Below are 72089 nucleotides of genomic sequence, written 5' to 3' on the forward strand. Positions count from 1 at the left end.
ATAAAAGATGAATGGAGAAAGACGAATGGAGAGAGTGTCCATCAACATTGCACTTTGGAGTCAAACAGAACTCCTCTGATTCCCTTTTCTTCCACTTATAAGCTATGTGATTTTAGGCAAGTTATCTAAACTCTTTACCCTCAGTTTCCTTCATCTGTGAAATAATCATTATAAAAGTAGCCATTTAGTAGGACAGGTGGGAAGATGAACTGTGGTAATATCTGTTATGGTCTGAACGTGTATGTCCCCTGACCTCCCTGCCTCCCCAGGCCTAAAATCCATATATTGAAATTCTCACCTCCACAGTGATGGTATTAGGAGATGGGGAACTCTGGAAGATTATTAAGTCCTCAGGAAAAGCCCTCATTAATGGTATTAATGTCCTTAAATAAGAGTCCTGAGACCATGTGATGTCAGAGAAGACAGCTGTCTATGAGAAAGTGGGCCCTCATTAGACACAGAATCTTCCAGTGTCTTGACCTTGGATTCCTAGCTTTCATAATTGTAAAAAATGTTTTCTGTTGTTTATAAGCCACTCAGTGTATGGTATTTTATTATAGCAGCCCAAATGGACTAAGACAATACCTAACAAACACAGCATACTGCTGGATTAGACTCAAGATATGTGAACAAGTATTTTATTATTATATCTATCACAATATTAACAACATAGAATCACTATTTAGCTTTTGAAGCACAAAAGTCAACAATGTAGAAGTAAAATGCCATACACTGAATGTTTGTGTTCCCCTCTCCCCGAATTCATTTGTTGAAACCTAATCTCCAATGTGATGGTAGTTTGAGGTGGGGTCTTTGGGAAGTGATTAGGTAATGAGGGTGGAGCCATCATAAATAGGATTAGTGCCCTTATAAAAGAGGCTCCCTAAGGATCTCTCACCCCTTCCATTATGAGACGTTATAGGAAAAAAACAGTCTATGAATCAGGCCAGGCCCTCACCAGACATTAACTCTGCTGGCACCTTCATCTTAGACTTCCCAGCCTCCAGTACTGTGGGAAATAAATTTCTGTGCTTTTTATACCACCCAGACTATGGTATTTTGTTATAGCAGCCTGAATGCACTAACGCATAAAGTACAAAAACAGTGTCTTTTTCTAAAGTGTCTCCTTTGTTTTCACCCAAATTTTGTCTAATAGCTAAGGTTTAACAAACCAAATATTTCTCTAAATTTTTCCAAATTTTTGAGCTGCATTTTTTTCAAAAATATCAATGATACCCCTACAAATTTGTGGAACAGAAACCTCAGAAATATGCAAACCTATGAAATTCATACCAAAGATAACCTATACTTTGTTTCATCAAATTTCAAAACTGAAAAAAAGGTTTAAAAAAATACATCACTATACTATTAATAGAATATCAAAAAAAGATGAAAGCATCTAAATATCCCTATAATAAATGACTTAGATTTTCCAGCTTTCTAAACTACTATCTAGTATCAGAAGGCCATGATGCATTTGACTTTTTGGCAGCATTATCATTACTGGAGATGACATATAGAAAATGTTGAGTGGGCTGAGTTCCCTTTTGTTTGGTGAGAACCATTGCTTCATGCCCCAACCCCTTCAATAACATAGACTTGAGTGTCCTATAAGGACAAGAGGGAAGGACAGGGGCTATTGATGCTCAAATTTAACTTTGTTAGTGCTGTTTTATAAACCACAAACTTGAGTCAATGACACCATTACCCTTACTTGCCTGATAAGTTAATTCAAACACAACTACTAAATATTTCCTATTTATTTGACCTAGGACTGAGTTCTAGCTATGAAACAAAGGAATACACAGAGAATACTTCAAATATTCTCTGAGTAGCTTATAAACAAACAGAAATTTATTTCTCACAGTTCTGGAGGCTGGGAAGTCCAAGGTCCAATTTTCAAACATGCTAAGTGCTTTAAAAGCAAGTAAATACCATACATTGATTACCTACTTATGTGTCTTATTTTTATTATATAATTTCAAACCCTCACGGCAAATTACCACAGGCCATCTTACATTTGTCTAAAGGACGTTAAGGTCCATGAGAATTGTATGAGATGATTCTACAAGATTTAAAGTAGGAATGAAGATGTGCCTGTAGGTCATAGCTGTTTGCTCTTTCTTAAAATATATAGAAGTTCCCAAGGGTATGAGTTCTAAGCAGGCCAGTCTACCCTTGACCTATTGGTAGTTTTTGTCCTCAAACGAGTAGAACTAACTCTCCATCTGGTCGCTACTTTGTATTCAAAGGTTTAATGGCCAATCAAACACAAAAAAAGAAAATGATTGACTTATGTAACTGAAAAGTCCAAGTTTGATTTCAGATATAACTGGATCCAAATACTCACATTCTATCTATCTTGATCTCTGGGTTCTGCTTTCATCTATGTTGTTTTCATTCTAAGCCAGAGTCTCCTTAGGTAGTGCCAAGACCAGCCACCAGTAGGCCCAGTTTTAAACCTATAAACTTAGCAACCCTCATTAAGAAAGAGCATCTCTCCTGCTCTAGTCTCAACAAAACTGATGCTTATGGGTTTTGATTGGCCTGGCTAGTCACTTGTCCACACTTAAAACACTCACTAAGGCTAGGGGGATATTGCCGGGCCTTGGTGATACACACACACCCCTGAAACTACAAAATGTGGCCAAGTGTATCTGAACCACATGCGCTGGGAGTATAAGGGTGGTTTCTCAAAGGCAAATTGAAGAGTGCTAATACTAGAAGGAGAATCAATACTGGGGATGCAAAGCACCACTGAACTTTAACTTATGTGGTGGAAACAAAATAAAAACAAACCAAAAACCTCAAAGCAGATTCAAGAATTTTCCAAGCAGAGCCAAATGGATTTGATAATACGAACAGGAGAAAAGCATCAAAAATGACTTTGCTATATATTTTATTGACTCACCTCAGGCCAGATATCGCAAAATATCTAGTGAAGTGTTTATATTCTCTCTTTGATTTAGAGCCAGGACCTTTCTGGGAATCAATTTGGAATAGAAATTAACTAGGTTACTGTATTAGTAAGGGTTCTCCAGAGAAACAGAACCAATTGGATGTGTGTGTGTGTGTGTGTGTGTGTGTGTGTATGTGTGTGTCTATCAATCAGTTTATTTATTTATGAAGAAAGAGTTATTTTAAAGAATTGGCCCACATGATTGCAAGCTGGTGACCTAGAAGAGTTAATGTTACAGCTCATGTCTGAAGGCAGTCTGGAGAATGCCTTCTTCTTGGGGGACTTCAGGCTTTTTCTTTTAAGGCCTTCAACTGATTGGATGAGGCCCACCCACACTATGCTTTATTCAAAGTCTACTGATATAAATGTTAATTGCATGTAAAAAATACTTTCACAGCAACATCTAGAATGATGTTTGAACCAAACCTGGGTACTATGGCCTAGCCAAGTTGACACATAAAATTAACCACCACAGTTATCAACTTGAATTCTGAATGACCCTCACGCTAAGCCAGAATGGAGTTGGCCTCCCACTGCTCAGGACAAACCCCAGACAATTAAATCAAATATCTGTGGGTGAAGCTGAGGTTAAAGTAGTTTTTGGTGTTCCACAGATGACTCCAATGTGCATCCTAGGCCAACAGCAGTGGTTCTTCAAGTGTGTTTTCCAGCCATCTTCAACCTCAGCTGTAAACTTGCTAGAAGTGCACAATTCCCTGACTCCACTCCAGACCTACTAAATCAGAAAGCCCAGGAGTGAGGCCCATAGCCATTGGCTTAACAAGCCCTCCAGTTGATTCTAATGCATGCTCATCTGAGGATCACAGGTCTAGACTTATCCAAGGATACAATACTAACATATGCAGGAGCTTAATATCACACCTCTAGTTTCATTCCTCTTAACCAGAAGGGCAGGTGTAAGGCTTTTTGTGTGAAAGAACTCATTACTGCTCATTAAGATTTCTTTAAGTACTGGTGTATTTGTTGCAATGATACATATGAAAATAAAAGGGATCTTGACTGTGTGTCCAGGCTTCGCTGGGATTGGGTATTTTCAAGATACAATTTATAATCTAATTTGACATCAACTCTGGCGATCTCAATGGCAACTCCAGCAGTTGGACTGCCTTCCACATGTTTAGGTATAGAACCCTTATGTTGCTTTATAACGCCTTATTCTGCCATTTCCTCTCTCTACAAGATACTGAATGCTTTCTCCTGTATCTTCTGTTTAAATTCCTAATGGGACCCGATTGGCTCAGTTCATCACTTTTATCACTTGGGCAGTGTTTCTCTAACATTTGGCCAACTTCTAAGCTTCTGGCCAAGATAAAGATTGGCTTTCCTTTGGCCAGGTCTCCCACCACGCCCATTCAGTGGGTAACAGGTGAAAACAAAATGCAGAATGGTAATCTCCTAGAGCCATTTCCCTTAAAAAGTTTAAGGAGTTTCATGTCACAGCGTGAGGCTTGGTCTGTCAGGGGTGTTTAGCTGTTCTCTCTTAAATCTAGGTGTGTGTAGCTCTTTGACACAAAAAGATATCAGGGAGAAAATAAGCATTTGTTCAACTCTACCTTTTGGGCATGAGTTGGAAACTTTTACTGAAAAACTCAGGAAATGTTTCCCTTTCAACATTTTTTTTTTTTTTAATAGGGAAGTCTTATTGTCCAATTTAGAAATACCATAAGCCAAATTATTTTGGAAGAAAATAATCTTATTTGCATACGCCAAATTGTCAGGCCTGTAGCAACCATTTTAGTTTCACTAAGTCCATTTATTTCAAAACCATAGTGTAGGTAGTTATGGCAACTTTTAAAAAGGATTTGTTTGGTTGTAATGATATGAAGTGCTAATTATCAACTGTTTAATAATGAAATTCCTTCATGGTTTCAAGTGGGAAAAAAAAAAAACATTATGTTTTAGTTGTGCCACTTCATAGGAGTGAAATAAAATGCTTCCCAACTTAAATGCTTTTTGTACTTAAAGATGTAATATTATTATCCAAGTTAACAATCTGCTTTATATGGTCAATCTCTTTTATTTTCTGGAAGCTAAATTATCTTGGTAAGATTAGTCAATCTTCACAACCATGCCATTACAAATAATCTATAAATTGGGGCATATACTCTATTGAGGTCTGTTACACATTTCAAATTAAGTGTTCAATGGTGTTCAATATTTTTAAAAATAGATAAAAGCATTATTTCTCCTAGTATCTCCACTTTATAAAAACAAAAGAAACCCAGATTTGCCTCTGTATTTTTCTATCTCCTCACTCATATTCTTAAAAACAAAACAAAATTCAATATAGTTGACTGCTGCTGGACAAGACTTTTGAGTGCTTCATAGAGAAACCCTTTCAATTTGAGGATTTTTAACACCCACTTCAGCAGGCTATTATGTAATTACATGTTCATAGTTTAATTTAGAAGTGAAGAGATTAAGTGAAAGTAGTAGCAGCAGAGGGCAGTTTATTTTTGAGGATACCAGCAGATGTCAGCAAAAACTAAGGCAGTGTCACATGAATTCTGCACGAGAATGTTAAGCTATTTCTAGCTGGTTAACCATAATGTAAATAGGAGATCTCTGATTACCAAAGTTCCATCAAGATAAGACATCTCAGTCTTCTACATTGTAATCCAACTTATAACCACCTTTTTGGAGGTGGGAGGGGTGTGTGAGGCCCCAGTGGGAGCTGACATTTTTAGGACAGCAACACCTTTTTCAAGGACTGAAACGTTCTGGTTTTGTTTAAAACCAACCAACCATTCACAACACTATATAACAAGCCAAACTACACTTGAGTCAGCTACCTTCAATGAAAAAAATCAAATGGTTTAAAGAATATTCCATATTACACTAATACAAGTTCAGGGGTTCTGAACACAGAGGTATTTGTGAGTATAGGAATGAAGTTATTTTTTCCTGGGAAGATGGTTCATAGCTTTCATCAGCTTCTAACAGGAGTCTCTGACCCCCAAAAGGTAAAGAACCACGCTAAAACTTACTATATATGTGTCTGTATATATGGATATTTCAAAATTGATTTGCTAAAAATTATTTGCTTGAAACCATGCCAGGAAAGTAATATTAGAAAGACTGTCAGGTTGTAGAATAGCTTGTTACATAGAACCAGACTTAATATTTTAAAAATATAAGAATCCTATGTATGATATTCCAAGGTAAATAGCTATTTTCATATATTTGTAAAAAATAGAAAAAAGATCACATAGGATGCCATTTATTTTATTTACGGCTTGTGACGTTATCTTAAATATAAACTTCCCTACTAGAATCTATCTACTCACAACAGAAATTGTTTATGTAACTTTTATTTTTGCTTTTTAGATTACTAGAATTCTAAAATGATTTAGCCATGGAATATTTATGCAAAATATAAAGAGAATCTAGACGATTTCATTGTATTTCCTATTTCTGTAACTTTTATATTAAAAACCACCAAGGACTCATTAAGTAATTTTTCCAAAACACAGCATTTATTACAGGTTACTCTAAATCACATATGCTTTTCTCTGTAAATATTTTTTATGCTCATTTAGATTCTGGTCTCCTAAATGGGCATGATGAATAATATCACCAAAATTGCTCAAGAAGTTTTCCCTTGAAAAACTTTCTTATTACCATCTTTGAAAAATAATGCATGTATTCTAAGAAATGCTGAAATACAGCAATTTGAATTTTACTCATTTTTCCATCACAAAGATATTTCTATTTTAAATGTAATTACCTGAGATTTTAACTTGTCCTTATGAAAAGCCTAATAAACAATGGACTAAAAAAAGAAAGAAAAATGACAATAGTAATGTAACTAAGATCTAATTTATGATACTGGACATTCAGATATATTTGGAGTGTTTATATCTTCAACAAAATATTTCCTCAATTTAGACAAAAAAAAAAATCTGGCATCTGACTTATGTAAATAAAGCTAAAATATTTTTCCAGTGCTCAGGTGAAACATTCAGATCAAGGAATTGGTAAGCTAACTTTACTTCCGATAACTAGGGCAGTGAACAATTAAAACTTAAAAATGACATTTAATTTCAAGGTTGTAAGTACCATTCCAAAGTAAAACCACTTAAAAAGACAGCAAAATTAAAATAATAAAAAAAATCTTTAATCCAAACTGGCCATATAAATTTAAATGGCTACAAAATATTTCAAATAGCTAAAAACCTCATTTGATTAAACTGACGTATTTGTGGAAAAGAAAACAAAAACCTAATTTAGTGGCAATGTCCTAGGTAACAAAACCTTTTAGACAAAATGATAGCTATCTATAAAAAAGAAAAGTACAGAGAGAAGATACCATTCCCCCCCCATTCTCCAAACAGCATCCATGCAAATTCCAACATCAACAGTCAATCAATTTCCCCCAAATTTATTTATAGTCTATGTCTTAACCAGTGTTTCTCCACATCTTTTTTTTCATTATCATTTCCCTAAGGATAGGTCTTTTAGTCTTAATTAACCACCCCCTAAAGTGTTAATACCACAGATACAGTATCTGTTTATGTATTGCATGTATACTTATGTTTTATGCATAAGATGTTTTTTGTCCCCCAAAAGAAATTTTCATTGAGAATTCATGGTATAAACAATGAACGGTTTACAGTATTAAAACATCTTTTTATTTTAATAAATGGGCAGAAGAGAAATATATTTTAGCACTTAGATATGTATATTATATCCAAAATAGTTTAACACTTAACTGTCAGTTGTATTAAAATCAGTTTTCCCTGAAGTAGGCATTGTTCCCAGCTACAGGCAGTCCTCATTTTGCCACAATAATGTGGTACCATAAAAATGGCCATGCAAAGCAATTTTAATTATCAACGGAGACAAATGTGATTGTCCTATGACCTTTAAAAATCTGTCAAAATATTAAAAACTAGAAGCTATAAATGTAGAACAAAATTCAAAAAAGTTTAAAAATAGTATGTTGTAATTTAAAATGTTAGAAATATTGAGAATTAAACTGTCTTATTTCACTGTAAAAACTAAGAGTAGTCTGAATAGTGCTTGTCTTTTTTTTTGTCTGACACTGAGTAAAAATCTTTTCTATACAGTGGCAAATTATCATATTCAAGTTTGGATCAGCTTCTACCATTTTATTTGATCTTTCAATGTTGTAAAATATTTCCGTATCCACATTATATATCCTTTAATGTGATTTTTTTTTAAACTACCACTTCCTCTGGGATATATTTATCTTTTTCATCACAACCACTTTCCTCATTTATGTTGATAAGTTTGCTTTCACTAAGTTTCTCTGGATGTATGTCCAGAGTCTCCAGAACAGAAGCAATACAAACATCCCTATGATCAGTGATTTCTTGTGCAACTGTTAATATTCCACTCAAATTTCACTTCCAGCATTATTTTTCATGTCTTTGCTCTATTTTCATTTTTGTTGGCTCTTTCAATTGTCCACTTTTGTAAAATGTCAAGTGGGTGACTAGGAGACCACAAACTTTGCTATGAGTGAATCAAGTAACAGATGCACACGGACCAACCACTGGCAGAATTTGAAAGAAGTAACACGATTGGTCACTGATCATGAAGCACAGCTGTTACATAGTGATCTGTGGACTAAAGAGCTAGCAGAGAAATTTGCACTTCATGCAGTTACTCACATCTAATATACTGTAGTAAGTGAAATTTGAATCATGCTGTTTGGAGACTGATATTTTTTAAGTCATGGTCACTGAAATTTTTGCCTATAGAAACCATGCAAATCAAGGACTGCCTATATACCCTAATTGTTTACACAGGCCCAGACTGTCTTAATGCTGACTTCTGAGAAATAGCCCATCTTAACTGCCTACCAAATAATGAATTTTAAAGCACTCAAAATGCAAAGTAGTGCACGCTGAGTGGATATTGAGGTGGTTTTCAAATTGTTGTCATTTGGCAATCAAGCTTACAATGTATTTTAAATGACAGAATATTAGAAATAGAGAGAGGACCTTTAAAGATCCCATGGTTTGATACTACAAATTATCCAGCATGTTTATTATGAATTATTTCTCCTCCTTCAATTTCGATTTGTTCATATAGCCACTTGCGGTCACAGCGGCACTCAGCTCCACATTTGGTAGAACCACAGGCAGGACAAGCATAGAAACATCCTAAGCAGTCTTCATCAAGGCAGTCACAGAGGTCCATCCCACTGAAAATCAGGAGACCCTGGCTATCATACACCTTACTCTTCGCTGGTATCACTTGTCTGTGAAATAAAACACAATCAATTATATCTCATAAATACATTATTTTAAAATATTTACTTGAAAATATGGTAATGAAAAAAATTTACAGAGATAAAATATTTTGAATTAGGTCTTGACAAAGTGGTACACAAATTGTCAGGGTCAGGGCTTACTCTACAACCAGTAGTAAATGAACTCCATGTGAGAAGAGAAGACATAACTCTAGAGCAGGCATCCTCAAACTATGGCCTGCATAGCACATCTATCCGGCCCTCCGGGTGTTTTTGCCGCCACTGCCTGTCCTGCTTAGCAGCCGACTCATCCTGGGCCCACAGTGTGACTCTCCAATGGTCTGAGGGACAGTGAACTGGCCCCCTGTTTAAAAAGTTTGAGGACCCCTGCTCTAGAGTGCTGAAAAGAATCCAAAAAAGCCTGAATATACCTCTTGACACCCATTTAAAGGTCATTTCAGCAAGAGAATGGACAAAAACTTTGTCCAAACAATAAGTACATTTCTGTTACAGTGATTTCTCTTTTACCTTAAACAAACAAACAAACAAAAAGAATGGCTAGTTAATAGTGGCTCATTTTTATGGCTACCAATCTCTTCACTGTTTCATGAACATAGTTTTATCTTTATTATAGTATACTACTCTATAGGCTTTGACACTGTAATTAAATTTTATTCTTTCATGGACTCTAGTAAATTGAGCCTTAAAATATTTAAATGACTCAATGGTAAACTTTAACAGATAAACTAAATGGCATATGTAGAAATATTGATTGTATTTAATATTTAAGAATAATTCCAAATGATTATAGTATATGTATAATAATAGTTGTTTTAAAGAGTCATATTCTAAACAATTTAGTCCTTCCATTCATTCTGTTGAGTGTACCAGAACTGCATTTTTATTTCAGATGTGTAAAAAATAAAAAGCAACCTTCCATTCTCATAAATTTAATTACTTTTCAGCTGCCACCCATAAAGCAGACATACCAATTACAGGCATACGTGGAGACATTTCGAGTTCTGTTACAGACTGCAATAAGGCAAATATCGCAATAAATCAAGTCATACAAGTTTTTTGATTTTCCAATGCATATAAAGGTTATATTATTTTATACTGGTGTCTATTGAGCATCCAATAGCCTTATGTCTAAAAAAGAAGGTATATAACTTAATTTAAAATACTCTATTGCCAAAAGATGCTAACAATCTGAGCCTTCAGTGAGTTGTGATCTTTTTCCTGGTGGAAGAAGGCCTTGGCTTGATGTTGATGGCTGCTGACTGATCGATCAGCAATGCTGTTCGATAGCATTTTACCCACAGTAGCATTTCTTTCAAAATTGAAGGCAATCCTCTCAAATCCTGCCACTGCTCTATCAACTAAGTTTATGGATATTCTAAATCCTTCATTGTTATTTTAACAATGTTCACAGTATCCTCACCAGGAGTAGATTTCATCTCAAGAAACTACTTTCTTTGTTCATTTCTAAGAAGCAACTCCTCATCCATTGAAGTTTTATCACAAGATTGCTGCAATTCAATCACATTGTCAGGCTCCACTTCTAATTCCAGTTTTCTTGCTATTTCCACCACATCTGCAGTTACTTCCTCCACTGAAGTCTTGAACCCCTCAAAGTCGTCCATAAGGACTGGAATCAACTTCTTCCAAACTCCTTTTGATATTGACCTCCTCCCATGAATCACAAATGTTCTTAATGGCATCTAGAATGGTGAATCCTTTCCAGAAGATTTTCAATTTACTTCACCCAGATCCATCAGAGGAATCACTACTGTGGCAGCTATAGCCTCACAAGATGTATTTCCTAAATAGTGAAAATTATTCCTGGACCCCGAATGCAGACTGGATATTCTGTTAGCAGGCATGAAAATAACATTTATCTCCTTGCACATTTCATCATAGTTCTTAGGTGACCAGGTGCATTGTCAATAAGCAGTAATATTTTGAAAGGAATCTCTTTCTGAACAGTAAGTCTCAACAGTGGGCTTAAAATATTCAGTCAATCATGTTGTAAACAGATGTGCCATCATCCAGGCTTTGTTGTGCCATTTACAGAGCAAAGGCAGAGTAGATTTAGCATAATTCTTAAGAGACTTAGGATTTTGGGAATGATAAAGTAGCACTAACTTCAACTTAAAGCCAACAGCTGCATTAACACCTAACAAGATAGTCAGCCTGTCCTTTGAAGCCAGGCACTGATTCCTCTCTCTAGCTATGAAAGTCCTAGATGACATTTTCTTCCAATATAAGGCTGTTAGTCTAGAACAAAAATCTGTTTAGTGTAGACACCTTCATCAATTATCTTTAGCTAAATCTTCTGGATAACTTACTGCTTCACCTTGCACTTTTATATTATAGATACAGCTTCTTTCCTTAAACCTCATGAACCACTTCCCCTAGCTTAATTTTTTCCCTGCAGTTTCCTCACCAGTCTCAGCCTTGACAGAATTTAAGAGAATTAGGGCCTTGCTCTTGATTAGTCTTTGGCTTCAGTGAATGTTGTAGCTGGTTTGATCTTCTATCCAGACCACTGGAAGTTTTTCCATTTCAGCAATAAGGCTGTTTTGCTTTCTTATTATTTATGTGTTCACTGGAATAACACTTTTAATTTCCTTCAAGAATGTTTCCTTTGCATTTGCTACTTGGCTAACTGGTATAAGAAGCCTACCTTTCAAGTCTATCTCAGCTTTTGTCATGCCTTCCTCCCTAAGCTTACTCATTTCTAGCTTTTGATTTAAAGTGAGAGACACGCAACTTTTCCTTTCACTTCACCACTTAGAGGCCATTGTGGGGTTGTTAGCTGGCCTAGTTTCAATACTGTTGTATCTTAGGGAATAGGAAGGCTGGAGGAAAGGTTGAGAGACTAGGCAACAGCTGGTTGGTGAAGCAGTCAGAACACATACAACATTTATCAATTAAGTTTGCCATCTTACACTCGTGTGGTTGATGGTGCCCAAAACTATTAGTAATAACATCAAAGATATTGGTCAAAGATTGCCACAACAGATATAATAATGAAAAATTTGGAAAAATTGCAAGAAATACCAAAATGTGACAATACTGAGATACAAAGTGAGCATATGCTATTGGAAAAATGGCACCAACAGACTTGCTCAACACAGAATTGCCACAAACCTTCAATTTGTAAAAATCTATCTATAAAGCACAATAAAGTGAAGTGAATTAAGATAAAACAGGTATGCCTATATATATATATATATATATCAATGTTTTTCCAAAAAGTGAATCAATTCTTAAGACATACAGTATGTTTCCATTATTTTAACTCTCAAGCCAAAAGTATCTTCACTCCTACCTTCTTGGAAACAAATTTTTAGAATTGAAAAGGGATGTCTTAATTGTACATGAATAAAAGCCAAGGCCCTCAGAGGTTTTTACTAATTCCACACTATCCAATCTAATGTATCTAGGGAGTAAATTCAAAATTTAAGACAAAAATAGAGGGACACTATAGATGTGAAACAGCAAGTTAACATATGTCTTAAGTAACACATAGCTTACCTGTCTGAACCAGTGGTTGCATTTTTTGTGAGCCTTCTTTTTTCTCTTTTACCAGTTTCTGGAGCAAATTCAGTTTGCTTTCCTGGATTTGTAAACTGTAATGACCTCAAAGCTTTAGCAGTTCTTCCCTGAATAAAGGTAAACAAATTATCAACTCAAATCTTGACATCACACAATAAGTAAATCTTATACTTAATGTTAATCCAGGTTACTCCTTAAACTGGAAGATAGTCTGGAATACATTAAGAAAATAAGGTTTTAGAGTCCTAGTGCAAGAAAATTTGCATGGCCCTGAACCACACTCAAAGCTTATTGGTTCATTTATTAACAACATTTCCATTATTTGATTTTACTTTCTGGTGGAGCAGGAGCAGAGGAGGACAGGCATGGTGAAAACTGTAATTGCTGCCACCATGAGAAAGGCAGCAGAAAACTGCTATATAACCCTACCACACATAACAATCCTGGGTCCTTAAGAAAGGGTTCTATTATTATATTCTATGTATTTTTAAAAGCAAAGAAGTAATATAGTTTTAAGTTCTGAAATGGTATTATAATCTTCTTAAAAAGCATTGGTAAAACAAAATTTTGGTGCTTAAGAGTTTAAGTTTTTTATTTTGGGGAGGGAACCAAAGAGCACAAGGGCAATGGTTAGATAGGTGAAGACACTTAGAGTGACAGCACCAGCCAAGTATTCTAATATAAACTGCAGAAAACACTGGGTCCTGGAGATTAGCCTCTGTGAGGGCAACAAAAGGAAAATACTAGATATGACTTAAAATGTTCATTATCTTTTAATTTGGTTTATTAATAAGGAGAAAATTGAGAAAGATATTCCAATAGCAAGAATAATGAAACGGTAAGTAAAAATTTTGAAAAGAGCTCCTTTGACATACTTGACCTTGTTCTATACCAAACACTGCTTTATGAAATCTTAAATTGTTCTGATATGGTTAAATAATCTGCATAGGCAGGTGAATAAGGGAGACAGGTATAAAATATTTAATGCTTTACAATGTAAAAATGTATGCTTTTTGACCACAGTGAGTTCTAAAATTAGCAATGACCCTAGCAAGTAAGAATTCAGAGCTAGAACCGAAGAAAACTCACAAGCATTTAAGAAATTCAAACAAGAATGGAATAGTGTTGAAGGAGAAAGATTGATATAAAAAACAATTATTACAAGTCACTTCTCTGATGTTCTTTTTAAATCAGTTATTTCTATATCCTTCATAAAACAGGGAATTCATACTGCTATAAAGACCCTTGCTGGCTGGCATGTCCCACGATTACTTTGGTATCAGAATCTAAATCTTGACTTTGCCAGAATGTTCTAAAAGCCACTCCTAATTTCTTAGTACTATAAGTTGCAGGTTGGAGTCTTGGGTATACTGTATCATTCCTTCCCTAGGTCTCCTTTATCACCCAGTCTTGACCTTGGGTATATGGAAAAATTCAGAAACACCATTTACTTTTGCTTCCCCAACTTTAAATTCACTATATGCTGATGAATAAATAAATATGATTTCTTTTATAGTTTAATAAAATCTCACATTGTAGAAGTCACATAGTAGGAAAAAAGGGCTATTATACATACATCTGATTCAGGTTTTCTTCTCTGGCGGTCCTCAGCATCAACATCCACACTTCCATTGATTATCTGTGTACACTTTGGACAAAGCTTCCAACCAGGTACAAGCTGTCTTCCAAATTTTGCACTCAGAAAAGTGGCATCATCTAAGTCAATTACATGTAAATTTTTTTTGGCTAGTTTTTTGTGTATGTTAAATGGGTCACAACATGACTTCTGCAAATCCTCAAATCTGTCAATGTAAATTTTTACGTGATGAAAGCAAATTGTATTGTTCCCAGACAGTGTCATTCCAGTTCTAAGTTGAAGTAAGAGCATGTCATTTGATGACAATTCTTGCAAAGTCTTGAAACCTGTATGACGAGTATAGTAGGTTTTATGGCACTCATTTGTGGTACGAAGCTGGACTCCAACCGAACATGGATCCATCATTCTTGATTCCATCAAATCTTCCCACTTACTTTGTTTAGAGATCTCTCTTTAATAGGTCATGTGCTGATCACCCTAACAAAAACATTAAAGAGAATCAAATTTATGCTGCAAATGTTTTATCTGGGAAACTAAAAAAGCATTTGATAAAATTCAATACCCATTTAAAAGCAAGTGAGGAACAGAAAGGTATTTACCAAAAGCCTACAATAACCATTATATTTAATCAAACATTAGACATATTCCCCATAAAGTCAGAACTACACAAGAATACCTATCACAGATTCTACTTATGACCACATAAGGATTAAAAAGGAAGAAGCAAGAAATATTACCCAAAGATGATATAAGTATCTACATGAGAAATACAAGAGATTCAACAAACTATTAGAGCTAGTAAAAGAATTCAGCAGGAAGGCTAGAAACCAAAAAAACCATAAGGTATCTTTAAAATATATAAAGCTTACAAAAGATATACAAGAGTTTCCCAAAATAAAAATAGGTATTTTATCATGGGAAGCCTGACTACAATAAATATGTCAATTCTCCAGGAATTCATCTATAAATTCAATGTTATTCTAATCAAAATCCCATCAGATATTCTACCCTCAGACCCTAGGAATTTAGCAAGTGGGTCTATATGAAAGAGTAAAGGTCCCAGAAAGCCAAGAAATCTTGAAGGAAAATATAGATATTAATTTACTATGAAGCTATGATAATTAGAACACTGTGGTACTGTTATAAATTAGACAAATAGATTCATAAATAGATGAGGGCTTGGTGTCTGACATGTAGTGCTATAATCAATGGGTGTGCCACATTAATCTAGAAAGGCTTTTAACCAGGTAACATAATGAAAAAGAATAAGATCTCTTTTGCACAAACAAAATCAATTACAGATGGATTAAAGAATTAAATATGAAAAGAAAAACTGTAAAAATGTTTACGAGAAAATAAAGATGATTTTATGATATGGGAGTAGGAAAGAATTTTTCTAAGAAAGCACATATCCAAGAAAAAGATTGATTATATTTGATTATGTCAAAATTTCACACATTTCTGTATAACAAAAAGAGAAAAAACACACACCTGAAATTATTGTGAGATTATCCCAAATATTCTAACAACTTTTGACTTCAATTAGAAAATAATAAAGAACCCACTGGAAAACTAAATAAACAGGAAATTCACAGAGAAAGAGAAAAAAGCCAATAAATACATACAAAGTGTTTACCTCACAGTTCTTAGGAAAATGTAAATTAAAACCATTTCTCAAACATCTGCTTGAAAAAAGATTTAAAACTCTAATATCCTACTGCTGGATAAGATTTGGCCAACTTGGGGGTAGGTGTGGTGGCTCACGCCTGTAATCCTAGCACTCTGGGAGACTGAGGAAGGAGGATCTCTCAAGGTCAGGAATTCAAGATCAGCCTGAACAAGAGCGAGACCCCCTTTCTACTAAAAATATAAAGAAATTAGCTGGGCAACTAAAAATATATAGAAAAAATTAGCTGGACATGGTGGCACATGCCTGTAGTTCCAGCAACTCAGAAGGCTGAGGCAGAAGGATTGCTTAAGCCCAGGAGTTTGAGGTTGCTGTGAGTTAGGCCAACATCATGGCACTCTAGCCTGGGCAACAGAGTGAGACTCTTATCTCAAAAAAAATGTGGCCACCAACTCTTACAGGCTCCTTACACTTTGGCAGGAACATACATTGCTGCAACTGCTTTAAAATGTTCTGCAATTTCTTGCAAATAGAAGGAGTACATATCCCAGGAACAAGCACTTTCAGTTCTAGGTATCTATGCTGAAGAAAATTATCTCCAATATGAGCACAAGTTATATACAAAAACTTTCAGCATTCACTGGTTTTGGAAGTGAACGATGAGAAATAACCTAACCATAAAAGATGAGAAATTGTGGGTTACTCATTCAGGGGACTTCTGTGTAACAGTTAAAACGAATAAACTGCATGAATTAAAGGAATCAGCATGGATAAATCTCAAAGCTGAAGTGAAAAAAATCTGCTAAAGGACAGTTTCATCATTAATATAAAATTTTAAACATGTAAAATGGTATAAAAATTTATGGATGAAAACATTAACACATACAAACATATACATGAGAGTAACAGATGCCACATTTGTGGATACTTCTGAAGAGGAAAAAACATTTTTGCAGTTTTTAAGTTTTGTTCATTGAAAAAACAACAGAAAAGATTGGTTAGAAATCTTAAATACTTTTTGACATGATTTCTGAATAAACTATTATAATAAACTATATAAACTATATATACTAATAACTATCAGTAAAGGCACATAAATAGAAAAAAACCCTTGCCTCAAATAATAAAAAATGGTGAATATACATCTGTGTTTTTAGTCAAAATACTAAATTTAGAGAGTTAAAAAATACAAGTTGAAGTGTTAACATTTTATTGAACATTTTAACTGAAAAAAAATTTAAAACTGGTTAATGCAGTATTTTGTTTTACCCAACTTTTAAAACTTAAGAAATATAGGTCCCAATCACATCTGATAAAATGGCTTGCATTAATTATAGTAATATTTAATTTTTATTCAAACAGAAAATTGGATTAAGATAAATTAAGGCATGGAAAAAGAAGAGGCCAGAGTTAAGGTTACAAAACAACAAAATATGGGATATGGTCTATCTTAGCAAACAGGGGACACAAATCTAGCTCTGATCTTAAGTCAATACAAAGAAGGAAACTAGATCAACCATCCCCTGGCACATTATAGAAACTGCTAATGCTTAATATCTTAATACCACAGATTCATTATATTTGCAGGTACCTATATCACCAATTTATAGCCACTAATCTACAACAGGTTTTTTTTTTTTTTTTTTGAGACAGAGTCTCGCTTTGTTGTCCAGGCTAGAGTGAGCTCCGTGGCGTCAGCCTAGCTCACAGCAACCTCAAACTCCTGGGCTCGAGCGATCCTTCTGCCTCAGCCTCCCGAGTAGCTGGGACTACAGGCATGCGCCACCATGCCCGGCTAATTTTTTATATATATATATCAGTTGGCCAATTAATTTCTTTCTATTTATAGTAGAGACGGGGTCTTGCTCTTGCTCAGGCTGGTTTTGAACTCCTGACCTTGAGCAATCCGCCCGCCTCGGCCTCCCAAGAGCTAGGATTACAGGCGTGAGCCGCCGCGCCCGGCAAACAGGATTTTTTTTAATCACAAAGCTATTTCCTAGTGTTCAAAACTTGGGCTGTCCTAATCATATTTGACAGGAAAAGCATCTTGTGAATTAGGAAATCTATTTAGAAACCTTATCTGTCCATAGTAATAAATTTTTACCCTTTAAGGTAATTTATCTACCCTATTAATCTTAATTTTAGGTAAAAAAAAAAAGTATTATTTTTGGCTATTGGGAGCCTCTGTTCTCTTAAATCTTGTCTAAACCACTACATAATTCACAAGAGTTCATCAGCAGACTCTTGTAACTTGTGCAAGTGAAGTTGGAATACCTATTTCTAACGACTTACTTGTTAACTTGGAAATGTAATTGATTAACTGTTATTTAATCTATTTTTCTAGTAAGTTTTTGCTTGGATATCTTCCACAAGAGCATAAATTCTTTTTTCTACCACAAAATTCTTTTATTAACTTTAAAATACTACGAACTTTGGACTCTTACTTGGAGTGCAGAGTTAAAATTTGTTTCCTTCAAGTTAGCCATGATGCTATCAGTCTTTAAAAGCATTCCTTCTTGTAAATGGTGGCTTCCAACCATTTTGAGCTCTTGGCACACTTTAATTAGAACACTATAATTTTTGGAGAAGCACTTAAAGGAATTAAACTGCCCCCATAATTATTGTACTATTTTCTAAGCAGCTATTCTCCAAGTGTCACTGCTGGGGTGGAATTATTATTATTATTGTCAGATAAAATGCTGGATGTTCAGCTAAATTGGAATTTAGGATACTACACAATTTTTATCTAACAAATAATTATTTTAATTATGTCCCAAATATTGCTAAAAATTCACTGTCTGAAATTCAAATTTAACAATGCATCCTGTATTTTTATTTGCTAAATCTAGAAGCCCCATTTTTCTGCCTCTTCCAGTAAGTAGAGATCTTTCCCATTTGATGCCAACTCCATATCTTACCTGTTGCTAAGAGAAAACTGAATTTCCTATGAGCAAATTACAGGACCAGCTCAGTTTAAAATTAAAATGTCTTACTTGATAAATTGTCAGTTGCTTGATAATTGTCTTACTTGATAAATTGTAAAACCGAATTTTACACACTGATTAAAACTCAGTGGCACATTAATACCATTCACACTTGAGTTAACATCAGGGTAAAAGTGCATACACTTCAGTTAAAGGCAGTTTCATACTTTAAGTCTTACATAGGTTAGCTTCCTTACATTGGTTAGCTGATTTATGATGACGTAGTTTGCTCATGTATTGCCAAAGAAGAGTACAGCTAGCTCAAGAAGCATAACATTTCAGGCAGTGGTCATACCCTTTGGTGGCTCCTCCTCTGTTATATTCCTAAATATCCTCATTTCCAGATTTTCTGTCCGCTTCTTAGCTAAAGTTCTGCTATAGAGATCTCTGGATCTATTCCCTAGTAACTGTTATTGCTCATTTTGATCTGTGTTCTGGCAGTGCAGCCTAAAATTGTTATTTTATTTTCTTCAAGTCACAGTCCAGCAACTTCATGTTGTTCCCTTCATCTACAGTACAGTGCTATGTTCTTCCTTAATAATCTATGTAACCCCTGCCTTAATAAATATAGTCCGAAATGCATTGCTATTTGCTGTCTATGAACCAGCACAAGCATCAGCTGAGACATTACAAGAAACGCAGAATCTCAGTACCAGCCCTAGACCCACTGAATCAGGATCTGCATTTAAAAAGAGATGTCCAGGTGATTTATAAGCAAATTACAATTTGAGAGGCACTGCTTCAGATAATTCAACTAAAAAAATTCTCCAAACATCATCTAAATTTTATAGAATATATCTATAAAAAGAGTAAGAAATAAATTTTATAGAATATATCTATAAAAAGAGTAAGAAAAACACACAGGTAATTGCCTTCCAGGAAGTCTGACACTAGGGAAGACTACAGGGGGAAGGAGTTTTAAATTTGACAAAATAGGGACAGAGAAAAATAACTGCCTCAAAAGAAAATTGCACTGTTGAAAGCACAGTCTTTCAGGTTTTCACATTCTGATTATATAGGGCTTCTGAGTCTTTCAACACCTTTGAGTTATAACTGTCAACTGTAGATAGCCAGCAGCAATGAAAAATTTTTGTCTATATTCTTATAAATTCTATCTGGTGGAAGTTCAATGAACTTTCCTGCCCCAATGTGGAAGAAATCAGTGTTGCCTTCATTTGCACATTTATTTCATTATTCCTGCTCTTATAAACATGCCTGTACTTTTTATTGTCATTTAAACTGGTTATAACATCTTAACTGTTCCCTTGTTAATAAGTTAAATAAAAATCTTCAACATGTATTCATTTTCTGTGTGATAGTCATGATTTTACTCCCCTGACCCTTTTTGTGGAAAATTATCTCTTAACATAGGAAAAGATTAATTTGCTCCAGCCAATCATCTTGACCAGTATAATACCTAGTATGTCTCATGGAAGAAGAAAACAAGTCCTGCTTCTTATAGGATAACAAGCAAACCAATAACAAACAAAAAATCCTAAATTTGTTCATTTATACCTCATTAATTTGGATTTTTTAATCTACTCCAATCTTACAAAGATTCACAATGGTACAAATGAAATCCAGGTTTAAATACTTTCAAAACTACACCTAGTGATGTAGATTTACAAATACTAATACTTATTTAAATCCTGAATGGGCCAATGGGCCTAAGGCCTTTTTTTTGACACTGGGTCTTACTCTTTTACTCAGGCTGCAGTGCAGTGGTCTCCTCATAGTGATAAGGAAAACCCCCATCTATGACTTCACATATCAGCCACCTGAGACCCCCACCCCCACCCCTCAGGAAGACTGCATCAGCATAATACTAAAACCTGGCCCATCTACTACTTGGCACATCAGCATAACACTAAACATATTACCTGTGCATCAACATAATACTAACCTATTACCTGGCACATCTACTAACCTATTCCATTCTGAGAACCCATCCTCTGACCAGCCCAACTTAATAAAAATGGGAAAAATAGGGTACACGGGGCTCAGAATTTGGTGGAAAGACCCCTCTGAGCCTGCTGGCGAATAAACTTTGATTCTCCAACTCTCAGTGTGCCGCTGGTTTGTCCTCAGGACCACCAGCTGTAACACTTACTGTAACAATAGTTCATGGCAAACTCAAACTCCTGGGCTCAAGCAATCCTCACTGGCCTCCCAAAGTGCTAGGATTATAGGCGTGAACCACTGCACCTAGATCTAAGGCCTTCTTATATAGATGTTTGTGTACTTATTTATTTTCAATGTCCAATAGCAAAAATACCTTTTGGCAAGTTGAATTTTACCTGAGTCCTGTATTCCTGGTTAACAGCCATAATTAAAGAAATCCTCCCATCTTTCCCTCTGCTTGACTTAGATAAGACTCAAGGATGCCTGACCCCTTGTTTACCTATGATCATAGCCTTTTGTTTCATTATGAATTTATGAATGATTTGCTGAATTGCTTGTCCCTCTTTATCAATTGGAACAAAATGCCTGTTAACCAGCCTTTATAGTTTCTCTCCTTCCCTCAAGTCTTTGGCCAACCCTTTGCCAGCAGTGAACAACCCCTCCTGAGAACAGGCTGGCCTCAGGGTAAAATATTCTCTACTATCAGATATATCACCCTTACATCCCACTTCCTCACACCTATTCTTTGTAGCATAGCTGACTCCTTTTGAGATGCTTCTTAGAGATCTTTTGGGCAGGGTTCTCCCCATTGCAAAAGTCCCTTTCCCCCTTTTGCGATAATCTTTTAGAATAAAGTCCCTTCTTACTAAATCCAGATTTATATTTTGACACTTAAAAAAATTCTGTATTTCAGACCCTCTCCTGTCTTAGGATTACCATCACTTTACTTTAGTGCCTTAATACAGTATTGCCAACCTAAAAGGAAGAGGGTGAGGTGCAAAATATAAAGAGTTTACTTGAGTCAATGTGAGGATAGCTACCCTGAAGACTCAGACCCATGTAACCTTAGCTATGAGATTCCACAGGCCTTTGTTACAAGCAGGCTTTTAATGGCAAAAAGGGGAGACAGGGAGTAGGCTAAAGTTGTTTGTCAGGATTTCTTATTACTTTGCAGAAATAACACTGATTAGTGATTGGCTATACATTGTTAAGATACAGGGTGGGTTATAGAGTAAGGTGTGGCACTGTTAGGTTAATTATTGTGACAACAGCCAGCAGTTTCAAGAAACAAATAAATATAGTTAAAAGGAGGGGCGGGGAAAGTAGGAGCTGATTGCAGACTCATTTTAGTTTGGGGTGGGGGCACCTGATAATTTAAAAGACCTAGCATGCCTTTTAAATTATCAGATGAAAGTTATTTTCTCAGTATGTTTTGTGATTCTAAGATTAACATTTAATATTTTTATTGTACTACCAGAAGTGTCAAAAGAGAATGAAATAAATGTAGAATAGATTAGACCATTCTACTAACTTAGGCAGTAAAAGTATTTGTTCCCCATATAATTTGAAAGATGCTAGCCCAGGGAATTATTCAGCTTGAATTTTAAATGAGCTTTTAAACATATCTCTTGCTACCCATCACCAAACCATAAGGTAGTTAAGGATTGAGGAAGATAAGCAAACTAGAGGGACATGATGCTTGCAAGCCTCTCCTAATAAGGCAAGGTCTAGGACATTATCACAGGGTTTCTACAGGAGTTAAAGCAGAACACCATCACTAACAAAACAATAACAGGGGGATCTGAGGATTAATCAGGTACTCATTTTTTCTTCCCAAATTTTTAGGGGAGGTGTTACAATCTATGTTCCAGTATGTTGATTTCCCTTAATACAGCTTTTTACTTTGTTACCAGTCTGCCAATTAGTCAGAAAAGTAGCATTAAGAGGAAATTTAACTAAGAAATTTACTTAATTTTTCGGTCAACTCATAGGTCTTTCCCTTTCATGAAAAAGAAAGTTTTCATGAAATGTTTCATGAAAAAAATGCGAATTTTTTTTGCATAGTCTTACAACTTATAAAGCATTTACCTGGATTAAATTTTACTGAAAATAATATCATCTACGCCTATTACTCTAAATCAGCAGCTTTAGTTATGGGCACACACCCCTACAAGAGTCAGGCATCTTGCATTGTGAACTTTTTGTGCCTATTATCTTCAAATACCAACTATCTATATCATGTGAATGGGCATTAATTTAAGGGCTCACAAGCCAAGATGATAGTCTCAATCCTCCAGAAGATCCAGGTCCAGTAAGAATGATAAAGAGAATTTAAAACAAAAATACAGCCCATAACATTTAAAAGATTTGGTTAAAGTGCCAGTAGTTAATAAATGCCAGGTACAGCACTAAATGCAAACATCATCTCGTGAATCTTTACAACCTTGAGATAAGTACTATCATCTCTTTACATACAGATGAAGAAACTGAAGCTTACAACCATAGTTACTAAGCCTAGCACAGTGCCTGCTATTACTCAAGCATTTGCTGAATAAATAACTTTTTATTAAAAAATCCTACTTTCACTTTACATGAAGAAGTCCTCTTAATTAGTTCTTAACAGTTTTCTCTATACTCACCTAACGCACTCCCCTCACATTTTAAAATGCTTTTGTTCAGTGTACTTTCAAGTCATTTTTGGAACAATTTAGCAAACCCCACTTGCAATTTGTCCCTATCCTTCTGGCTCTTAAAGGTCAAAGAGAAAGGGATTTCAACACTTAGAGGGTATTTCCAGACCATGAGGAGTGGGTAAAGCTCTCCTCATTCTACCTTGTTCTTGTGGCTCAAACTGCTAAACAATACTTGTATGGATATTAAATGACAGTGAAACTGAACTGTAACCATTCTGTTGAAAAACTTTCACCTCTTCCTACAAAAGAAAGTCTGGATTCTAGCACAGTTTGTTCCAAACACCACATACTCCAGGCCAAACAACACTCACTACCTACAAAGCTCTTTTACATTTTACGCCTTTAATATTATCCTCTCTTCTTGGAAAGCCTTTGGCCCTTTCTGTGCCAGGGAATGCTAACCTATCTTTCAAGATACCATCAGTGTCCCTGGTGAAGTACCCAAATACTACTATTACAAGTCCTCTTTGCTCTGTGTTTGCATAACCCTTTCATAGTGCGTTGAAACTTTTTCTCTATTACCTCCCTGGTGCTGGAAGGATAAGAGCTATAGGGTGCTATTTTCCAAATCAACCAATGTAAAAGAATAACTTCAAGGACTTCCCTTTCCGTATCACTCATCACATGCTTTTGGTTATTTGTTAGTCTTTTCCATTACGTATAAAGTTCTGTGAGGGAAAGGAATCCCTAGATCCTGTTTACAGTTATATGACTTCTCTAGCAAAAATACTAGCACTTAGTTGACCCTTAACGGCTTTTGAATGAAAACACGTTGAGAAACTACCGGAATCTCAAGCCAAGAAGGCCGAATCTCCGGAAATCAATATAACCAGGCCCCCAGGAACCTGCAGTCATTCCCACCCCCAACCCTGTAGTGGTCACACGGATTACTGCCCTTATGTCAAAATGATACGATCCACCAGATACATCCAATGAACACCTACTATGTTCGTGGTAGCTGATGGGGGGGGATATAAATATATATACATATATGAATAACTTAGCCTCCTACCTCAACTAAATAGCTAAGGACGAGAGGATTCTAACTTTAAAAATTAAAAACAAGAGAGATATAAGAGGTATACGGGGTTCAAGGCCACAATAACACTAAGTAGTAGAAGCCAAAATGATAGTTTTGAGGGCTACGGGCCTCCGGAAGGGAGGCGACAACCCGCGGAGGGGACAGAACCTGCACCAGGCTTTGACTCAAGGGGCCCTAGATGAACTGGGGTTGGGGTGGGGGTCCGCATGGCCTGAGGTGACAGGAGGCCCCAGCCAGCGGCAGGAAATCCCCTTCATGTGTGCGGGCCTCCTCTCCCATCTCTCCTCGGGGTCTTCCGTGACGCCGCCCGGGCTCCCTCCCCCTCGCCCCAGGAGCCCGTCCCTACGTCCCCTGTCCCATCCCACCTTACCATGTGCTCTCCTCCGTCCGGGCTCGAGCAGGACCCCCAGTCGACACTGGACAGACTCCGCAGCCCGCTTTCTAGCTAGTCCTGGCGCTACCACTGAGAGGACAGCGAGTGCAGGCTAGAGAGGCTCAGCGCCACCATAGAGAGAAGTCCAGGAGAAGCCTAGAGCGGAACCGAGCCCGCGGCCTCCGGCGGCGGAAAAGGCGGGTAACGTGAATTGCCGAATGATTCAAGGCGAGGCAATAGTTGCTTCAGACTGCTGACTGGTCTTTGCAGACTCGGCGGCTAGGGAATTGAGAAGGCTCAGGGGGCCATTTCTGACAAGAATGTGTTTGCAAACTACACTTGTGCGAGATACTAAACTTTTGCACCCAAATACCCCTTAACCCTGAAGGAGAGTGAGGGAGTTGAACGGGACCCTTTATTTAAGGTCTCACATTTTATTTCTTTCATTCGAAATGTATTCCATCCCTTTTGTTATACTATAATCTATAAAAATAGCTTTTAGTTAGAGTAAAATGTAGGCTCCAGGAAAATGCTTCTACATTTTTTGAGGAAAGAGTGTCTTTCTAATATCCTGTTGTCTGGTACAACGCAGGGGCTCATTAACTTTTAAAGTGAATTTTATTCATCTAGAATCATTGAGTGCTTGAAGTCTCCCAGTCTGAAGATTCTTGGCCTTTTGACCATTTTAAGGCAGAGGTAGGAGGGAAACAAAAACAATTGTTTTAACCAGCAAGTGAAAAATATGGGACAGACAAGATAAGGCCATACACCTACTGTAAGTTGCTTTGCACAGTAATTTCATACACGTACTGTAAGTTGCTTTTTTTCCACAGTGATGCTGTGTTCTTCCCACCACTTTGATACGCTCCCTGACTGGGTAGGCTTTTGATGCTCACTATGGTAACAAATCTTAGAACTAGAGAATGGGAGAAAGGCAAAAACAATAGATAATCTCCCAATTATGTCTACAGGAGGTTGCATTCCATAATTTTACTTGTGATTAGTACTGTGTTAAGTAATAATTAGACAAAAAGAATAAAATATCCCAGCTTCCAAGGAATTCACAGACTAGGGAGAGAGACAGGAGTAAACAGTTAATCACAGTGTGATGTGATAAATGTCATAATAGAAACATAGTGGATATGGACAGGATACAATGAGATGTGCTAAAGCAGGGGCATTGTGGGAGAAGATTAATGCTTGAATTGAACTGGCATATGAGAAAGTAACTTAATGCAATGGTGGCCTCTAAGTAAACTGCTAGGCAAACTATCCTAGAGGTGATGATATAGAAGGTTCACAGGCCAAATTAAGATTCTTAAATGATATAGCATATTGAATCAATTTAAATATCCAGTGAAAAGCAAGCAAAAGAGTTGTAAGCGAGTTGACACACTTAGGATAAGGTGCAAGCAAGTGGAAGGGTACCATCACCTGACTCATGTTTGATCAATGCCTATCTATCCTGTTTGCCATATGAACCTCCTCCACTGATGATGTACTTATGAGGACCAGAGATGAGGTTTACACGAAGAGCCCACAGGTGAAAAGTGCTTTGGGCCAATGGCACATGCCTGCTCTAATTAGATTGATGCAGAGAAGCATGCCTGGCCACAAACAGAGCTTACTATTTTTTTTTTTTTTTTGAGACAGAGTCTCGCTTTGTTGCCTAGGCTAGAGTGAGTGCCGTGGCGTCAGCCTAGCTCACAGCAACCTCAAACTCCTGGGCTCAAGCGATCCTCCTGCCTCAGCCTCCCGAGTAGCTGGGACTACAGGCATTTGCCACCATGCCCGGCTGATTTTTATATATATATATATTAGTTGGCCAATTAATTTCTTTCTATTTTTATGGTAGAGACGGGGTCTCGCTCAGGCTGGTTTTGAACTCCTGACCTTGAGCAATCCACCCGCCTCGGCCTCCCAGAGTGCTAGGATTACAGGCGTGAGCCACCGCGCCCGGCCAGAGCTTACTATTAATATTATAGTTAAGCTGCTGAAGGGGCTGGTTTTATTTTGCATTTCTTGGCTAGAGCACATATGAGACTACCCTAGGTGTCATTAATGGGTGGCTGATTTATGAGTGACATAGTTGTTAGCCCAGAGATGTCATAATTGTTTATAGCTTAGGTTTTTTTCATCCTTTTTTGACTACAACTGACCCTCTGTTCCATGATATTTTCTATTTAACTTCAACATGCCTATAGTTTACTAACTTACTATGCATATTTAACACAATTCTGCCTATGTTTCACCAAGTACATGCTTACTCATGTTCTATATTTAAAACATCCTAGGAGTTTTGCATTTATTTTATAAGCTACTAGCTTACTTGCTGTCTACAATTAACACTTCTTATGACTTTCATCCATCTCTAAGGAAACTGCAAAGGATTTCAGTATGGCTGGGGAGGCAAGTAGAGGACAAATAATATTCTTTTTATACCATAGTAGAGATATTGGATTTTATCCTGATGAAAACTATAAAACTGTAAGGAGTGGGGAGAATGGGGGAGAGGTCCAGTCCTGGGCAAGAGGACCAGGTGGAAACTCTTGCCCTAATGCAAATGATTAATAACGAGGGCCTCAGTCAACCAAGGCAGTGACTCTGTGGGGTGAGATATGATTCTCTCACTACCACTCTCTCCCCCTGGAACTTTGATAATATCTGGAGACATTTTGGTTGTACTAACTAGGGAGTGCTACTGGTATGTAGTGGGTAAGGACAGGGAAACTGCTAAACATCCTACAATGCACAGGACAACCCCCCATCCACTGCAAACACACAACAAAGAACTATGTGGTTCATAGTTTCAGTAGTGCCAAGATTGACAAAGCCCTAAACTAAGAGAATTAGGAAGGCACAGAGAGGATAGAAGCTAAGCAAGCAGAATTAGTAGGATTTTGTAACTGATTAGATACAGATCAGTGAAGACAGACAACTGGATTAATTCAAGGTAAAGGAATTGTCAGTCAGGTACATAAGAAGGACAAAGGACAAGAGAGTTTAGGGTCTTGTCATGGGAGTCACTAGATGGTTAGAATCATGAGAGAAGATATTATGTAGGTTTATTTAACAATAGTATTCCCAGAACCTAACCCTGGGAATATTGGTTGAGTCAGTGGAATGGGCTGGGAGTGATAAATACCTGCAAACAAATAAACAGAACAGGGAAATCTGAGTGTGAGTCTGAAGAGAACTGGAGCTCTCAAAAATCAAAATTGAAGGTAAAGAGGTAAAGTCAGTGATCAAATTGGTGGAAGAAACAGTTGTGGTCAGAGAGTAGAACTGTAGTTTAACCACTTCGGTATGAGCGTCGAATACAGTCAATAGCCACGGATGAACACACACAGCTGAGCATGGACTTTAGCCGACAGCCATGATATGAAGGCGCACAGCGGAGCGTCGACTTTAGTCTATGATTTTGAATTGACTTTTCTAATTTTTCATGTATCAAGATAAAATTGTGAACATTTAAAAATAACATAATAAAAACATATATGTATATGTTACCTATTCTGATTTGCATTACAAGTAAAGCTGCCTGTAAAGTACAACAAGCTTTCAGTGCTTTAAAGCTTTCCTCATCACACAAGAGCAAAACGGATTCGTCGTCAATGCACAGCACAAACTATCGTGCAGACTATGAGTGCCGGCTGTTGACAAGTTTTGCGACCAGTGAGCGCTGTACCAAAGTGGTTAAGATATCAGCTGGTGGAGCAGTTCTCCATGAGAAACTCACAGCTTGTCCTCAAAGGCACTTGGGAATGTGCAAAGGAAGCAAAAATCAGAAAAAATGTGAAATATTAGCATATAAGGGTTTCAAGTTTGGGATGAGATGGCATGCACTCTGAAAGGGAATATGGGAAATGAAAGAGGATGTATTCTTGGTGATTATTTTCTCCTTCTTTTTGTAAGCTCTTGTATGAAATTTTGTCATATCACAGAGAAGTACACAGTACAGAGAAGTACACAAGTCCTGAGTTTATAGTTTGATGAATTTTTATCTCCAGGTAACCACCACCCAGGTCAAGAAATTATAAGATTCCCAGAAGCCTCCTTTATGTTGCCTCGAATGACTGGCACCTGTTGCCAAAGGTAACCATCATTCTAACTTCTTTCACCCTACATTAGTTATGCCTGTTTTTGAACTCTGAATTTTAGAATTGTACCATGCATATTCTTTTGTGTTTGGTTTCTTGTTTTCAACATTATGCCTGTGAAATTTATCCATGTTGTATGTAGCAATTAGTTGTCATTGCTAAATTGTATTTCTGTTACACGAAGGTGACATTTCATTTTATCTATTTTACTGCTGATAGACAATGGGTTTATTCAATGTGAGGCTTTTACAGATAATTCTGCTATGAACATTCTGTCTTTTGGTACACATGCATTCACACTTTCAATTGAGTACATAGTGGGGAGTGGAATTGTTGGATCATAGGCAATGTCTATGTTCAGTTTGAGTAGATACTGCCAAGGAGATTTCCAAAGTGGTTGTGGTTGTGTCAATTTATATTCCTTCCAGCACTAATTTATACTCTGAAACATGCTCACCAACACTTGGAATTATCAGTTGTTATTGTTGGCTTTCATTTTAGTTATTCTGGAGGGTGCATAAAAGTGGTTGTTTTCTAAAGCTTCGATGTCCCACTTGGCATACAAAACAAAACTCTAAATGAGCAGACTCTGGAATCAGACTGCCTGATTTCAATCCTGGATCAGCCATTAGTTAGTGGGATAACCTATGGAAATTACTTAAATTCCTAAGCTTCAAATCCTCATTGGTAAAATATGGATAATAGCATCTACCTTACAGGATTGTTGTATGGAATAAATGAATGTGTATATGCATAACCATACACACACACACAAATATAAAAAATAAAGTTTAGCATAGTACCTGGCACATAGTGAACTCTCAATAACTAGTAGCTATAATTATTCTTGCTACTATTTATGGGCCTCTAAATATGTCTGGAAACACTGGAGTGATCAACTCACATATGTTCTCTCTTTTATGACATGCCATATTTCAATCTTGAAAGATGGATGTTAAACTGAGGGGAAGTGGAGTTGTTATTTGAAGAACTTGTGTCTCCTTATTCCCTGTCCCTCACCTTGTCCCTTCCTTCCTTACAACAATATTTAAAAGTCAGTTGATTTAAGAAATGTGATATACGGGATTTAACTAATGACTGGATAGAAGGACAGATTAAAACTACATTTTTCAGCAGTTCTGATCTCATTTGAAGTAAAGATTTCAGACTGTTGTGGGGGTGGCGTGGGGAAGGAAATACAGATCTTTTCACAGCTGCTACTCAAAATACTAACCATATAACCAGGAGAGAATTTGGCTCAAATTAAAATCCCATGATGGTTCTTTATTACCATCATGATCATTGTTGTATCAATTAGGGTTCATTTGGGCATCCACAGTGTGTTTGGCACTACATCAGGGAAGGAAGCTGATGATTACAGGAATGGTTTCAACCATTATGGTTATGGCTGAGAATTACCCAAATGGTATAAAGAAAAAGCAGAAATTAATCATTAAAATTTTGTAATTCAACAGCACTTGGAATCATAAAATATTAGAACTAGAAAAAGTTCCAGTGATTCTGTTACATAGCTTCTTCACTTAGAAGTCGATGAAGCTCAGTTCCATAAATGGTAATGCTGTGCAACCAATATATAAGTGACAGTTTGTAAAGATTATACAACCAGTAAGTAATGGGGAAAGTCAAGACTCATACCCAAGTCTTCTAACTCAAAATGCAATGTTCTTCCTACTTTATCAGGCTGCATCTCAATCTGTAAGGGTCATACTTTTAGAAAACCAAAAAACATAATTTTATATATTTATAATATTTTTTTGAATTGCTTTCTTGGAAAATTAGTCAAGGCATTAGATTCTACTTATTCTGTCTTTTCTATAGTAGTCATTATTAGTGATAGGGAGAGAGGGTTACTGATGGCTTTGGTGGTTATGGTTTGCATTTAGTGGAGCTTATTTAGATGAACATTATGAATAATTTTAAATACTTTTGAAAAAATTGCAAAAATGTATACATATTTTGGGGATTCTAGGAAAGAATTTCATTTGGGCCTTTGGACGGACACTTGAAGAGCAATACTGCCTATGGGCCAGCAGAGGGAGAACAGAGCATTGTTTTGCTAATTTTCACCAAGTTTCTTCTCATTCTGTTTTATATTTTGCTTATTTTCCCACATATTTAATACATTCCTTGCAAGTGGTGAGAAAATACTATCTTTTTGTGCACTTTTGGATAGGGCAGTGAATACCTCTATCATTGAATTGGAGTTTCATTTAACTTACTAGTATTCAATTGGCTATCAAATGAGCTGAATTGGAAAGTTCTTAAGCATAGTGGAAGTTTATTTATGTGTCTTTCACATATTTTTCTCTACAATATTGTGTCAATTAAGTAATTTAAAATATTATATATAATCAAATTAATTATGTAGATTTTCTCACCTCTAATTGCTTGTAAGAGAAAGTAACAATGCAATAATAAGGTGTGGAATTATCTCATTAGTCACTTGGTCTTACTATATAAGAGGATAAATGTATATTGACTCCCAAGAAAGTTTAAAATGATAAATTTTTATAACTAGAGTTTTAGAAATAAAATTCCAGTGTCAGTTGAGGTAACCGCCTATTCTTCTTTCCAAAAAGCTTGAATTTAGTTAAACTTTCATTATTGCTTTGTTTTTTATCTGTGTCCTCAGAGGTTGAAGTACAAAATTAAATATGATACACATTTGTCCTCAACGAGTTCATAAGAAATGAATACAGAAACATATCATCAAAATTTTTAATGGCTGCATTAGATTCATGAGGCAGTAAGTGTGCACAGAACACAGGCACCCAACCCAATAAAGGGAATCTTGAGAGCTTCCTGGAGGAGGATCACCTGAACTAAGTTGTGATGGAAGAGTAGAAGTGCATTCTACTCAATGTACTCCATAATCTGCCCTGTCCCCCTTCCTCTGCTTTTCTGGGTGCTTCCCTCCCCTGTCCTAATGTTTACGGTGAGAGTAGCCATTCAGTACACCCACCATTGCATTGCATCCCTGGGCCACAAATGTTTTGTCCATGGATGGGCATCTGAAACATGCTGAGCTAATCAGTGTCCCTCCCTAGAATTTCTCCACATGGTACGCAGTGAAGCTTGAGAACTGTCAACTACTTGGTTTTCTGCCATTTGATAGAGGAAAAACAATAATAACAATGTGTGTTATCTTGAGACAAGCTGTAGAGAATGCATCCTCTCAGCATCTCCCAGAGAACACATTCTATTTTTACCTACAATAGATGTGCAGCCAGTTCCCTGTCCTTCTATTTCACGAAACATCCCAGTATCTTTATAATCAATTTCTCTTTTTTCTCAAGTTGGTTTGAGTTGGCTTTCTTTCCTTTGCAGCCACAAGAATCCCAGCTGGTGTGAAAAGTTATCAAGGCAGAGAGAGGGCTAAGGACATTTCTTGGGCTGCATGAGCATAGGCATAGAGACATAAAAAAGTATGGCCTGTGTAGATAAATACAAATAATTCTATTTTATTGAAACATAAAATGAGAGAGAAAGAGTGCTAAGAGATGAGGTGGGAGATTTGTCATTTTAAGTAGTTTAACTTTATCCTGAAGGCAATGAAGAGCCAGACTGGTTTACACAGTGAGTGACATAATCAGATAGGTGGTTTAGGCAGATCACTCTAGCAGGAGTTTCTTCAAGAGTTCTCTCATCTCAGAAGAAAACAGCATTAGAGGAGCAGAGAAGTGAGACAGGGAGGTGATCAGTGCAGGCTGCATTAGTTACCAAGCCAGTTTCCTTTGAGCATGGCTGGAGCTTTACCCTACAGGGAAACCCTGGGAGCCTGTATAGAACATGTACCTCGGTTATCTCTGCTCCAGGTGAGGAAGCTGGGGTCTCCAAATGGCAGCTCTCATCAGTCATTGGTTGAGTGCTGCTTGGGTAGGGTTTTGGGGCATTAATTCCCAAGCACTTTCTAGCCTGTGCCTTGGGTGGGCAAAGCAGGTTCAGCAGCCAAGGGAAGCAGTCAGGCCAAAAAATGCAGATGCTGGCAGTTGGTAGTCAGCCCAGTGGGCACTGAAGTGTGGTCAGGGTGAGGGGATATGTGGGTGGGGACACCAACAGCATCTGCTACAGCTGTTATGGAAGTTATTTACAGGGAATAAAGTCAGGTGGGTTTTCCAAAGAGACAATGTTTGAGCTGCAGAATGAAAAAGTAGATGTTCCACAAACAGACACAGGAAGGAATAGAAACTCAGGCAGAAAAAACAGCATGTGCCCACGGCTTAGCAGTGCCCAGTGATGCAGGCATGGTGTGTGGGGATCGGTGAGTACTGAGGCTGAAACAGTTGGTAGTTTGCAGATTGTGGTCTGTAGTGGCACACAGTGAGGGCTTTAGCCTGAGTAGTTGGGAGCCCAACCAGTGTTTTCAGCAGGGGAGGAGCAGGGCCATATTTGGGGTTGGAGAGTCACTGTGATTGGGTGGGTAGAGCCTGGAGGCAGGGAGTCTGGGGAGAAGGCTGTTGCAGAGGAAGGGTGGGGAGGCAGTTTTAGTAGGGCTGGACTCACTGGATTCAGAGAGAGTGCAGGTTAGGAGTTTTGTTTGCAGATGACTAAAAAAATTGATAAATTAATAAAAAAAAAAAAGAGTTCTCTCATCACTGAGCTTATCCTGTGTTCCCTTATCCAGGATCTTGGGGGAACAGGATGGGACATAGAAAATGTATTCTCGCTAACCAGAGCAAAGCTTAAGTCATGAATTTTTACTATTTCTATTTTAATTTCTATTTAACAGTCTGTTTTCCCCTCCATTCTCAAAGTCCCACTGAAACAGGGGCCATGTCTACTTTGTTCATCATTGATTTCCAATGCCTGTCTTAGTACCTGAACATGTCGTTATTCAATAAAAATTTGTTAAGCGAGTAAATGAATGAACAAGTAAATAAATAATGATGAGGTAAAGAAGATTAAATTCAATTATATTTTAGAAGTAAATAGGACTTGATGAGTTTTATTTTTTTTTTTTTTATTTTTTTTTTTGAGACAGAGTCTCGCTTAATTGCCCAGGCTAGAGTGAGTGCCGTGGCATCAGCCTTGCTCACAGCAACCTCAAACTCCTGGGCTCAAGCAATCCTCCTGCCTCAGCCTCCCCAGTAGCTGGGACTACAGGCATGCGCCACCATGCCCGGCTAATTTTTTCTATATATATCAGATGGCCAATTAATTTCTTTCTATTTTTATAGTAGAGACGGGGTCTCACTCTTGCTCAGGGTGGTTTCGAACTCCTGACCTCGAGCGATCCGCCCGCCTCAGCCTCCCAAAGTGCTGGGATTACAGGCGTGAGCCACCGCGCCCGGCTTAGTTTTATAAAGTAGCTACGTTTATTGAACACTTTTGTGTTAAGCAGGGGATGGAGTACTTTGCATGTATCACCCTTTTAATCTTCATGACAATTGCTTGTGTGATGGGTACACATACCTCTTCCCACTTTACAGATGAGGGAGAAAGAAGCACAAACAAATTAAGTATTAGTTTAAACTGTATGAAATTGCCATCTAATAACTTGCCCAGTGTAGTAAGTATACTATGAAATGAATGTTTGTATCTCCCCAAAATTCATTTGTTGAATTCATCACCCCATGGTGATGGTAGTAGGAGCTGGGGCCTTTGAGAGGTAATTAGATCATGAGAGTAGAACTCTCATGAATAAGATTAGTGCTCTTATAAAGGGCTGAAGAGGCAAGGGTTTTTCCTTTTGCCATATGAGGATACAGTGAGAAAATATCTTCTATGAGGGAAGTGGGTACTCACCAGACACCAAGTATGCCAGCACCTTGATCTTAGCATTTCCAGTCTCCAGAACTGTGAGATATGAATATCTGTTGTTTATAAGCCACCAGTTTATGGTATTTTATTATAGCAGCCTGAATGGATTAAGACAAGGTGGTACTAAAACAGTTGAATATTCAGATGCAAAATAAATAAATAAATAAATAAATAAATAAATAAATAAATAAATAAATAAATTGTGACCTTTATGTCATACCATATACAAAAATTAATTCAAAATAAATCACATATCCAAATATAAGATCTATATTCTTTGTGATCTTGGGTTAGACAAAGACTTTTTTCAGATAAGACCCAAACAGCATGAACCATAAAAGAAAAGAAATGATAAATTGGATTTTATCTAAATGAAAAACTCTTGCTCTTCAAAAGACACTAAAAAAATAAGAGGAAAGCCAGACATTGTGGTGTGTGCTTGTAATCCCAGCAACTCAGGAGACTAAGGCAGGAGGATCCCTTGAGCCCAGGACTTCAAGACCAGCCTGGGGAACATAACAAGAGCCTGTCTCTAAAAAAATTAAAAATAACAAAAAGAGAGAAAAAAAGAATAGAAAAGCAATACATTACAATAAAATATTTGAAGATGTATCTGATAAAGAATTTGTTTCTAGAATATGTCAAGAATACTTATAATTCAATAATTATAAAACAGACAACACAATTTAAAACAAAAGGGACTGAAGATTTGAAGAGACACTTTGTCAAGGAAACTATACCAGTGGCAATGGCATATGAAAAGATGTTCAATATCATTAGTCATTAATAAAATACAAATTAAAACCACAGTAATATATCACTGTACATCTACTGTATGGCCAAAATGAAAAGGAATGGTAAGAACAAATGGAACTCTCATACATTTCTTGTGGAAATGCAAAATAGTAGAGCCACTTTGGAAATACCATTTGACAGTTTTTACAAGTTAAACATATCACTCAGAATTCTGCTCACTCCCAGGTATTTATCTGGAATAAATTTAAGGAAATACATGGTAATTTGGATTTGAATGTTCATAGAAGCTTTATTCATAATGGCTACTAAAAAAAGAACCACATTGTCCATTGAATGATGAACAGATGAATAGATAATGGTGTGTTGGTGCAATGGAATACCACTCAGCAGTTAAAAGAACCCAACTACTGATACACACGACAACACGTATGACTCTCAGAAGCATTATGCTACATTAAAGAAGCCAGATACAAAAGACTACATACCGTATGAGTCCATGCATTGAACCTTTAGAAAAGGCACAGGTATAGGGACAGAAAGCAGATCAGTGGTAGCCCAGAGCCAGAGAGGGATTGACTGCAATGCAGAATGAGGAAATTCTTGAGACGATACAAATGCTCTATATCATTATTGTGTAATATTTGAATGACTGTATATATTTGTCAAAACTTATCAATGGTACACTTTAAAATTGGTGAATATGACTGTATGTAAGTTACACTTAAAAAACAAAAAGCCCTAGCAGCTAGTTGGAGGAAGGGAGAGGAGAGAGAATACAAGCTGATCTATGCAATTACACGAGGGCAGGCAGCCCGCTACCCACCTACTTTAGCAGAAGAAGGGAGGAGAACCTTTACCTTTGACTGAAGGTTGAATCAATGTTTAATATCATGGACTTTACACGTTTACTTTCTGAACTGAGACTATGGTTTGTATCTTGAATGACCCTAGAGCCATCTATTACCTAACCTAAGAAATGAAGTCATGAAGCTTTTGAAGTTTTCTTTTCAGTGGCAAAGATCTTCCTCCTCTGAATAATTTTAAAGGACCAGTGGGAGGCAAAAACAAAGTTGGAACCCATGAATCATGCTTGTCTAATGTGCTGGTTACATTGGCAGAGGAGTATTTTAAGAAGGTAGCTAGGAGAGGAGAGATTAACTGGGAGAGAGTGAGGGAAACTATTAATAATGAGTAGAGGTATTAAGATCTTGCTAATAGGAAAAGTTGCTCATATGAGTGAACTAAAGGGATAGGGATTTGTGTCTTATTTTTTAAAATGTATATCTGTAGGATTAAAGGAAAATTTCGTATCATTTTCCCTTTAGGTTTTTATCTTTGCAATGAAACTCATCAATATATTACTATAATCAATCATTTATTCGTGCAACAAATATCAGTAAGTGTCAGTACACTGCTAATCATTTGAGTCCAGAGGTGATCAACCAAAACACAGCTCCTGCTCTCCTAGAATTTATAGTTTAGCAGGAAATGAAGGCAATTAAATACAATCATATGCTGCATAGTGATGTTTGGTCAGCAACGTACCAGATATATGATGGTGGTTCCATAAGATTATAAAATTGTATTTTTACTGTACCTTTTCTATGTTTAGTTGTATTTAGATATACAAATACTTACCATTGTATTACTGTTGCCTGCAATATAGTAACATGCTGTACAAGTTTGTAACCTAGGAGCAATAGGCTGTATCATCAGCCTAGGTGTGTAATGCGCTACACCATCTAGGCTTTCGTAAGTACCCACTATGATGCTCTTATAATGATGAAATAACTAAAGGATGCATTTTTCAGAAGTATGTCTGTCATTAAGCAATGAATGACTATATATAATTTTGTTTTTAATTATATCCCTGGAAGCTAGCTTATTAAGTACTTAATAAATATTTGTTGAATGAACTGACACATTTTATAGTGTGCGTATATGAATATCAAAACCCTTAAAGCTGTTGATACTTATTTTCTCTGTTGTTTATGCATTAATTGCAGCTTTCTCAAGAAAAATAAAATCTCTAGCAATGTTTGGCCTTGCTTCTGCCCTCTTCTGCATGATTTATGAGAGTCTAAAGATATAGAAAATATCTTATTCACCCAGAATTTCCATGGGATTGGAGAACATAGATCTGCTTTTGTGAAGTGAAATCTACATTTAATTAGAAGAATCAGACTTCCCAGGCACACTAATGAAGAAGACGTGTGGAAGCATGAACTTTTGGAAAAGTCAGAGCATAAGGGATCTTACTGAGAGGAAGAAAGGTGAAGAAGATTGCCAATCTTACAGATGGCAATGCACACTACAGTAAGATTCTCTTACCTCTGTGGCTCCACAGAACTTTAGAAAATCAATAAAGATATAGATGTGATTGATGTGATTAGAAATTTGTGTAAGTGACTGAAGCTTCTAGATCTGAAGTGGCATAGGAGCAAACTGACCTGCACAAATTCAGGAATGGAGGCAGAAAGGGGAGAAAGCATGGTGTAAAAATCATGGGGTAGTTCTGGGAGCCTGTTGGGCTGAGTCAAGGCAGAGATACTCATCTCCTGTAACCACATAGAAATTATAGATATAAAAATAACAAAAATTGTTATAGATGCCACTGGATGCAAAAAAAATACTTAGCCTTTCACACAGCACTCACAATTAGCATGTTCTCCAAGGGGACACTTCTCACCTATTTCTGCTTTACCTCTCTTCAGGATCTTGGCCCTTTAAGTCCTGGCTTCCTAAGCAGCTCTCAATGCTTTCCAATGGAGATTTTTTTTAAAAAATCCTTTTTTTTGTTAGTTTTTCTTTGTGGGAGCTGCTCTAGTTTGAATGTATGTTTCCCTCTAAAATTCATATATTGGAACTTAACCCACAAGGTGCTGGTAGTGCCCTTATGAGGTGATTAGGTCATGAGGGATCCACTCTTGTGAAAGGGATTAATGCCCTTATAAAAGGGCTGGAGAAAACTATGGAGGCCATTTTGCCTTTTGCCTTCCACCATGTGAGGACAAAGCAACAAGGTATCATCTTAGAAGCAGAGAGCAAATCTTCATCAGATGGTGAATCTGCCTGCACCTTGATCTTGGACTTTCCAGCCTCTAGAACTGTGAGAAATAAAATTCCACTAATACAAATTATCCAGTCTGTGGTATTCTGTTACAGAAGCACAAATGGACTACGATAGGAGCATCATTGGTTTGTTACAAGCTATGTTCTTAAAGCTGGAAATGCAGCCCTTCCACTGCACTTCTAGTCATGGTTAATTCTGATCCAAGCTACCAATATTGACCAGAGAATCACTTATTACCATTATTTTCTGTATAGTTATGTCTCTTTTTGTGGTATTAGTATGAAAGCTACTGTGTAAGTCCTTAATGAAATATTTGGAACATGTTAGAAAAATTTATATCATTTAGTGAACATTTTTTTCTTTTGACAAACTTCTGAGAGCTATAATAACAGGTACCATTTATCAAACATCTATCAAATGCCTTTTGTGTTAGATATATGTTGCATCTAATTATTAACAATAATTTTACAACGTATGTATTATTGCTCCATCTCTACTGATAAGAAAGCGAAGGCTCAGAATGATTAAATACCTTCTGTTTGGAGAGAATCCAGGTCTGACTGACTTTAAAGTATTCACAGCCATTTCCCACCTATTCTTGAGAATGTAGCAAAAGCTTGGGAATACTGTTCTTCGCATTCCTTCAAGCTTAGCTGCAGTCATTTGCTATAATTTAACCAGCCTTTCTAGGTGATATCCCAAAGAAATAAAAATAGAAATAGTGACAACAGGCCATACTTATTGCACTGAGAGGCTCTAAAATCATTTTAATGAGCGAAACCTACTAGTATTAGTAATAGTCTAGTGACCACCAGCATGTCTGCTTCAGGCAAAGTTTAGCTGGCTGGGCAAGGATGGGAAAATCACAAATGAGGACTCTTCTCATTTAAATAAATTAGCAATGCCGTGGCATTCATTATCTATAGTAGCTATTTTTAGGTTAGAGTACCACACAGAGCCATGCTGAAAATGCTGGGTGCAATCTTTTGTTTTACTTGCTGGCTTGGAAGAAAGTTCCATGACCCTACACTGACAAGCAGGGAGGGCCTGAAAACTACTCTTCTCCCTCCCCAGCTCCTTGCTGAAGTGTAGATTCTGAACTACCCCTCAACTTGTGACCTTTTACTCCCCAGGCTCTTTCCACAGTGCCCTTCAAATTATCCATTCTTTGTGATGTTTTATTCTTATTTGAAATATAATAGAATGATGAGAAACTGAATGATGGTTGTGGATACCCTGCAGTGCCTAAGTCAGAGCTTAGCAAAAGGATAGCTGAGGACTAATTCTAATTCACTGAGAACCACAAGGTTTGTTTTAGACTGTGATTCTGTCTAGAAACACTTAGAAACTGGCAGTTCAGAGAATAAGGCAAAACATTTTTTACCTGTTGCCACTAAGTCACCTTTCATTCCAAACTGAGTGATCATCAGATGGGCACCAAGAAATACCTTCTTTTTTTTTAGTCTCTTGATCTCTATCCTTTTATTGCCCCTGTTTTCTTCCTCACTCCCTTCCCTACCTACTGCTAGGTTCTGGTTAATTTTGCTGCTGTTGAAAACCTATTCCAGATTCCATCTATGGTTGGCTATGGTTAAACTCTGTTTTCTTAAATGGAGCATCTGTAAGGCAAACAAACTTTTGTTTTGCATCATAAGTCAGCCTTAGAGCATTCACATAGTTGCATTTTTATGGGAGAAGGCCCTTTGTGCTTCAGAGATGAGAATGGAAAGTGACAGGGTAAAGGAGACAGAGCCCTCTAAGCTCCAGGATTATTAATAAAGAGAGCAGGATGGCATGACTAATGGGAGAAGATTTTAAGAAGTGTTTTCTTTGTATGTTACAAATATGAATTGCTCTATAGCTCTAGGGCTTTAACTCATTTATTTATTCATTCCTTCAAAAATGCTTATTAATCTCACACTGTATCAGGAATTAGGTTGGACACAAGTAGGGATGTATTTGGTAAATAAAGAAGATGGAGGCTCCTGCATTGGCTAAGGCACAATCTAGTTGGGAAGACAGACAGCAAACATGTTAAAAACAAACAAATGGTGACAAGTGCAACAAAGAAATGTTCAAGGGTATAGTCATAGGGATTATGTGCAGTGCAGGTGTGTGAATGCACTAGTTAGGTATAAAAGTAGAAGTCATCAACATATATATGGCATTTAAAACTGTGGAAATCTATGAGATCAACAAGAGAAAGTGGATATAGAGATAAGAAAAGAGATTGCTAGAATAAAAGCCCTTGGAGAATTTTTTTTTTAAATTTTTTAGTCTAAATGATGCTAAATCTGGTTCCATCTGCTAAGATTGCTTGAAAGTTCATTATCAGGTTTTTATTTCACAGCCTCCTTTTTCTTTCTTGGTTTTTACAAGAACCCTGGGGACATACAAGGTCCCTAAAGGCCAACACAACAGTCTATTCTAGGTTAATCATTTCCGGTGTGTAATTCTTTCCACTGTACCAAATTTAACCAGTTGGACCCTCACTTAGACTTCCAGGAGCGTAGCACTTCTTACCCAATCATAGCTTTCTGTAGCCCTTTCACTTCACAGGCAGTTTAGGCAGGATCGGTCCTCACACCCCTGGGAAATTTGCAGTCCTAGAGAATCAACAACCATCCACCTGCTAGATAACACTCTATAAAGCCTTACTTCTCTCATTTCCAAAGCTTTGGTTCTCTAAGTGGACCTAGACCTTTGATGCACAAAGACCTATTTAGGAGTGTCTTCAATGATAGTGGATTCCTGCTTGGCAACTCCTCCTTCTGGCTCTGATACACAATATAATTGTTTATTCTTTTTTTTAGGATTTTGTAAAGAGTCCAGGGCAAGGCCTGACCACCTCCCTGGGTGGTGAAGATGGATGATATCTTTTCTTTTGTTCCTATGAATATAGAGTAGCCATAAACAAAACAAAATTATTATTTCTTCCTTATGAATGTACAATAAAATCTATTATTAGCATATTATGGATTATTCTGTCAAAGTGGCAGAATATATTTTAAATAAGTTTAACTTTAAAATACATGAAGCACTTTTAGGGGGAATGGAAACTGGTATAGCATTTCTGAAAATTAAGCTAATAATATGACTGTACCCTATGAACCAGCAATCCCATGTCTGGGATCACAGGAAAATTTTCCCACATATGCATCTATATGGATATTCATCACTGTTGGGATTCAGAGGTAACTTAGGTGGTCATCACTAGGAATTTGGATAAGGAAAATCTAGGGACATGTACTACAGAAATTTATGCTACAGAGGATGCAGCATTAGAAGCAACCAGGTAGTTCCATGTTTAGCCATATGCATAGGTCTGAAAATACTGTGATAAATGGAAAAAGAAGTACATGAATTAAAAATACAAACATAAAACAAATTTTATAGATGTGTAAATTAAATCAATACATAAATTAAAAATTTTAAAAAGTGGTTACCTACTGGGATGGCAATGGGAGATGTGTCCATCTAGGATGAAGGGAGAAAATAAGTAATAAAATAGGAGAGGGACCCTGCAAAGACTGAGGTGACAATCTTCTGTGAACTAGGCAGTATGTAATACTTATTCCTTTCGTACCCCAGGGAACAGATTAACTTCAGACCTCAAAAATAGTAGCCCAAATTCTCAGAAGAGACGGAATTACATTTTCTAATCTTGATCCATATAAGGAAATACTGTGGCTATGTTCCTTAGATAAGAGCTATATTACTTCTCTGGGTTCGCACTTAAGTTTATTGGCAAGCCTTGGATACTGGGAAAGTATAGTAGAATGGTTTGTTTAGAGATATGTATTAGCAGGTTGTTTTAAAAATGAACTTTATTGACATAAGATTTACATGCAATAAATTCCACCCATTTTTAAATTCAATGAACATGAACAAATGTGTCCAATCTTGTAATAACCTCCTCGGCTGGGATATAGAACATCTCTTTCACCCCCAGACAATTCCCTTGAGGCTTTGAGATTCCCAGGCAATCTCCCACACCAATTTGCAGAACGGACAATTATCACTATAGATTAGTTTTGCCTGTCTTAGAATGTCATATAAATGAAATTATGCAGTGTGCTTTTTGTGTCTGCCTTCCTATGCTTAGTACTGTTTTTGAGATTTATACATGTTGTATGTATCAGTAGTTCATACATTTTTACTGTTCAGTAGTATGCCATTGTATGGAAATACCATCATTTGTTAACCCATTCAACCTATTAATTTACTTTTAGATTGTTTATAGCTTTTGACTACTATAAATAAATTTTAAAAATATTTGTGTGTAAGTCTTCATGCTTAACATGCTTATCAATTTATTTTTGTGTTTGCTGTTAGGTAGTGGAAGTTATTATTGTTATTGTTATTTGCATATAGATATTCATTTTTTCCAGCACCATTTGTTGAAAAGATTATCACATATTTGTGATTGCATTACATTGGCATTTTTGTTTAAAATAATTGTGTTTTAAAAATATGCACATGTATGTGTGGTTTTATTTCTGTATTCTCTTTTTTGTTTTACTTATCTCTATGTAGCATACTATCCTTAGTAATGTGGCTTTGGAAAGTCTTTGTGTTATGTTTGCAAGTCCTCCAAATTTGTGCTTTATTTTTAAAATTGATTTTACTATTCTGTTTCCTTTGCATTTCTATATAAATGTTAGGATCACCTTGTGCATTTCTTTAAAAATTTTGTTGGAACTTTGGTATTGTATTGAATCTATAGATTTATAGAGAACTGAAATCTTAAACATATTAAATCTCCCAACCACAAACAGGATATATTTCTCTCTGTATATTTTCTTTTATCTCAACAATATTTTATAGTTTCAGTGGACAGATTTTACACATATTACTATTACCTAGGTAGTTTATATTTTCTTGATATTTTCATAAGGTATTGGTTTTGTTACATTTCTTTTTCCAATTATTTTATTTATTTCACCTTTAACATAGAAATACAATTGTTCTTTGTATGTTGGCTTTGCATCTTATATTCTTGCTAAAGTCACTTATTAATTCTAATAGTTTTCTGTATATTATGTAGAATTTTATATTTATGTAATAATGTATATAACTAAGGACTATTTACGTCTTTGCAATGGTTTTCTTGCCAATTGGACTAGCTAAGACACTTATTATGATGTTGCATAAAAGGCAATTTAGTTTCTTCCTGATCTTAGGGGCAGCATGCTTATTTATTCACCATTAAGAATTACATAGGTTTGTTGGTAAATGTCCTTTATCAGGTTGTGTTTCTTTTTATTACTAGTTTTCTGAGAGGTTTTATTAGGAATTAATTTAAGCTTTTGTCAAATTCTCTTTATGCATCTATTGAGATGGTCATATGATTATTCTCTTTTATCATGTTTAGTGAATTATATTGATTGATTTAAAAATGTTAGACCAATTTTTCATTCCTGCAAAGTTGTGATGTGTTATTTAGCTGTGATATAATATTTTTTCTATATTTATGTATTCAAGTTTTTAGTATTTTGTCAATAACTTTTGCATCTATGTTCTTGAAGGGTTATTGGTCTGTAGTTTTCACTTCTTGAAATGTTTTTGTCTGGTTTTGGTGTCAGGGTTATAGTAGCCTCATGAAATGATTTGAAAAGTGTTCTCCTATTTTTTTAAAGAGAGTTTGTGTAAGATTGATGTTCTATCTTTCTCAATATTTGATGGAATTCTCCATGTGGATGAAGCTAGAGAATGGGATGACCATGTTCTTTGTGGGAAGGTTTGTAATTACAATTTAAAATTTTAAAATAGATGTCAGTCTATTCAGATTATTTTTTATTTCTGTATTGCTTGTGCAATTTGTACCATTCAAAGAATTTTTTCATTTTATCTAAGTGGACAAAACACATTTGATACTGAAAAAAATCTGCTTATTTCTCTGGGAGGAAAAGCAAAGACGAGGCCTGCAGTAATTAAGTAGGAGGCTGTTAAGGGAAGCTAGGGAACATAGGCTAGTGTGTGGCCTTTCTGGGTTTCTGTTGAATGATTCAGGTCTTCTTGAGGTCTCTCTACTCTGAGTGGTCATAAGTCAAACATTCCCTGTAGATATTCAACTTACAGCAAGCTGATATTTTTTCTTTTCATTGTAGTTGTTCTTTGATCAGCTGTGTGACATCTTAGAATTCAGCTAAGACTGGAGACCCTGATTTCTGGTGCTCTTTTTCTGCTTAATTCTGTTGTCTTCTCTCTGGCAGTCTGCCTCACATATGTCAGCTGTTTAGCCTCCCAAACTCTGATTTCTGTCTCACCAGTTCTGTAAACTAGTCTTCTCTGCTTGGCTTATACCTTTCTGCCTTGTGATCTGGACAGTTCCTCTGGGCAGTAATTGGGAGTAAACAGAAGGGATCACAGTCCTATACTACCTGTTATCTAAACTCTGAAAACAGTTTTCTCCCAAGTTTTGTTCAGTTTTTTGTTTGTGTATGGTGAGATGCTTAGTCCAGCACCAGTTACTTTGTGGAGACCAGAAAAGGATGGTTTTTCTTTCCCAGAAGCCTATAGCAATCTTCTTCTAGGCCAGAATTACTTAGATTTTTATATTAATTCCTGAACCAGTCACTAGCAAGAGGTATGAGATTACTATTTTTGATGGAATCTAGCAATAACCAGAGTCCACTCATAGAATTGAGGATGGCAAATATTCTTAAGGCCACATTTTAAAGGGATGCATTTCAAAGGGATATGAGGGAACTTCATTGGGTGAATTAAATGTTTTGTATCTAGGTGGTAGTACCGGATGTACAACTTTATATCTTTAAAGCTCATGAAATTATAAACTTAAAATTGGTGAATTTTATTGTCATTAAATTATTTCTTAATAAAGCCATTTAAAAATGATTATTGCTTGCTTTTGTTGCAGTATACAGAAAACTGTATTTTATTCTTTAATTTTTTAATTTCAAAATATTAATTAGGGAAGTATAAGTGTTTTTGTTACATGGATATCTTGTATAATGCTTAAGTCAGGGCTTTTGGTGTGTCCATCACAGAAAACTGTATTTTAAAAAATATGAATATCAATAGACAAAAAAAGTCTTAGTCTCCATCTCTTAGCCTCACGGTAAGCATTATACAAGGTAATGTCTTCACTGTAGAATTACTAGCAGCCAAAAATACTCTAGAGAGAGTAGCTTCCCAGGCCAGAAATCTTGAGAGTTTTTTTCTTGCATTCTGTCTCTTACTTTTTCCTAGTTACTGTCATCTCTTGGATAGCCAAGTTCTTTTTCTCTCATACCCCACTTGAAGAGAAAGTGGTTCTTTTTCTCTCTCTTTAATGGAATGGCCTCTTTTTCCATATAGGAGTCCACCCTCCTTAGTCTCCCTTAATAGCCTGCAGACTTCAACAACACAGTGCAGTGTCTTAAACTAAGAGAAATTGTCTTTTCCTTAGTATCGGAAGTGTCTTATCCTTATTTTATTTGAGATCATTGGTGAAAGAAGCCCATTATAACTTTGAAGTGGCTGCCCTATAGCAGACACTAATAGTTGTCTACAGGGTATCTGCCTCTCTTTCTCCTACTTAGAACTATGAACCTGTTCCAGTATCCACTACACCTCCATGCAGCATATGTGACTCAGGAGAAATGGACATCTTTCCATGTAATATGAGCTCCGTAAATATGTGAATGAATTGCATTTATTAAACTTTAACTTTTCACTTGAAAAGTTACTACTGTTTCCCCTAGTAGGCTTAGGGTTGTTTTAGTCATTAGGTACTATTGACATAATGTGTAAGGCCTAGAGGCAAAATCTCTGAAGATGTGAGAGAACGAGAAACCAAAATGGGGCTTTGTGTTCATCAGTGTTGGTTTGTTTATGCTGCAATAACAATTATTTCCCAGGTGTTAGTGGAGTAACCACAAAAAGCTTCATTTCTAGCTCATGTTCTACTCCTTGCAGATTAATGCTGAGGGGTTGGAGATTCTAGGGTCCATGGAGTCACTCAAGAACCCAGGCTGATAGAGCCTCTGCCATCTTTTAGTTGCATCATCTAAAAACCAGGTTTCCTGATTGCCAAGGTAGGAGAAGAGCCTGAAGGATTGATTACAGGCTATTCTCTGCCTCATGACTCACCTTTCATTGGGGAGGACTAATCACATGGCTTTGCTCAAGTAGAGAAACTGAGATAGAGACTGAGATATGCAGCTCTCTATTTGCCCAGAGGAGAGGAGGGCCAGCTATTGGTGAATATTATTATTATGTCAACCCAAAATTTGAACACATGAAAATAAGGCTGAAAATCCAAACTAATTAAAAATGCAAAATAAAAAATCCAAATTAATATATAACAAACTAAATGTTACTTCATCATTAAATTAGATATTCATAAATATTTTATTGCATTCAAAAAGTTTTCTTAATTTCAAAGTCCTCAGTATGCATAATTGCTATAAAATCATACCACTTCATATATATTTTATTGGTATCCAATATTGTCAAACATAAAATTGTGAAACTTCCATAACTTTTACTGTTACCTTTAAAATGTTTGATATCATGTGTGGTATAACCTTATAACCGCCAAAATTAAAACACCCCAGGAAAGTCTTTTAATGTCCTTAGTAGACAGTGAATTCCACAAGGGCGTGGTCTGTCTTTCTTGTCATTTTATCACTGGGGGCCAGCACAGTTTCTGCCATAGTGGAAAGCTTGTCAATGCTTGTTGAACTACTGAACAGAACAAAAAAATAATTTAGCCTTCAGTTTTGAGGAAAGTGTAATCCTAGTGATGAAACTGACAAGTAAAAAAGTTCAATACATTTCCGTAAATGTTAACAGTCAAAGTCTCAGTAGGAAACAGCTGTACACACACAATGAATAATTCAAGGAGAATTTGATGAAGATGTGGACAGGCCTGATGAGGGAAGGGAGAAAGCGGTTGCTGGAAAGAGGGCCACCTACAGAGAAGGTGACTTGAGGTGAAGAGACTCAGCCAGCCTGCAGAACGTGAGGTGGAAAAGTCTATGCCACGCAGGGGGAATAAGATTTCACAAGGCAAGGAAGAGTGAAAGTATGTTGAAGTGATGATGAGGATGTCAGAAGTAGGTAGGGCAGGAAGGTTCTGGAATGGAGTGGAGTTGATGAAGACAGACAAGCAGATAGGAGCTATAATGTGAAGCATCTTTGGAAATGGGTATTTCCCTGTAGGCGTGATCCATTGTCTGATTTAGAAAACCAAACCCTCCAAAGCATTCCTGGATAACGCAGACATCTTTCTACTGAAAACAGAAATAAGAGCACAGGGGCTAATGCCAGAGACATTATACAAGTTAGCTTTTCACTTTGTCTTCAAAATACGGCTCAAAATTATGTTTTTCCCCCCAGTCCTAGTTTAAAAATTCCTTCCACATATATTGAGAGACTGAGCCAGGAATATATCTGAATGTAGCCCTTGCTTTGTGGTGGCAGGAAAATATCTGGGTTGAGGATAGGTGATAAGGGACCTGTCTGGAGAAGAAAGTAGGGGGAGAGAGGGAAGGAATCTGAAAGACAGTCCTTAGATCTCTGGACCCAACATCCTGGAAGTGGAGCTGCAATTTCTCTCATTTTCTCACCATTTTCCAGAATTGCCTTGGCACAGGGGTGCCCTGGCTTAGTTTAAGGCTCTGAGCCACTGTGCTTTGTCAGGTGGGCTTTCCAGGAGTTGCTGCTGATTGGCTGTGGCTCCTATTTCAGCCAGGGGCAGACACCTGTCAGTTCCATCAGCAGGTGCAAGAGCAGGTGTAAGAAGTTTGAGAAGTTTGAGTTTGTTCCACAGCCTCCATCTAATGCCAAGGAAGCTGAAAACAGGCATCCTAGACATAAGAGGTAAGGGGAGAAATGGGTAGATGAACTTACTTGCAGTCACTTCTTTTAGTGTCTGCAGGCTTCAGTTTCCGATTCTGGTCTTGTATTCCTGGGCTGTCCACATCATTCTCTCTCTCTCTCTCTCTCTCTCTCTCTCTCTCTCTCTCTCTCTCTCTCTCTCTCTCTCTCTCTCTCTCTCTCTCTCTCTCTCCCCCCCCCCTCCCTTTCTAGCTCTCCCATCTTCCTGCTTATCTGCTACGTGGCTGTTTTCTAGCTCATTCACTCTTCAGCTCCTGTCATGGTTACCACCTGGGAAGTCTTCTTTGGTTTAACTAAACTACCATTGGCCAGACTTGGAATTAGCGTCATGTAGAGGGGTAAAAACCAAGTGCTACATCTCTTTCAGAATTTGTCTAGCAGATTTTCCAGTCCTCACCTGAAGACTACCCCCTCCCCAAAAAGGGGAAAAAAGAAACACAACAGGAAAAATAGCCATTTCTCTTCAGTGGCAGTGGTCCTCACAGCAATTCGTGCTGTCATCCAGGAGCCAGTCTTTTTCACTTCCCACCCTCACCCCAAGTTTCCGTTCAGTTGTGAGGAGAGGAGATTTAATTGGGTAAGTACAACATCCAACCTGGCTTCAAAGCCCTGTGTCCCAGATATGACTATCCCACTTTAGAGTCACAGGCGCAGTTTTCAGGATTCCTGCAAGGCACATGTTCGATTACAAGAGTATCGCTTTCATAGAAGTCTGAAGATTCAGATTCCAACCAGGTATTTATAGCTCATACACCCGAAATTCCCTTCAGATGCTACTGTCTATGAATCAGGGGTTCTTTTCACCTAAAGCACTGTTGCTTGGTAACGGAGCTGCTCTTCCACCTTTATCAGGTTTCCAGGGGAACAGTGCTAAAACATTAACCTAAGGTCGAATCTATGGAAAAGGGGAAGGGGTACTGTTAATCCTTTATCCATAAACGATTCCATTGAGAGGATATGTGAGAAAAGACTTGAAGGGGAGGTGAGGAAGTTAGCCCTGTGACTATCTGAGAAAAGCTCCCCGGGCAGAGGGAGCAATCAGTGTAAATACCCGAGGTGGAGGCTTGTCTGGCATGAGTGAGGAACATGAGGGATGTCAGTGCAGCTGGAGTAGAGTGAACGAGGAAATTGGAGGGAGCTGGTGAGAGGTAAGCAGTGAGGATACAGGGTATGCAGTGCTTCTCAAGGACATTGAAAAGACCATGGATATTTCTCTGAGTCAGCTAGAGAGGTATTGGAGAGTTTTGAAGAGAAGACTAGTGAAATCTGTCTTATATTTAAAAAGCATCATTCTGGCTATAGTCTTGAAAATAGACTGACTATAGGAAAGGGTAGAAGCACAGTGACTAGCTAGGAGGCTGTTGCAGTAATTCCATATGGACAGTGGCTTGGACTCGCATAGTGGCAGTTGAAGAGACGGTAGTAGTCACACTCTTCATATGTCATAGACAAAGCATGCCATTTAGCTTTGTGCTCTCTACGAAATATAACTTTTAAAGCTTATTCAAATATCTGTTGAAACAAATGTACTACATAAAGAACTATAGCTGGGTGGCCTGAGAAATTGGAAATATAGCCAACAAGTGTTCAGTGTTTGAGAGTGAAGAAAGTAAAGAGTAATAAATTCATATTGCCCAAACTAAAATATGAAAACTATGGGAGGCTTCTTTGAAGTATGAAAAGCCAATGCTGGTGTCTGTAAGTGTGCAGAAAATTTATTATGTTTCTTTGATGAAAATTATGCCCAAACCCAGGCATTTACTTTCCCTCTCATCTTTGTTCAAATGCTACAGTCCCTTCCTGGCCACCCTCATTAAAACAGCGAACTGGCTAGGCGCCATAGTAAGCACCTGTAGTCCTAGATACTTGGGAGGCTGAAGCAGGAGGATCACTTGATCCCAGGAGTTCAGGTCCAGCCTGAGCAACATAGTAAGTCTCATGTGTAAAATAATAATAATAATAATAATAATAAAAGTCCTGCAAACTGCCTTCTCCTGACTCCCAGTATTCTCAACCTCACTTCCCTACTTTTTCTCCATAACTCTCATCACTATCTGATATATTATGTATTTTCCTTATTTATCTGTTGTCTGTAAATAAAAATGTAAGTTCCTGTTGCAAGTTCTTTTGTCTGTTTTGTTCACTCTCCTGTCCCCAGTGCTTGGTGAATACTAGGAACACATATATTTTTTTAAAAAGACTAAATGGTATATTTCATAGAAACCAATTGATTTTCAACTAATCTATTTTTCCCCCTCTCATGTTGTATGATTGTTTTTGTTGTTTTCTTTTGATGCAAGCCTGGTATTTTTTCCCACATATCTTCTCAATTATGAAAAATTTCAACCATATAAAAGTAGAGAAAATAACATAATTAAGTCCTATGTGGCCATCATCCATCTTCAATGATTATCAACTCATGGCCAATCTTGTCTTATTTATTTCACCATCCTTATAACCACCCCCTCCACAAATTATTTTGAAGCAAATCTAAGACATCATATAATTTCAGTATGTATCTCTAAAAGACAAGGACCCTTTTAAAATACAAAGTTGGAAGGAATATCATTAACATACTGCAGAAAATAAGCTGTAACTCTGTAATGTCAGCACAGAGAAAAAGAATATTTCCATAATGTTAGCAAATATCCAGCCACTGTTTAGTTTCCCAATTGACTCATATTTTTAAAAAACAATTTGCTTAAATCATAATACAAATAAGGTCTCCATACTGCAATTGAGTGGTTTTATCATTTATCTATTACTACAGTAAAATGTCATAACAAAAACCATAATACTTCTGAAGTTAAAAAAATTAAACATTTATTGCTAATGTATCTGGGGTCATTGTGGCAGTTCTATTGATCTTGTCTGGGATCATTCACATGTCTGGATTTGGCTGGCTGCTGGCTATGTAGGTTGGCCTTACCTGGGATGACTGAGATGACCTGACCTTGAAGCACACCTCTCATCATCCAGCAGGTTAGCCCAGGCACATCTTCATAGTGATGGCAAAGGAGTGAGAGTGATATGTAGCTTTGAATAATTCCAAACACTTACCTAGTTTGATACTTGAGTGACATCTATTTTGCTATAATAAGAACATGGAGTATGATCCGCCTCCCAGTAAGAATGTTACACCACACCTATCAGACCACATGCGTCAGTTATTGACTTCAGCTACTGGACTCCAAAACACATATAAACCCAGATTTTGACATACACATTGAGAGCCCAGGGATACTCTCTGTCAGCCTTCAGGCTAGTCTCTGAAGCCTTGCCCACCAACACTGGTGCCACTTGCTAGTATCCAGGGACCTTGTGTGTCTTTGTTGATCTCTGCAGTGGAGGTCACACCATCTCTCCTGGAAACCTCTTGCAGAAAGGTATGCTTCAAGCTTTGATTAGACTTTATAGAAGCCTGCTTTCATCCTAATTGAGCAACTAGGCCTTAATAATTGGACTCTACACAAAATAGGAACTCACTCACTATGCGGTTAATGTACCTCATATCTCAAGTGTATTCCTTGTGAGATTTGGTCTCGTTATTCTCCCCCTCTGTAAACATTGTGAAAAAGTAAAAATTACATGTACAAATGGTAATAAATCGTGGACTTGTGAAATCATACTTTGATCATCTCTTTGCTTAAGCCATACAAAACAGAGAGCAACCAGTAGCACACAAGTCTCTTGAGGTTTGGGCTTAGAAGTGGCCCATAATCACTTCTAGACAATTCTTTTGGCCAAAGCATGTCACATTGCCAAATCAAAGTCAGATTAGAAAACACTAAAAAGTTACATGGTATAGGGTGGGATGAAGGATTGGCGACTTTTCTAATCAATCACAGTGGGTACACCATTTATGTTTTTTAATCTATTGGTTTTTCCTCTGTCTCTTTCTTCCTATCTTTATTTTCCTTGTTGCAATTTATTTGTTGAAGAAAATACAATTGCTTTTTTTGACCTAAAGAGTGTGATTTTTCTAATTTTATTTTTATCATGTTATCAATTTTATTTTATCATGTTGTTTAACATGATATACCTTTATATTCCCTGTAGATTATAGTTAAAAGACAATCAGATTCAGGTTCAGGTATGATTTTTTCTTTTTTCTTTTTTTGCCAAAAACATATGGAATGCCATTACTTCTAATAGAAGGCACATATTATGTGGTTGTCTCTCTTTTTGTGACATTAGAGGCCATCAAGAGTCTTTGCCTCATTCCATTATTTTATTGAGAGTAGCAGAATGGTGATCTTTCTAGTACTATCATTCCTTTTCACTTTTAGCTGGAATACCTCTATAAAGAAAAACTTTTTCCCTCATCATTAATTATAAACTTTTTCTGAGACTCAGTTGGAATAGGAAAGACAAAGCAAATGATTAATCCCTTTCCTTTAGTCATCAGTTTTCAAAATGATGAGTTGGTTCACTGACATCCTCCAAAGGTGATAAAAAATGGTTGTTTTTGAGCATCATTATAAATGATGAATTTAAACATATTTATTCATTTTAATTCTCATACTTATGATTTTCATTGTTGCCTAAACTTTCCTGTCTTTGGCCAGTGGAACCTTGTTCAAGTTGATTCTTGAATTCTTTTGATCTCATTGGTCTTGGATAGCTTTTTTGCTTTCTGGTATGACAAAATATACCAGACTTACCTTGTATTTTTCCTATGTTGGGCTGAGACTTGTTATTTCTCCAAAAAGTTTGGGTTCTATTTAGTAGGAAATGTGTGTTTTGAGAGATACTGTGGGTACTATGTATGTTCATTATAAGTGGTTTTGTGGCAAAATCAGAAAAATTTAGGATTTTATTTAACTTAATTGATTTTATATCTGTATTTCCCTTCTCTCATATCCCCTCATCTTAATTTTGAATGGAATCAGCATAAAAACTCATTTGCTTTATTTTATAACACACAACAATCTCAGATAACTGTGCCAACATTACCACCAACTATATGATTACTGAAAAAAATTTATCTTTTTTGGTAGTCTTTTTGTCTTTTAGTAATATCCCAATTCAGAATCCAAAAACAGACAAATCTGTGTTTTATAGTCTTGTGAAATAGTTCTTTTCTGTGTGGTTATCAACTTAATATACAGCTAGGTTCACTAATTTCTCTTTACTTTCAGTTTTAGTATTGCTCTTTAAATTTAATTTTATTTAAAATAAAAGAAATCAGTAATTTTCCAGAGAAATGGAAGCTCAACGTTTTTATTCTATCTTTTATACTCTATGCTCCCTTTCTCCTCCTATAGATTGAGTGTGTGTATTTTTGGGGGGTTTGGTTTATACTTCCTTTGCATTTTTGTCATCTTTTAAACATATTTTAGATATTAGGAAATGAACATATATGTTTGTGTGTGCTGTCTTAGATAAATGGTGACATATTCTATATACTTTTCAATACCTTATATTTTCATCCCCCCATAAAAATATATCCAACTTATGATACTAAATTAAAAAGCAAGGTGCATAATAAGTAAAGTACAATTGTTTTGTGAACATAAAAATGGAGAGAGAAATATTTGTATATGCTGATATGTGCATGATTTTTAGTAGAAGGCAACACCAGAATGTTAATTGTGAGTACTTTTAGGGAGGAGGACTGGGAGGGCGAGGCAGGGTGTCAGGCTCTCATTATTTACTTTGAACTCTTCTATACTGTTTTGAGTGTAAATAGAGTCAGAATCTTTTGGATCCAGTGGCTCACAGGACATTAATAGAGTTCAGTGTCATCCTCTCCATCTATCCCTTCCCTCTTCTTTCTCATGTGTGACTTCATTCTTAGCAGCTCCAAGCATATTCCTTATTCCCTCAGCAACTTTAGCAGATGTAAAATATGCCACTTGACAAGTCCCAGATTTGCCTGATTTGCCTAGATAATGTCACATTCATCCTGAGCTCTTCACTGTGAGATATTCACAGAGAAACGGGATGCTCTCAGGTGTCACACATGCACTCTTTGAGCCAAGGGTGTGGGCAAAGGTGAAGAAGTTGTCCAGTGAAATTCAGCACACTATTATCAGAAGGGAAAGAGATGCTAGTCAGGTTAAAATAACAGATGTCCACTCTGCCAGAAGAGGGAATTATTTGGTCCAAAGTCTATCTGTTTGGCTATTATGACAGGGATGCCCATTAAACATGTCATTGAACATATGAATCATGTAGCCAGCACATTTTTAAAAATTTCATTTTCACCAAGCAACTTTATGATTATGATTTGGTTTTCTATATTAATCTGCCTTCTGAGTTTTTAGTTATGTTTGCCTTGCAGATGAATCACTTCATTCTATTAATAGTTCATTCAGGTATATTTTGAATGTGATTAGTGAGAGTCACCCTTCTCAAGCAAAATCTGCTGTAGGAATTTTACACTAGGAAAGATAAGGACTAGATTCCAGATTATGGTAAATTCTACAAGGTTAACATCATCCATGGATGGCTCTTTTCACTAATGGCAAGCTCTGCCTTTCAATTTAGCTCCTTCAACCTTCAATGGTGTTATAATGGTGTACTCTCTAATATATTATAAATGGATAAACTGTTTTTTTGATTCACAAGTCAGATATTCTGTTGTAAACTTGTAACTTTTTTTTAGGGTGAGTTCTCTAGAGCCTTAACATTTTCTAAGTGAACTGATAAAACTTAATTTAGAGGTTATCAAAACTGAGGACCTTCTCTATCCATCAATATATTATTATGAGAACTTTCTGAGTGTCTAGGCAGCTCCTCTCCTTAATTTTAAAACAAACAAACAAATGAAAACTATATAGTTTTCTTCTGGTTCTAGGGAAACTATGATAATTTTATATTTTGTCCATTGTTTCACAATAAAAATATTTGTGAAACTTTTTGCGAAATTGCCCAAGAACTGTAGGTTGCAGATACAGTGGTCAGTTCTTAGCGCTTGACCACAGGTGACCTCTTTCTTGGAACACTTCCCTCATGTGATCGCTAGGATATTATTTGCTTGTGGTTTTTCCTCTCCTTGAAAGAGTGTTGGCTTTCAGTTGACTTTGAGAGATCGTCCTCATCTTCCTGACCTCTAAATGTCGGGTTTCCTGAGGCTCACTCAGTCCTTGTACCTCTTTTCTTCCCTATGCTTATTCTCTAGGTGACTTAAATCAGTTCCTTACCTTTAAATACAAATTATATGATTTTCTAATTCATATTTCCAGGGCCAACCTCTTCTCTGAACTCTAGACTTTTACAAACTACTGTTGATTTGACATCTCCACTTGGATATCTAATAGCATCCTACTTTTTTATTTTATTTTATTTATTTTTATTTTTTTATTTCAGCATATTATGGGGGTACAAATGTTAAGGTTACGTATATTACCCTTGTCCTCCCTCTCCCCTAGAGTCAGAACTTCAAGCGTGTCCACCCCCCCCATGGTGTGCATCACACTCATTATATATGTATATACCCATACCCTCCCCCCTCATCTGCCAGACACCTGATAAATGTTATCCCTATATGTCCACTTAGGTGTTGATCAGTTAATACCAATTTGCTAGTGAGTACATGTGGTGCTTGTTTTTCCATTCTTGGGATACTTCACTTAGTAGAATGGGTTCCAGCTTCATCCAGGAAAATTACAAGAGGTGCGATATCACCATTGTTTCTAACAGCTGAATAGTATTCCATGGTATACATATACCACATTTTATTAATCTACTCATGTACTGATGGGGGCTTGGGTTGTTTCCACAACTTTGCAATTGTGAATTGTGTTGCTATAAAATTCGAGTGGAGGTGTTCTTTTTATAGAGTGTCATTTGTTCTTTTGGGTAGATGCCCAATAATGAGATTGCTGGATCGAATGGCAGGTCTACTTGTATCATTTTAAGGTATCTCCATATTGCTTTCCACAGAGGTTGCACTAGTTTGTAGTCCCATCAGCAGTGTAGGAGTGTTCATATCTCTCTGCATTCACGCCAACATGTATTGTTTTGGAACTTTTTGATAAAGGTCATTCTCATTGGAGATAAGTGATATTTCATTGCAGTTTTGATTTGCATTTCCCCAATGATTAGAAATGTTGAGCATTTTTTCATATGTTTGTTGGCCATTTTTCTGTCTTCTGTTGGAAAGTTTCTGTTCATTTGCTTTGTCCACTTTTTGATATGGTTGTTTGATTTTTTTCTTGATGATTTTCCTGAGTTCTAAATAGATTCTAGTTATCAGCCCCTTATAGGATGTGTAGCATGAAAAATTTTCTCTCATTCTGTAGGTTGTCTGTTTGCTCTTGTGACAGTTTCTTTGGTTGTGAAAAATTAATAAAACAAAAAGTTGGTTCTTTGAAAAAATAAATAAAATTGACATGCCTTTGGCTAGGCTAAAGAAAAGCAGAAAAGAAAAATCTCTAATAAGCTCCATCAGGAACAAAAAAGGAGATATTACAACTGATGCCACAGAGATACAAGATATAATCTATGAATACTACAAAAACCTTTATGCACATGAACTGGAAAATGAGGAGGAAATGGACAAAGTTCTAGAAACACACAGCCTCCCTAGGCCCAACCAGGAAGAAATAGAGTTCCTGAGCAGACCAATATCAAGTGCCAAAATAGAAATAGCAATTAAAAATCTTCCTAAAAAGAAAAGTCCCAGACCAGATGGTTTCACACCTGAATTTTATTACACCTACAAAGAAGAACTTGTGCCTATCCTGCAGAAATTATTCCACAACATTGAGAAGGATGGAATCCTACCCAATTCATTTTATGAAGCCAACATCACTTTGATACCCAAACCAGGAAAGGATGCAACAAAGAAAGCATCCTAAATTTTAACATGTCTTAAGCTAAATTTTTAATTTCTATTTTATTATAACCCTCTCATTCCTCTCTCAAAGGCAAGTAAACAAAGGAAGCTGCTCTTAGTTTAGTAGGGATAATGAGTATACTTTTATTGATTAACTGTGGGACCTTAAGTTACTGAAAATTTCTGTGCTTAAGTCTCCTTATTTGTGAAGATTAAATAAATTAATATATGTGAAGATTATATGTAGGACATTTGAAAAGGTGCCTGATATTTATTAAATATAATGTAAATGTTAACCATTATTATTTTTTGTTATTACCAAGATGATAACAAACAACAACAAAACAATAATAACAACAAAACATTTGAACAACAATAACATTTGAAAAGGTGCCTGATATTTATTAAATATAATTTAAATGTTAACCATTATTATTTTTTGTTGTTACCAAGATGATAACAAACAACAACAAAACAATAATAACAAAACAATAATAACAATTTTTGTTGGCTCTGCTTTCAAGTTAAATCTGAATCCTGCCACATGCCACCTCTTTCATGGCTACAACCCAAGTCTAAGCCATCATCATCATCTCTTACCTGGAAAATGGCAAGAACCTCTTCACTGATCTCTCATTTCTATTCTTGCCTTGAGTAGTAGTTAATTTTATGTCAATGTCAATGTCAATGGACTTTGAGGTGCCAGATATTTGGTCAAACATTACTCTGAGTGTCTCTGTGAGGATGTTTTTGGATGAGATTAATGTTTGAATTAATAGACTGGTTATAGCAGGTTACCTTCTGTAATGTGCATGGGCCTCAGCCGACCAGTTGAAGGCCTGAATAGAAGAAAAAGGTGAACCCTCCCATGAACAACAGGGAACTTTGCCTGTCTAAATGCCTTTAGCTTGGATATTGATTTTCTCCTGCCTCTGGACTTGAACAGAAACATCAGTTCTTCTTGGGTGTCCAGTCTTCTGGCTTTTGGACTGAGACTATACCCTTAGCTCTCTTGCTGACTGCAAGTGTTGAAACTTTTCAGCCTCTATAATTGCCTGAGCCAATTTCTTATGATAAATCTTTCTACATGCACACACGCATATGCACACACACACATACACACCCCATATTGGTTCTGTTTCCCAGGGAACCTTAATACACCCTGTATGTCTATTCTCTTAAAACAGCTAGGATTCCCTTAGCTGTTCCTTTTTTTTTTTTTACTTTAAAAAAGTAAACCTGATCACATCGGTCTCCTGCTCTAGATATTCCAGTGGCTTTTCCTCATTCTTGGAGTAAAATTCTAAGTTATTTCCTTGAAGAAGAGAGGAATAGAGAGAGAGAGAGAGAGAATGAGAGAGAGAGAGAGAAGGAGGGAGGGAGGGATAGGGAGAAGAGATAGAGAGATTGCTAGATCAAAGGCTAAATGTGCACTCTAGATGTTGGAAGATATCATCACCAAATTGCCTTAAAATATATAACTTTACACATCTTCCAACAATGTCAGCACTAGTCCTGGTTAAACTTTAAATTTTTCTGCCAATTTATGGGTTAAACTAACATTTTGTTTTCATTTGCATTTCTTTAACTATGATTTATCATTTTTTATGTGCCTATTGACCATTTTATTTTTCTATAAAATATATGTTCATATCCTTTATTTTTGATTATGTTACTTGTCTTACTCTTGATTTGTACAGCTTCTAAATTAAATAATTTTTTCTTTTTTATGTGTATTACAAATATTTTTCCCAGTCTTGACTATAATTTTTTATGAAAAATTTCTTGTGACTTCTGTATTATGTCTTGCTTTTCCCATTCTAAGATTTTGAATGATTCTTTCTTTGAGAACACTCATGATCTCATTTTTTGAGTGTTTAAATCTTAGATTTCTCTGGAAATGACTTAATTGCTACTAAACAAGTAGTGACTTTGCCATATTTTCTTCTTAATTGATTACCTAATTACCTCAGTATCATTTATTGAATAATCTATTTCTTATGACCATTTACTTAAAATACTCATTTATCAAATGTGTTTGTATCAATTTTTGAATTCTCTCTTCCATTCTATTGACCCATGTACTTCTTCTTTAGTCCCAAACTAATTACTGCAGCTTCTTACCATATCTAATTATCAGGATGCACTTATCCTTTTTCATTTTCTTTTTCAGAATATTCCATGCTTTTGCTACAATTTCTTTTTCCAAGTTGAACTTTAGTTCTTTAGCAAGGCTAAATAAACCTTTGCTTGTTCTAAGCTGTGTTTCTTCACACATAAACAACTATGTGTGTTCATTTCAACTGGGTACTAGACCTTCTAGGATATAACTGACTTGTATGCTCAGAATGACAGGTGGTGAAAATCTGGGAAATTCAGTTTCCATATATTTGGCCTCAACCAAGAAATAGCAAAATCATACAGATGAAGTTCTAGAGGCACAGATGTTTGCATGTACATCGTCAGAAATCTTATGGCTCTTGTTTCTACAATGATAGCACCAACCAGTATATGTAAATAATGAAAGATCCAGTAAAAACATTTAAGATTAATTTATGATTTATTGATTAGGCATTTTTCTGCCTTCTTTCCCACCTCCCAAAATTCACTTGGTATAATCAAGTGCCATTTAAAAAATTTTTTATGTTTTTCATTTGACATTTTCCCAACTTCTTTTAGACTCTTCTACTATGTTGGTACTAAACATAGAACAGTTTTCTTGGGAATCTGATGCCCTTTCAGGTCACTTCTTAAATGTTCTTAAATATTGACAACCACCAGTGAAACTCCTAAAATCCTATCTATCCCCATGGATTTTGTACTAGATTTGATTTCGTTTCTTATTTACACTTTCTATTATAGAGAAAGTGACAGCATGCATGTTGATCTAACTGCTCATGCCCCTTCCCACCTCACCTCCCTTTTAAAAATATAAATTGATATTTTGACAGCTGGCTGCTTGGCCCAGAGAGATTTCAGAATCAATGAATATTTTTTAGAACTCTTATTGGAATTCTTAATCTCAGTAATCTTCTAAGATATATCTCATTAATCTTATTTAACGAATTAGCAAGTAAACTAAAGAAGCTGAGGGGAGAGATGAAAATATTTATTGTGCACCTATTATATGCTAAGACTTGCTGGATACTTTATGATAGCAGTGACTATTTGTTTTAGTCACCAATCCATCCTTAGTCTCTAGCATGCTGCCTAGGAAATAATACTTGCTGAATATTATTTGTCAAAGGTTTGAATGTGCATGCATGCCACAAGGCTAGATAGCAACGGCTGATGAATAGCGGGGTTGTTCTTCCTGTCTTGGTGTGTGTGTATATGGAGTAGCCATATCTGTAAAAGAAAAGCCTTAATAAACTTGGATTACTTTATTATATCAGACCCATCTATTCTCAGGGACTTTGGGAAACACTAGCAGTATTATTATTTTCCAACCATTATGTTTTTACCTTTGCAGTTTTGGGTTAAGATGTTAAGGCTGGGGGGTGGGGATTGGGGCAGTCCATAGGGAAATATTTCTTATTCTAGAAGGGAAGTCCATAGGGAAATATTTCTTATTCTAGAAGGAAGTATCTGGAATGTATTTCTACTTGTCGAATGTTGTTACTCTAACTTCTTTAACACTGTAAAGCATTATTTTTTCAAAGATAGTGTTTGGGTTAAATGATAGACCCACCCCCATAGATAACATATTTGTGAGGGGAAAACATGTTTCATGTTCTAAAATTTCAATTTATATTTTTGTGGCAAACCCGGCTTGATTTTCAGCTGGCATTCAGTGTTGTTTGTGTTATCCACAACGCTGCTTTCCATTAGCAGAATTCATCAAGGGTTGATCACACCTCCTCCACAAAGCCACTCAGTTTTTCAGTTTTTCCATCTATCTACATTGCCACATATGCCTGTGACAGCTCATGATTAATCACTCACTTTAAATATTTTCAACAATAGGACTGCTGTCTTTCTCAACCCTGGAAAATCTGGGGAAGGTCACCATCACTTACCACATGCATGAAAAGAAGCATCCCAGTAACCTCAGGGTTTTCTACAACTGGGAAATAATTTTTCACAGAAGTGTATTTTAAAATTTGAGAGCAGTTGCATGTCTTTTCTTCTAAGTTGCTGAGTGACTTAATGCCTTTTTAATGTGAGAGGCCATTTGGATTTTCCTGAAGTGTTATACAGTCTTTAAACCAATCACGAGATCACATTAGTCTCCATTTGCTCCCAGATTTCATGTGCTATAGTAACAGTGAAGGGAAAACCATACTCATTGCTCAAAAACTGTTGGCTGTTTCTGTTGCTACTCATGCAAAGGTTTGGTTTTTAAGTTGTTATTGGTTTCTGAAAATTACAAATCATATTATTGGTTTTAAATGATGAGGTATGTTATTGCCTTGGATATGTGAAGAAATAAAACAAGACTGGTGTGAAAATTTAATTTTAAATTGCCTGATTAATTCATTTTAGTGGCATATAGCAAAGACTATCTTTTATTATGCTAGAATAAGCCAATTTACTGTAAATCAGCCTGACAAATGAAATGCCTGAAGGTACCTTATAAATTGCAGTACTGTTTTTGTTGTAGTGAATGTAAATAAATCAAAATGCAAATTCCTAAGACAGTTTTAAAATGTTTCTAGCAGCATTTGTATATAAATTATTGGCCCAACTTTCATAGTTGAGCTTATTCAGCTAAGATTTTATGTTTTTCTTTCAATTCTGATGGAAATTTGAAATTGCCAACCATTGTGAACGATAGATTTCTTTTCATTTGGTTGATAAGAAAGGTTTGCCATGCTTTATCCTCACTGGCCAGGAGATAGCTTTAATGAGAGGGTGGTGAAACTTTCATGAAAATCTGAGTTGACATATTATGCAGCCAATGCAACAACAAGAATTAATATTATATCAGATGTGAGATCTTTCCACATATTTCTCTGAGTGAGAAAAACCAAGATACAGAAGAACATGTAAAGAGGATTGTTGTATATACACATAGGCATATCATATGTGTGTATACCTATATAACTCAATATTTAGAGATATATAGTTATAGATGCAAACATATTCGTTGTTAGCATAAGGTTTCCAGGGAGTGGGGTGTGTGCAGACAGAGACAAGAAAAAAAATGGAAAGAAAGTACTGCCCTAAAAAGCAGATTTTATGTTTATGAAAATGGGCATGCTTCTTCTACCAGCTGATTTATTTTTGGAGGAGTTAGAAATAAGACAGAGTGGAGGCTCTTCTCCATGTATGGAGCAATAAGCAAATTAGATTTCTTTATGTTTGCCAAATCTTAAATACTGAATATTAAATAAGGCAACTTGGAAATCTGATCACTTCATTTGAAGAAGGAATATGATTTTTTTTATAACATGAATAATCAACCACCTTAATTATTGGGAGAGGGGTGTGAATTGGTAGACAGAGCATCTAGGTGGGGGTGACTATTCATTATAGGGCTTTGTTTTTCCTTTTGTCAACAAGCAATTATTTAGCATCTATTATGGGCCAGGCCCTGTATTAGGTGCTTGGCAGGCTACATGGAAGTAACACAGTGCAAACTTCAAGGAATCTATAGTATAGTTGAAGAAACCAACAAGCAATTAAGGCAATTATTGTATAGAATGTTTCCCAAAGAGGAAAAGGGAAGAAGGAAAAGCATCCCATGCAGGCCTCAAAAATGAGAAAGAGCATGGCATGTGTATGGGCTGTCGAATGGGATATGCTTGAATAACGTGGGGGAGCAAAGTTAGCTGGGAAGAAGAAGGCTCGAGAATATCAGGAGACACAATTAAGAGGGGGGGGGTTGGATGAGATTTTATAGTGGCTCAGTGGGCAAGCCATAAGGAGTTGGGGCTGTCTACTACAAGAAAGGAGGAGCTCTAGAAAATATTAGTGCAAAAGGGACATGACTAGCTTTATGTGTTTAGAAAGGTAACTCTCACAGGATGGAGGATATATTTGAGGGAGAAAATATGTGAGGCAGTGAAACCACTTAGGAAGATTATACTGAAGACAAGTGGCAGAAAATAAAAGTAGTCAGAAGGGGAAGGAGATACTGTGGGAGAGAATGTAAAGGAAGAATTGATAGAATGTAGTGACTGACTGTTGTCAGGGGTTGTTCAAGAAAGTCCGGAGTTAAACCCAAAGTCTCTAAGAATAAAATCAGTGTAAAAATAATTACTCCCATCAACTCGTTGAGAAAGAAGAGCTTAGATTTAAAGTGTGCTTATCAACAGGCCAGTTCTAAATACAAAACTAATTTTTATTGGATGTTTATATCAAGTTAAACACATCACATTTACTATCTCTTTACTAACGCACACTTAATGAATCTATTTTGAATGCCAACTCTGTTTGATAATGTTTTAGATATTATTATTTTCCATCTTCTAAATGGAAACAATAGCTTGAAGAGGTTAGGAAACTTGCCTATGGCGTCGCAGCCAATTGATGGTGAAGTGAGAACTGTTAATGGAATCGAGGTTTGTTTAGCGCTGGATTATAGGCTTTCCAAAAGCCATGCCATGGTGCCTTCTTGACATTGTGTAGGGTGGGTAGACTTTGTGTTTCCCAGCAAAGCTGGAGACATATAGCCTACCTGTTTTTACATTTATTCTAGTGCCTCTTGAGTGTATCTAAATAACACTTCCATGGGTACGGTTTCGTTTTTCCAAGCCATGGATTTCTCTCTATGAAAGATAAGAATAAAACTTTTTCTTCTCCTGCCCCACTGCACATACATAACTTCTTTATCTCTCATGCTCCCCAAACAGTGAAGATCAAATTTTAGTTTAATGTATTCAGTATTCATATATCATGACTATATTCCCTCATCACAGCTGTACCATGTAGAAAAAGTCTGATTGCTTTTCCTTTACCACATAATTTATCATTTGTCTTCTTTGGTTTATTTGCTTAATTTTCTATGTACTTATTATTAATCCAACCTTGGGCTCTTCACCAACTGTCTAGAATGCCTCTGAATGTATTCATTCACATTCAGGTTTCTATTTTGTCTTCCTAAAGACGTTTCTCCTATATTCTTCTGACTTGTACCTCAGGAACTAAATCGGTTCCTTTTCTGCCTGGTATACCTCTGACTGCCTGCAACCTTCTTTCACGAGCGTCATGAAATGACCTTTACCTCTTCTCTGTGTTGCGTAGCCTATTTCCGATTTTTCTTGTCTTTCCTATGTAATTCTCATAGAAGATAGAGTTTCTGAAAATTTTGCATGTTTGAAGATATATTTTTTCCTTCGCTATTAAATGATAGTTTTGCTTGTTAATGAATTCTAGGTTGAAATTCGTTGGTGTTTGGAATTTTAAAAGAATTCTACCATTGTTATGTAGCTTGTAGTATTGAGGTTAAGCCATTTCGAATCCTATTTTTCCTCTCTGGGTTCTTCTCTTTGTCCCCAATATTCTGAAATTGCACAATGATAGGGTGTGTGTGTGTGTGTGTGTGTGTGTGTGTGTGTCCTTTCTTTATATCATCTCCCTCTTTCTCTTATTCCTTCTTCTTCCCCTCTCCTCTCTCCTTGCATCTTTTAGTTTAGAAACCTTTCTCAGATGTGTGCTAATCTGTGGCTTTCTGTTTAATCTTAAGAAGGGGAATTAAAAAGCTACATTAAAAATATGAGAACATCAGTGCAGCTTGTCAGTTGAGAGCTTCCCTGCAGGGTGTCCCAACTAGGCCTTTTGGATGGGGAAACTGATGTTTCTATCCTCTAGGGCTGGTGAGATTCTGCAGAGAAGAGTCTTCAGTCTCCTTCCTGGAGGGTAAAGTTTAGCTGGTAGCATTCTGCGAGCCCAGTGGGATATCCCTCCCTACCCTACTCTATTTTTAGTAAAGTGTCTTTGAAGTTAGCTGTTTTCAGTGACTTTAGTCCAGAAGAGAGATACCTCTATCTTACCTTAGTGAAAGTTAAAAACAAAACAAAACAAAACAGGTCTTTTGCCGGTGCAGAGTGTTCCTAGTTTCCTGGATATACAGAGTAGGTTGGAGATCTGAAACTTACTAGATTCTCAGATAATTTCTTTTTTAAAGTCCTTCCCCTTTACTCTCATTTTCACAGAAAACCGATACTGCCAATCTCTGAGTTCTTTTGGGATCCAGAGTTTATGGCCAGCTGCTAAGGATTCAGTTTTCTTATGCCTGCTATATTATTTATTTCTTTTTCTTCCTCTTTAAATCTCCCCCAAATTTGTTTCGCTTTTGTTTCTTCTCATGTTCTCCATGTTTTTTGGGGGGAGGGGGTTGTGCTATAAAAAAAATCCCTTTACTGTTTAGTGGATTTGTGATAGATAGCGAAAGTAGACATTGTATTCAGACTTCTGTCTTAACTCAGAATTCCAGAAAATGCCAAGAAACTCTTTCTGGGGGTCTTTTTGTGATGCTGTTTTGCTTCCTATTTCATTTATTTAGGCTACTTTCTCTTGTGGCATCTTTTATGGAGACGAAGAATTACGAGCTATAATACTCTCATCTAATGGACTGGAACAGCCATGTTTTATTTTTGTCTCTGCCATCAGCTGGCTCTGTGACTGGTGTCAAATCCCTTAAACTCTGTTCCTTTGTCTATGTCTCTACAAAATGGAAATAATATAATACACTCAAAGGTTATTATGAAGATAAAATCAGATAATGTGACAGTGTTTTATAAAAGGGCTTTAATGTGCTCCATGACTGCAAATTAATCTATATGTGAGATCTTAGTGTTCTTTATAGTATAAACAATGTCAATTCATAAACCCTTTCCCCCACAGATTCTTTTTTTACCCATTGCCTAATTATTTTTGTTGCTCTTCCCTGAAACTTCTCTCCCTTTTCCAAGAGCAGCCAACTGCTCTACCCTATGCCAAGAGGAGTGAAGTGATTATACTCAGCTCCTCCACATCAAACTTCTGCCAACACCTCTCATGGCATTTCCTCACTACGACAAAAACAATGAGGGAATAAATTCATCTTTAGTTCATTATGTCTTCTGTTTCTCCTGCCTTTGAGTATCCCATCTGGTTACCCTAGATGAGGGATTTTTTCCCTTGTGCCATTACCAAAATTGCAAACCAAATGACAATGTGATGGTGCCTGTCAGCAGCTTGTCCTAACTGCTAACAGTGGAATATACTTGCTTTACTAACTGAAGAAAAAAATACTGACAAAAAAGGCCTGCATTCAGTGACCTATGCCAAAAATAGTTACAGTCAGGAAAAAAAAAAAATCAATCATTTGCGATTCCCAGCAGGCAGCAAAGAACTCCAAAATAGCTGTTCTTCTCCTGAACTTTCCTTGAAAGGTTAATTGTCTCATGATTCTATAGCATCAGTCCCTGAAATTCATGTGCCAGAGGTACAATTTCTGTGCATCTTTTCTAAGAAGTTTTTCTTGAGGCAGTTGATGGTTGGAGGCTATCATTTTTTGGCAATATAAAAAGAAAATAAAGTGGATTTTGACTTCTGGACTTGATGGAGTAATTGGGACTAGCCTAGCCCTCCAACTTTAAATAACTAGAAAACTAGACAAAGTATATGGAACAATATATTCTTATACTTTGGATAATTGGCATCCCAGAACTCTGATCCCTGAAAAAGGAAATAAATCACATGAGTCCTAAAATAACTTTGGTTTTCTGCCAGAGGAATAGGGGTGGGGATCCTAGGGTGAGCAAAATGATCCCACTGATTTGAGGAGACAGAGATCACAGTGTGAAAAATAGATGAGGCAGCTGGAATTTGCAGGGCAGAGCACAGGAGAGGAGAAAGTTATGCAGAGAAAGAACTGCAGAGGTCCTTGTATGAATTCCCCTGGGCCTGATGCTGAATACAAATCCACAGATTTGTACGGTAGAAACCAGTGAGACTATGGAACGATAAATGGGTTATTATGAGCTGAAAAATTCCCATTGCTCACATAAGGCTGAAAGATGTAGAAATTCTGATCAGCCAGAGTAGAGAGTCCTCATTTAACATGTGGGGCATTTCTGTAGACACTCCAGAGAGGTCATGCTTGAGAGGTACGGCTAAACTAGCTCTAACATAAAGGCTACTCTAGACATTCCAAGCTGAAAAAGAAGCTTAGAAATGATCAAAATTATTGTCAAATAAATTAACTGCCCATCAGAACAATGTCCAACACTATTTAAAGGCTGAAACAAAATCTAACACTCTAGAATGTACAGTTAACAATGGCTAACATCTAATAAAAGATACTAAATCAGTAAAGAACTTTTAAACAGCTATTATTAAGAATGCTTAAAGATATAATGGGAGACATTAAAATAATGACAAGAGAATTATAAACTATAAAAAAAACTCAGCAGAAACATACACTATCTAGTTACTAAGTATATTAAAAATGAGGGCAAATTAAAGAATTTTTAATAGACAAACTGAGAAAATTGGTCACCTAACAGTATAAAACATAAACAATGTTGAAAAAAAAAGTTACCAGTTGAAAATTTGTATATGTGTAAAAGGAATGAAAAGTGTCAGAAGTGGTAAATAGAAGGGTAGAGATAAAAAAAATTGTTTAATTTAAAGTACATTAAAAGAGAATTGGGCCGGGCGCTGTGGCTCACGCCTGTAATCCTAGCTCTTGGGAGGCCGAGGCGGGCGGATTTCCCAAGGTCAGGAGTTCAAAACCAGCCTGAGCAAGAGCGAGACCCCGTCTCTACTATAAATAGAAAGAAATTAATTGGCCAACTGATATATATATAAAAAATTAGCCGGGCATGGTGGCGCATGCCTGTAGTCCCAGCTACCCGGGAGGCTGAGGCAGAAGGATCACTCGAGCCCAGGAGTTTGAGGTTGCTATGAGCTAGGCTGTCGCCACGGCACTCACTCTAGCCTGGGCAACAAAGCGAGACTCTGTCTCAAAAAAAAAAAAAAAAAAAAAAAAAGAGAATTGACAGTTAAAAGCATAATTATAATAATATATTATTGTGTTTATGATATATGTGAGAATAAAATGTATAAAAACAAGGATAGCAGGATGATATGAAAGTATATTGTTGTAAGATTTTTATAAATAAAATAATATTATTTGAAGGTAAACTGTGATAAATTCAAGATGTTTATTATAAACTCTAGCACAATCTCTAAAACACAAAGAGGTATAGCCAGTAAATCCAATAGTGGACATAAAATAAAAATCAAAACATATTCAATAAATTCAGAGGAATGTCAAGAGAGGGGAATAAAATAGCCAGAAAACAAATTACAAGAATAATCAGAAAATAATAGGAATGGAATGAACATGAAAACACAACATATTGAAATTTGTGAAATGCAGCTAACGTTGTGTTCAGAGGGAAAATTTTAGCTTTCTATTAGAAAAGCAAGATGGTTTAAATTGATAATCTAAACTTCTACCTTAAAAAGTTAGAAAAAGAACAAATTAAATCCAAAGTAGAAGGAATGAAATAATAAAAACAAGAATAGAAAATAATAAAATATAAAATGGAAAAAAAATAGAGAAAAATCAATGGTACCAAAACGTAGGGTTTTTGGGGGGATGTGTGTGTGGAAATAATAACAAAATTTATGGTCATCTGGTTATACTGATCAGGAAAAAAAAAAAGCTAGATAGAAGACACAAATTACAAATTACCAGACCTTCAAATATTGAAAGAATGAGATAATATTATGAACAAATTTGAGTTCATAAAAATGAATAAATAAATACATTTTATATAAATTATACCTCAGTAAAGTTGATTTAAAAAAAGAAAAAATGAGCAAGTAATTTTAGTTTTTGTGTTTCTTGAGCTCTTATCTAGGTACTTGTCACAGACTATGTCATTGTCATTTAATCTCACAATAAAATAGTAGTATAACTTAGTAGTTTGGAGTGTATACTCTACACCAAGACTTCCTGTCTTTGAATTATGGTTCTACCCATTAGAAAGTACATGATTAGGGTAGTTATTAGGTTTGTGCAAAAGTAATTGTGGTTTTGGACCATGAATTTTGTATCATTATAACTAGATTCAAATACATCTTTACTAATCAAAATAGGAACCATTACAAGGAACACATTTTTGCCTATGAGAAATAAGTTTGTTTATTGTGCAGCATAAAAATCCATGCTTTGGGATGTGATGAACTGTTGGAAAGTAATTTCTGCATCCTGATGGTTGTGGAAGTGTTTTACCTGCAAAAAGTTGTTGAGATGCTTGAAGAAATGACAGTTGGTTGGCATGAGGTCAGGTGAATATGGCGGATGAGCCAAAACTTCATAGCCCAATGCATTCAACTTTTGAAGCACTGGTTGTGCAAACATGGTAGGGCATTGTCACTGAGAAAAATTGGGCATTTTCTATTGACCAATGCTGGCTTCATGTGTTGCAGTTTCCAATGCATCTCGTTGATTTGCTGAACATACTTCTCAGATGGAATGGTTTCACCAGGATTCATAAAGCTGTAGTGGATCAGACCAGCAGCAGAACACCAATCAGTGACCATTACCTTTTTTGGTGCAAGTTTGGCCTTGGGAAGTGATTCAGAGCTTCTTCTTGGTCCAACCACTGAGCTGGTCATCGGTAGTTGTATAAAATCCACTATTCCTCAAACATCACAATCTGATCAAGAAATGGGTTCATTGTTGCATACAAGAAGAGATTATACTTCAAAATGATGATTTTTTTTTGATTTTCAGTCATTTCATGAGGTACCCACTTTTCGAACTTTTTCATCTTTCCAATTTGCTTCAAATGCTGAATGACCACAGAATGGTCGAACTTGAGTTCTTCAGCCACTTCTTGTGTAGTTGTAAGAGGATCAGCTTCCACAATTGCTCTCAGTTGGTCATTGTCAACTTCTGATGGCTGGCCACTGTGTTCCTCATCTTCAGGTCTCATCTCCTTTGCAAAATGTCATGTTTATTAGCAGTTCCTGGGCCAAGTGCATTGTAGATGTTGTGAGTTGTCGCCGCTGCTTTAAGACCCATTTTGAACTCAAATAAGAAAATCACTGGAATTTGCTTTTTGTCTAACATCATTTCCGTAGTCTAAAATAAATTCAAAACAAACTGCAAGTAATAAGTCATTAGCAAAAAAAATAAAGTGAGAAATATGCATTAAAATGATGTATGACATAACTATACTTATTTAAGAATGTATTCCAGTATCAAATGGCAAATTTCAACAATGCTAAAACTGAAATTACTTTTTCATTAACCTAATATTTAACCAGTAGAGTATAAACTTCAGGAGGGCACAGAATTTGTATTTTGTTTACCTAGTAGAGTTCCTGGGAACATGGTAGGCATCCAGTAAGTATTTGTTGTTAAACTCCACTTAAGAGATGGAGAAATTGTGGCAAAGAAGAGATTTAGTGACTTTCAAAGATTATCAGGAAGAAAGAAACTCAAGATTGAACCCAGTTTGGTCAGATTCCAAAACTAGTATCTTTCTACTATTGATATGTCAGGTAAATGAAACACCTTAATAGGAGTAAGTAAGCCTAAGAAATAACTATACATTCTCCCTTTAATTTCCTTATAAGATGAAATTTATGTATACTTCTTTTGATTATCAAATTAATCCTTAGAACTGTTGCCCCTGTCACTTTAAATAGAGCTATTATTGCAGAATGAAAAGAAAGCAAGGGTCTTTTTTCTTTTTTCAATACTTCCGTTAGATGCTGCTCCTGAAATTGTTCAGTGATAGTTCAGAATTCAGTACTCAGTGCATAGTGGTTTTTGCAAGACAAATAAACAAAATCCAAGTTAAGAGTTTTGATTTCTTGAAAAGAATGGTGTTTTGACCAATATTAGACTCATCCTGTAGGCTATCAAAACTGTAAGAGATTAAGTCCTATTCAAATCAATTTTAAAATGTGAAACATATGCCCAATAGCTGACTTGACATTTGTTTAAGGGATGAAATTGAAGAAATGAGATTAACCTCTATGTGTCAGAGATTTTGCTACAATTTGTAATTTTAATCTTTACAACTGTGAAGACTTTAAACTTCACAATTCCAAATCCCTTTCCAACCAAATAGTTGTATAATGTAATCGTGTAGAATTACAAGCCTACTAAATAATACATCTGGGATTTTATTTTTAAAATTATAAACCATAATCATTGATATATCTGGTATGTTTAAATTATTTTTTCTTCTTTCTAATCAGGCAACTCAATTGAAGTTTGACTCACCAGTAATAAACTGAAACACAAAAATGTTCTGACAATATTTCTTCAGCTTTTAGTTTCTTCATGTAGCGTGTGTTTTCTTAAACCTTGTTATAGAAAGTTGCAAATATAAAAAAGCGAGAGCTAGTACAACAAATCCCCCTGCAGCCACCACTCAGCCCCAGTAAGCATCAACTTGTGGTCAACATCGTTTCCTGTTATACCCGTGCATTTTCTCTCATACTCTCCAGTACTCATTTCATCTTTAAGAATTTTAGTATCTATTTCTGAAAGACAGGAAAACAATTTTTTAAGAAAATTGAATTCACAGTACCATTGTCAAACCTAGACAAAAATTATTAAATTAATATGCATTTATGTATGTAGAATATATCACACACTGTATATGAAAATTCATTTTTGAATTAAAACTATAATTTGAATTAAAAACTATAATTTGAATTAAAACTATAAAAATTTTAGAAGAAATTATAGGAGAAAATGTTTGTGATCTTGGGCAAGATAACAATTTCTTAGGGCACAAAATTATAAACCATGAAAGAAAAAAATGATAACCTGGTCTTCATAAACATTAATAACTTATTTTTCAA

At 36.3% G+C, this 72089-nt stretch overlaps 1 protein-coding gene and 1 non-coding gene across 2 annotated transcripts; one reads left to right on the forward strand and one right to left on the reverse strand.

The window, feature by feature from the left end:
• Positions 1-6437: 6437 nt before the first annotated feature.
• ARL14EP (ARF like GTPase 14 effector protein) lies at positions 6438-25106 on the reverse strand. The gene is made up of 4 exons (XM_012758157.3): positions 24977-25106; positions 14338-14835; positions 12741-12868; positions 6438-9209 (listed from the first exon to the last, which is right to left on the reverse strand). Exons 2-4 carry the CDS (start codon positions 14773-14775, stop codon positions 8981-8983), a joined length of 795 nt encoding a protein of 264 aa, XP_012613611.1. The 5' UTR covers positions 14776-14835; positions 24977-25106; the 3' UTR covers positions 6438-8980.
• Positions 25107-48882: 23776 nt separating this feature from the next.
• LOC142870789 (U7 small nuclear RNA) lies at positions 48883-48947 on the forward strand. The gene has a single exon (XR_012919123.1). It is a non-coding gene; the product is annotated as a U7 small nuclear RNA (small nuclear RNA).
• Positions 48948-72089: the final 23142 nt, after the last annotated feature.

The sequence above is a fragment of the Microcebus murinus genome, chromosome 4 (assembly GCF_040939455.1).
Source record: "Microcebus murinus isolate Inina chromosome 4, M.murinus_Inina_mat1.0, whole genome shotgun sequence".
Lineage (NCBI taxonomy): Eukaryota > Metazoa > Chordata > Mammalia > Primates > Cheirogaleidae > Microcebus > Microcebus murinus.

Bases quoted from the DNA above. Each gene is read 5' to 3' on its own strand.
- ARL14EP (XM_012758157.3), bottom strand. From the start codon at position 14,775: ATGGAATCAAGAATGATGGATCCATGTTCGGTTGGAGTCCAGCTTCGT. The intron at 12,869-14,337 runs GTATGTATAATA...ACCTTTATTCAG, and splicing joins GAAGAAAACCTGAATCAGAT to GGAAGAACTGCTAAAGCTTT. The intron at 9,210-12,740 runs GTAAGCTATGTG...TTTATTTCACAG, and splicing joins GCAACCACTGGTTCAGACAG to ACAAGTGATACCAGCGAAGA.